This window comes from Borostomias antarcticus (assembly GCF_949987555.1).
Source record: "Borostomias antarcticus genome assembly, chromosome: 9".
NCBI classification, from domain to species: domain Eukaryota; kingdom Metazoa; phylum Chordata; class Actinopteri; order Stomiiformes; family Stomiidae; genus Borostomias; species Borostomias antarcticus.
The window spans coordinates 11,278,703-11,350,791 of record NC_140242.1 but is presented as its reverse complement, the minus strand read 5'-3'; the positions used below and the strand labels follow the sequence as shown (position 1 = coordinate 11,350,791).

General features: G+C 46.2%; 1 protein-coding gene across 1 annotated transcript; it reads left to right on the top strand.

Moving 5' to 3' along the window:
* Positions 1–23,658: 23,658 nt before the first annotated feature.
* LOC311313289 (serine hydroxymethyltransferase, cytosolic-like) lies at positions 23,659–53,070 on the top strand (the record flags this gene model as incomplete). Its single annotated transcript, XM_084443405.1, has 11 exons — positions 23,659–23,751; positions 45,759–45,904; positions 46,247–46,362; positions 46,591–46,736; positions 50,131–50,212; positions 50,665–50,877; positions 51,889–52,002; positions 52,119–52,241; positions 52,474–52,590; positions 52,690–52,800; positions 52,898–53,070. The coding sequence occupies 11 exons, from the start codon at positions 23,659–23,661 to the stop codon at positions 53,068–53,070; spliced, it is 1,434 nt and encodes a 477-aa protein (XP_084299531.1).
* Between the last annotated feature and the right edge of the window lie 19,019 nt (positions 53,071–72,089).

Genomic DNA, 72,089 nt, shown 5'->3' with positions numbered 1-72,089 from the left:
ATAGCGTGCGATGTGGCCTGGCTCCCCGCATTGGTAGCAGCACTCATTGGTTGGTCGGTTTGACCTTGCCCCCCGTCGCCTCGGCCGTGGGGAGATGGTGGTGTTTGCCTGTCGGGTCACTTCCTCTTCCCCCCTGTCATGCTGGTCCACGCGCCGAACCCGGTGTCCCTCTTCTGCAGAACGCTCCCTGGCACACAGCACATGCTCGACCCGCTCTGCTTCAGTTAGGGCTGCTGTCAAGGTTCTCGGCGCGTGGAGACGAATGTGTTCTTGGAGTCGTTCTGGTCGTAGACCACGGACAAAGGCTTGGAGGGCGAGTTCCTCTTGTGTTGTTACATCGAAGGTCGGATACCCACGCCGTGCATAGAGTTGAAGGTCTGCTGCATATGAACCCAGGCTCTCTGTTAACCCCCTTTGGCGTCGGACAAGTTGGTCTCTGACATCATCAGAATAATAGCGCTGGCCAAAGCGGTACTGTAGCGCCCTCTCAATAGCTGGCCAATTTAACCGCTCTTCTGGCTGCAGGTCTGTGAGGATTTGTAGTGCTCTCCCCTCCAGGGAAAAGGCAACATGAACTGCAGTCTCTTCAGCCTTCAATGCATTAAGTTGAGCAGCTAGCTGGACCTGGATGAGATAGTTCTCTATGGGTTCCTCACCACCAAATCGCGGCAGTTTAATTGCACTTCTCCGGGTTCCGCCCGCTGGCGCTGGGAGGGGAACTGGGGAGGTGACGTTAGCATCCTCCATCACTCCCACCGACGGCAGTACAGCAGCAGCATCTTCTCTCTGCAACGTTGCAGAAGGGACAGTATCTCGTCGTCTCACCGTTGGCCGTGGAGCGCTGGCCCCATCAGGTATCTCGCCGTTTCCTTCTCTATGGCTCCCCTGCGGCGGAGGTGCTGCTAGCTCACTGCTAGCTAGCCTCACGTTAGCTAAAGTTGAGGTAAACAGTTGCTCTCTTGGCCGCGTCTTGCGGTCGCAGACTTGTAGGCTCGCAAGAAACTGTTCAACCTCTCTTTGAAATTTCGACATTTCCTTATCCCACTTCTGACACCAATGTAGCGAGAATGGAAGAACTGGTTGTCCTTTTTAGCCACAAACACGGGCGTATTTATTTCCAACTGACTTAACGTAAAACAGCTCATTTACAGCCGAGCGGCACACACACTCACTCACGCGCATAGCAACCCAAAATCACAGCGTCCATAGCAACTAGTCAACGACCATATAACACTGGACTGGCTGGACGCCCATAACCCCCCCCTCTCTACCCAGGGAACGCTGGGAGTGTAGTTCACTTCCCCCCTGACGCTACAATATACAGAGAGAGAGCGAGTAGTTGTTTTGTTGTATATTGTACAATATATTGGTTTAGTGGGTGATGATCGGTTATAAATTATGCTAGCTAACGTAGCGAGCTTATGGTGCGTTCCAGGCAACCCGTAACTCGTGTTTTTCCGACCTACACGTGAAAATGCTCTGGAATGGCAGTCAAAACCGTAACTTCCCACCCGGCAACTGGGAGTACATCGATCTGTACGAGTTCACGGGTGGGAAGTTACGGGTTTGACTGCCATTCCAGAGCATTTTCACGTGTAGGAGGTCGGAAAAACAGAGTTACGGGTTGCTGGAACGCGCCATTACTCCAGCCAATGAACGCGTCACACTGCTACATTTCATCGGCCAATCAGGTAGCGCTTGGTTCATGAATATTAATGAGCTACCTCCAACTCGCTCTCGCCTCTCTGTTTACAAGTTACGCCTCTCGGTTTACAAGTTACAAGTGAGTTTTGACCCAAATTTATCAGGAATATATGGGACAAAACTGGAGGCTCGAGGATTCGAACTTGTATTGTCAGATTTGAGAGGTTGTGAGCGCCGATTTGTGGTTGTACTGCAAACGGATTGCAAGTGCAAAAGTCACAGGTTTGTGGACATATTCTGCGGATAATTCTCAACATACAACTTTGATTTTTATTTTACAAGTTCTCAAATCGAGTCTGCAGGTGAAAATATCAAGATACAAGTGCAGATATTTATTGTACATGTTCTCAAATCGAGTCTGCAGGTGCAAAAATCAAGATACAAATGCACATCTTTATTGTAAGTTCTCACATCGAGTCTGCAGTTGTATATATCAAGATACAAGTACACATCTATGTTATTGTACAAGTTCTCAAATCGAATCTACAACCTCTCGAGTTTTGACCCAAATCTACCTTCATAAGAGGCTATCGAAGCTACTGTTGTGCTACCGACATGGCATAGCCTATTTCGAAGGCTGCAGGACTGCCTGTGTGATATAGCCTATACACTCACTGCTCTGTGCGCAGTTGCAGTTTGATGTTGTGATGTTGGGTATGGCCTAGTGTTCGGTCATAAATTCATATTGACATGCTCGTGGTGTCTAGATGAAGTTTGATGCATTGTGCATATTGAATTGTCATACGGATTTCTTATTAGCAGGACTGTTCACAACTGGCATTCATTGTAAATAGATGGGACGGGACGGCAGAACTGTTTTTTTTCTCACGTCAAAATGTTGCCCCCCTTACTCTCGGAGGGTAAAATCGCCTATGCCCAGTGAGCACAAGACGTGTTTTCAATATTGATTTCTAGGTTAAATCTCGGTGATATTCGGTCAGAACGTCTAAGACTTGTTTTCGCCATATTTTCAACCAGCTAAAATGCGGTTACAACATCAACGTGTCACAAAACACAGATTTTGATTATTTGTTCAGTTGTAACAAAGAGACTATATTGATTAGTGTGAAGGTTTTTCTCCAAAATCATATTGCACTGGTATTGGTCGGCGAAATGTGGTCTACACGCATACGTAATTTCAATATGTCTGCTAGCAGCCAGCAAAATATGTGATTTAGCTGCCATATAGCTATCATATAGACCTACCTCATTTATGGCTATCATATAGACCTATTTTAGAATAAGCATAAAAGCGTTATTACAATGAATTAAAAACTGTAAATACCAAAAATATGCACCAGACGTCCTGTAGGCAAGCAATATAATTATCAGAGCAGCAAATATGAAAAAGATGCACCGGAGACGTCCATAGGCTACAAGATAATGCTTTATTTTTGCACAAGTAGAATATTGATGTGTAAACTTTGATGCATGCAGCGCCGTACTATGAAGAGTTTGAACACGCACATTGCGCATGCGCAAATTTCAATTTCATTTCATTCGGAACGCAAGCAGCCGGTGTAGAGCAACAGTATGATCCCCTCCGATGGAACAAGTGCTTTTCACATGCGAGGAATTGGGAAATCTTTACTTTGGGGTAAATACTGATCTTTGTATTCATAAACTGCATCCTCTTAATTGACTTTTAGCAATTTTTGTGACACAGTTCGACAGTTTGCTAGTGCTAGCTCGCTAACGTTAGCTAATGTTAGCTGTTTAGCTAGTGACAACTCTGTTAGCGAACAAATTCATGTAACGTCAATTTAGATTATGTTTAATTCTATAACGTGTTTAGTGACTCCATTAATGTATATCATCTGTCCTGGTATGCAGTGTGATTTCTGTACAGTTTTGTCTTCTGATAATACATTTTTAGCTGTCGAGAAATACGCAACATTCCATGGCTAAGTTCCACAACATTCCTCCTGTTGTGTTTGCGTTGCATGGGAATGTGAATATAATTCCTTTAATTACAAGAGCAGATTGTCTTCAATTGCAGATGCCACGTTTTGTTTGTCTTTCATCCATGTACATTGATGTATGTGATATATTGTAATGTTTGAAGGAGATTAATGTTCTTTTTCGTAAATAAATTATCCTGATGTCTCTAGCTACCCTACTAACACACGCAGGTTGCGCAAACGTTCTACATACGACCGCTATAGGTGACGATTCATCTGCGCCACGTGCGGAAATTACGCAGCCATTTACGGAAACGCGAGATCTGCCGATTAGTAGCCGCTACGTTAGAACAACACATCATTCAGAAGTTGCTGCCGCGTGCAAAAAACGCACATGATCACGTGGGCAGGAACTTCCGTTATAAACTCACTTGGCTGACACTAGATTTACAGGTATTTATATGACTTGGTCTGCACGTCTTTTTCGCACGGTGCAAATATGGTTGCGGCCGCGTGCAAAAAACGTGGGCAGGAACTTCCGTAATAAACTCACTTGGCTGACACTAGATTTACAGGTATTTATATGACTTGGTCTGCACGTCTTTTTCGCACGGTGCAAATATGGTCACTTCCCTACTAACACACGCAGGTTGCGCAAACGTTCTACATACGGCCGCTATAGGTGTCGATTTATCTGCGCCACGTGCGGAAATTACGCGGCCATTTACGGAAACGCGAGATCTTCCGATTAGTAGCCGCTACGTTAGAACGACATGTCATTCAGAAGTTGCGGCCGCGTGCAAAGAATGCACGTGATCACGTGGGCAGGAACTTCCGTTATAAACTAACTTGGCTGACACTAGATTTACAGGTATTTATATGACTTGGTCTGCACGTCTTTTTCGCACGGTGCAAATATGGTCACTTACTTACTAAACCCTGACCACTGGCTATATTTAGCATTTGCAGTACCACTGGCTATATTTAGCATTTACCAGTACAAAAACGAATTAATGCTATATGGGGATATAGCAGCAAGCATTATGATACAAACCAATATAAGACTGAACACCATTAACAGTTTAGAACATTTTATTACACAAAGTACATTACAAATTAAAAGTATACATATTTACAAGGATGAGGTTTACGGTCTGTCACATTACGCATAGCCAGAAAAGCAAAAAAAAGTATGTACAAGCTCTGGCTAGCAACCCATTATCTGACAATTGCAAAAGTTCTAAAAACAAAACTGAAACAAAGTGCGCATTCTGTGGCAGGCAGACCGGGAACAGACCGTTGTATCCCACAAAAAAAAAAGAGTTAAAATTTACAAAAACTTTTTACAAAAAAGGCATCCATCCTGGCAGGCTGGAAAGGCAGGTTTAGGGAGACGGGCTGGGCTGGAGGTCACCCACATCTGAATCGAGGGTCTGGGCTGAAGAGGTCATCCTCATCTGAATACTCCACTGTGGTCAGGGCTGGAGCTGCGGTCAGGGGCTGGGCTGGGGAGGTCAGCTGGGCTGGAGCAGATGCCTAAGGACATAATGAAATGGCTGTAAAAGCAAGTCGCATACGTTCATTGGAAGCGTGCCATGTCACTGGATACGAGAAAATTAACTGCCTGACATCACATACCTTTTTGCATCGAGCAGGGGCATGTTTCAGCATCTACTGCAGCTGGGCAGACACCTCCGTCACAGTGGTGCTTGGCTTACAGGCCATAACTGCACCTTTTAACCAAAAAGGGAATGGTTTCAATGCACATGGCATGAAGCAAAGACAATGTATTATTTTGCGAAAATATGAACAATCCCTTACGTAATATGACATTGTAGAGGGTCATATTCTTCAGAGGCTTCTTCCCCCTCTTCCCATGGACGCTGTAGACACACCCCACACTGTGTATGGCAATGGCTGACAGCACCCGCCGGACCACATCTGGCAGATCTTTGCCGCTAATGGAACTCAGATATCGTGTCTGCAAAACATAAAGACAATCATTTACTTTTACATTTCCTTAACACTTCCCTGCAAAAATAAGGAACAAAGTTCTGCCCTGAAGTTACTCACCATCTTCCTTTGATGATCCTTGTCCTTCAGCTGCTCCTCCAAGACCAGCAGCTCCTCCTCCGTTTTAGCAGGGTGCAGGTCATCCAGTACTGCTCCCCGATAGCTGTCTGCAGACTCGCCGGACAGTCTCTGCTCCAGCCTCATCATTGTCTGTGCCATCTCCCTCAGACTTTGCATGACGCTGGAGAACTGCTGACACATCATCCTCTGGAAGTCTGGATATTAAACACAGATGTGGCTATAAGTAATTGTACAGTCCCATAATGGATATTCAACTCAAAGTATATCCCTACATGCAGCATGAAGTAGTTCACAAAATTCAGCATACCAGCATCTGCAGAGCTTGATGGCAACACTGCTGGAGCTGTTGGTCTCACAGGCGATGGCATCAGAGAACTACCTGAAAACCAGAGGATAAAGGGATGAGCAGGAAACTATGGTGCTTGCGGCGTAGTGATTCTGGCATAAGGGGAAGAATCAACTCGACATGAGACATGTCAGACCCTGACCTGGTCTGGCCGGGGTGCTAATCGCTGATGCATGCTGCTCGTGCCTGGACGTCTGAAGGGCTGAAGGGCCTGGGCTCACAGCGCCTTGGCTCAAAGGACCCGGGCGATGAACATCTACTGCCGAGTAGTGAGATGTGAGATGAGCGAATTAGTGAACTGAGTACATGAGTCTTCAGAAAGTCCTGAGTTAACTGTCAGTGTGCAAATATGCATAGACATTTCACCAACACAAACATGCATGGATACCTGCATTGATAATTGGCAGAGCAGGCCTTCCGGCTCTGGCACCTGGCATAGCTGGTCTGGTCTGAGTTCTGCCGGCCGGCTGCCTGGGCACTGGAACATATAGTAGAGGTAAATTAGCTCAGATTAGTCAACTCAAGTAGTACTCTTTTGGGACTGTTGAATGCACTTTATTATATTACCTTCGTCACTGGAGTCATAGCGCGTGTTGCGCTGTCTCTTCATTGTGTCTTGGGAGTTAATCCATTGATGACTGCTGCTCAAACACCTTCGCCAAGGCACTGGCTACTTCATAATGCTCTGTGTGTTCCTCAGCAGAGACAGAGGTTGTCATGGCTCCTCTTGATGTGCTTGTGGAGGTAGATCTGGGAGGTATAGGAGAATGGGCACTCAGAGCAGGAGAACACCCAAGTCTTGCACAACTCTAACATCACAGCTAGGAGAGCGAATGAGAGAGACCATTAAAAAGGATTCTCTCACCTGTAGTACAAGTTCAAATATAGAGTGATTATACGTCATTGTAAATGAGAGCTTACTCTCAATTGATTCACGAGGTTAAATAAAGATTGAATGAATATGTAGCTAGTGGGGGGTAACAACCACACAACTGTGGAGAGAGAATGAGACACTTGGTTCCCTCCTCTACTGGTGTTCATGGCCATGGCATGGATATTCCCATTTGTTTATCCCGTCTATGGAAACGTATGTGCATTTGTACTTACGTGTGCCTGCCTATATTGATGATCAGGTGTTTCTCCACCTAAGGGCTGGCCAGACAGAACCATCAGAGACCATTGGGCTGAGCTGAGGAGAGAGCGACATGTTAGAGTGTATGTGTGCATATGTATATGGTGCTCTTCTGTTAATACTCATGAGGGCATTCAACTGAACAAGACTCACAGAGCCTGTGGTGCTGTCCCAGGACTGCCCCTGGCCACGCCTGTCCCCGTCTTAGCGCCTCTTCCTGTCCCGCTCACCTGCTTCTTGCTCAGTTCAAACAAGAACTGGGAGGTTGGCAACTGAGAGCATGGGAGGGGAGAGAGGGAGAGAGAGAGAGAGAGAGTGGGTGGGTGACCCTCTCGTTGGCTGACATGCACACTCCACAGGACCACGTGATTTCTGACACGTTTAGAGGAACAGGGCAACATGTCTACCACCCTTCACACTCAGTAATTAAATAGATTTTGCAAGACACTATATTAGTAGTCCACATCATGAGTACCTTTTATGCTAAATTTGGATTTGTATGTGAGTGAAAACGTAGTACACAATTCTTTACCCGTTTGACAGCATGAGCAACCATTTCAACAGTTAAGAGTAACATGAAATCACATCCCAAAACCACCATGATGGCTGCTGTAACCAAAAAAGCCAAGATGGCTGCTATAACAAATCCTGCTAGCTAGCCTAGCTCCGTTGTTGGGGCTTCTAGTATTCTGTTAACGTTAACTTCGGAAAAATGAATGCCTAAAAACAAACACATACTAACGGTGTCGTGGGTTAATGCGAAATCAATGAGTAAGCTATTTATCGCATTTTATTCCAAGCGATGAAACAGTACGAACGTGCAGGAGCTCGCGCGAGCCTGCTAGACTCGAGAAGACTCCACCATTGCCCGTAATTAGGAAACAATGGCCCACGACAACACTTCATAAAAGTTATAGTGTACACAACTGAAATATTCTCAAGTTGCCAAGCCAACATTATAATTTAAGCTACAATTACACAAAAGCGAAAGTTATAACAATAATTGCGACAGAGTAATTTTACGTAGGCTACTTAGCTAGCCATGATGTACAGAAAAAGGCTAATCACGTTAGCTGGCTAGCTAGTTAGCTAACATTGGAAAGAGAGCATCTGCATAAAGATAATCATTACAAAAGGGTAGCTTGCACATAACGTTGGTGTTTTATCTGGGACGATACCAAAATACATAGCTAGCTATGTATACATTGAAATTGAGATACTTACAGGATCTGTGTTGTCGCGGGGACAAAGACGGCGTGTTGGTCTTTCTCAATCGTTTCTGTTTCAAACGGAACGGAAATGTAACCCGTTGTCGTCTTCTTCTTCTTCGCTGGGTTTAGTGGCGGATCGCAAACAACTTTAATGTGCATACAGCCACCTACTGTACCAGAGTGTGTAACTTGTTTGTCTAGTTCTTCAATTGTGTCACCTAAGAAAGTAGCCCAATGCCTTGCATTCTTTGTTTTACGTTCAGTGCTCAGCGTTCATTGCTCACATTTAGGTTGCAAAATTAGGACTTTATTCATAGGCATATTTTTTATCATTATTTTTATTTGGCCTAGACTGCAAATCTTTAGTGTTAATATTAACTGTAAATGAGAAATTACACACAAAACAGACATGCAGGATTTCTCCTCATTATTACAATTCTGTAACTGTATGACTTCAAAATTTATTTTAAAACCTAAGTAATTTACAAATGTTCTGACCCACTGTGACACATTTCCAAGAAAGTCAGATTGGGACTGTGATCTAACCACATTGTCACGTTATTTAATTACATCGTAGTTACGGATTTAAGCAGCAGTGGCGGCTACGTTCCCTTACAGTGTCCTTGAGGACGGCTATTTTGGTTATTTTGCGACTGAAAAGGCAAGTGTCAGCTAGGTGTCAGCTAGGTCCGCTGCTGGTACCGTCGCAAAGTTACCACAATACCACCAATGTGTCCCGTCAGTTTTACGTACTGTGTTAGTAGGGTAAGAGGAAAGTGAAGAGCAGTCATGTTAGACTTGACTGCATGAGATCATCTTCAGTTGCAGACACCAGGTTTTATGAAGACATAAGTCAAGGGACCAGTGTCCGGGGATGAGCCCAGAGTTACAAAAAATGCCCTTCTCCACCAGCCACATCAGAGAAATACAACTTCTATCCTTTTTATTTTATCTTCCTCTGTCTTTATTTCTGCACAGGTCTGAGCAGAACACCATGAAACGCAAGAAACAGTACTGGCGATGACTGCGCAAGGAGTTTGACTTGTATGTACACCAGGGAATGTTGGGAGTAGTGTCTTATTCTTTGACTGTGTTGTTTTGTAGTGTATGACACTTGGCTCTCTCCTCTCTCTATCTCTGTCTCTCTTTTCTTCTTTCTCTCCTGTCTCTCTCCTCTGCTTAAGTGACACTACATTTTCTAATTTACAGACTCTTCACCAAGAAATTGATGTCCAATTTCAATATGAAGGGGGGCGGGGCGAAAAGAAAAAAAGGGCCTTCACAGCAATGTTGCTGTACTCTGGGGTTGAAGGTAATATATATTCAACAATATTTAATTTATGACTGGTTGTACAGTCAAAGCATCTCACTTCATGGTAAAATATACTTGATTATTTTATTCCCCTAATATTATAGAGGCCTTCATGAAGTCCAACACAACAGCGAAAGAGCCTGGAAATATACAACGCTGTAGCTGGGTGTTTGGCTGACATCTCGGAGTGGATGACGACACATCACCTCAAACTCAATCTGAGCTGCTGTTCCTCCCGGGGAAGGGCTGCCCGCATCGGGACCTGGCCATCACCATTGAAGACACAGTGGTGACCCCGACTCGGACTGCGAGGAATCTGGGTGAGACCCTGGAGAACCAACTGTCATTCTCCGCACATATCACATCCGTCACACGCTCCTGCAGATTCATGCTCTACAACATCAGGAGGATTCGACCTTTCCTCACTGATGAAACGGCACAGGTGCTCATCCAGGCCCTGGTCATCTCCTGCCTGGACTACTGCAACTCCCTCCTCGCTGGGGCCCCGGCGTCTACCATTAAACCGCTGGATCTTGTCCAGAAAGCTGCTGCTCGCCTGGGCTGTTCAACCACCCCAAGTTCTCCCACACAACTTCCTTTCTCTGTTCCATACACTGGCTCCCTTTAGCGGCTCGCATCCAGTTAAAAGTCTGGCGCTAGCCTACAGGGCAATGAAAGGAACAGCCCCCTCCTACCTCCAGGCCATGATCAAACCCTACACCCCCTCCCGACCGCTACGCTCTGCTACCTCGGGGCGACTGGTTGCCCCGTCACTCCGAGGCCCCTGCGGTCAATCGACACGGTCACGGCTCTTCTCTGTCCTGGCCCCGCAGTGGTGGAACGAACTGCCCACTGATGTCAGTACAGCAGAGTCGCTGCCCATCTTTCGTCGCACGCTCAAAACTCATCTTTTCAAGAAGTACTACAACAATCCTCCCTCCTAAGCACTTATTGTATTTTAGATTGCTATTCTTGCACTTTGCCTTCAGCACTAGATAATGCTCTTAATCACTTGTTTGAGAAAGAAGATGCACTTGTGAGTTCTGGGAAGTAGTAGTATATTGGCTTTTCCTACGTTAAATGCAATTAATGTTAGTCACTTTGGATAAAAGCGTCTGATAAATGACTGTAATGTCATGTAACGCCATGGCGGACCACCTCCAGCAGGCTCCTGGGAGGTCTGGTGAGGGTAGCTTTGACCACAGCCCCAACAGATGAATGCTTTTATTATTTTATTTAAGGGCAAATATTTTTTCATGTTTCTCATCCTTTCTCGAGGACCTTTTTTGCCCTGGGGGTGGTAATTCTAGGCCACACCCAGGAGCGTGCGCACACACACACACACACACACACGATTATAGATCCTCGGTCCTCTTTCACTGATACAGATTACTTCCTGGCCCCTGTTCTGCCCTGTTATATCCCCCTTCTCTGTTAGAGTCTGTCTGGATGTGAACTGAGGCCACATCACATGCATAATTGTGGGTTTGCTGTTTTGCATACATGTGTGTTGGTTCCATATTTGGTCAAAGAAATAAAAAATAAATTGTAGCCTGTGTCACATGGTGTTTTTTGTCCCAGTAGAAACTGTTACTGTTAATTTCACTGTTTGTTTGTGTGTCATTTGCTGCTGGTTGGCTGTAATCCTATAGCCAGAATTACTTTAACAGTTACATTTTTCATTGAGCATTTTTCAGTTGAAAAGTCATTTAAAATACGGTTTGTGGTAACCGGTGAAATTACATGCGAAACTGGTTCAAAAGTGCAAAGTGAAATACCGGCTATTTGAAGACATTGATTAAAAGTTCACATTTAGACTACATTTCACCAATATTACACTGGTGAAATATGGTCTAAATGTGAACGTTTAATCAGCGTCTAAAATAGACGTTGTTTCACTATGCACTTCTGACCTATTTTTAGACGTTTTTTGAGCCTAGATTATAGACGTCTATTAAACGTTTTATCAACCAGAAAATGCTCACTGGGTGGGGACATGATTATGTATAGGCTGATGGGTTATGCGCAACTGGATTACACCTGCTACCTCGACCTTCCTTGAGGACTCATGTAAGGTCTGTTTGTACATACCCATGCCATGTTGTCAGGCATAGGTCTCTATTGACTGCGGTCAAGCCAGCCTTCAATTTGGAAATACAAGTCATGTGGGCCACAGCCAATTCCCCTTTGCACAAACATTAGCGTCATTACGGTACATCGTTTTTTCTCTTGTAAGGACTTACCACCGTCGCATTCACCGACAAGTAGTGAAGTCAAATAACTATGGTTTGATTAAAGAAGTGAAAGGCGGTTGTGGTTTGGCATTTCAAAATAAAGGACCTCTAAATTGTCATAACTATATTTCCTTAATATTCAGATTGGAAATAAAAGGAAATCGCCCATAATGCCGCACCTACTCCAATCCAGAGAGCTAGCAGACCACCCCTGGCTCTGGGTATATCCCAGTGATTTTCAGGACATTCTGATGTGGCATTTCAGAATAAAGGCTCTCTAAACTGTTCTATACAACCTACTGTTTCCTGCAATTTCAGGTTAGGATTAAAAGGAGACCGCCCATAATGCATCAACACTTCCACTTCACAGTACTAGTAGACCACCTGAGGATGTCACCCAGTGATTTTCAGGACATTCTGATGTGGCATTTCAAAATAAAGGCCCTCTAAACTGTCCTATATGACCTACTGTTTCCTGCAAATTAGGATTAAAAGGAGACCGCCCATAATGCATCAAGACTTCCACTTCACAGTACTAGTAGACCACCTCAGGGTGTCACCCAGTGATTTTCAGGACATTCTGATGTGGCATTTAAAAAAAAAAGGCCCTTTAAACTGTCCTATACGACCTACTGTTTCCTGCAATTTCAGATTAGGATTAAAAGGAGACCGTCCATAATGCATCAACACTTCCACTTCACAGTCCTAGTAGACCACCTCAGGGTGTCACCCAGTGATCCTAAGGACATTCTGATGTGACATTTCAAAATAAAGGCCCTCTAAACTGTGCTATATGACCTACTGTTTCCTGCAATTTCAGATTAGGATTAAAAGGAGACCGCCCATAATGCATCAACACTTCCACTTCACAGTACTAGTAGACCATCTCAGGGTGTCACCCAGTGATTTTCAGGACATTCTGATGTGGCATTTCAAAATAAAGGCTCTCTAAACTGTCCTATACAACCTACTGTTTCCTGCAAATTCAGATTAAGATTAAAAGGAGACCGCCCATAATGCATCAACACTTCCACTTCACAGTACTAGTAGACCACCTCAGGGGGTCACCCAGTGATTTTCAGGACATTCTGATGTGGCATTTCAAAATAAAGGCCCTCTAAACTGTGCTATACGACCTACTGTTTCCTGCAATCTCAGATTAGGATTAAAAGGAGACCGCCCATAATGCCTCAACACTTCCACTTCACAGTACTAGTAGACCACCTCACGGTGTCACCCAGTGATTTTCAGGACATTCTGATATGGCATTTCAAAATAAAGGCTCTCTAAACTGTCCTATACAACCTACTGTTTCCTGCAAATTCAGATTAGGATTAAAAGGAGACCGCCCATAATGCATCAACACTTCCACTTCACAGTACTAGTAGACCAACTCAGGGTGTCACCCAGTGATTTTCAGGACATTCTGATGTGGCATTTCAAAATAAAGGCTCTCTAAACTGTCCTATACAACCTACTGTTTCCTGCAATTTCAGATTAGGATTAAAAGGAGACCGCCCATAATGCATCAACACTTCCACTTCACAGTACTAGTAGACCATCTCAGGGTGTCACCCAGTGATTTTCAGGACATTCTGATGTGGCATTTCAAAATAAAGGCTCTCTAAACTGTCCTATACAACCTACTGTTTCCTGCAAATTCAGATTACGATTAAAAGGAGACCGCCCATAATGCATCAACACTTCCACTTCACAGTCCTAGTAGACCACCTCAGGGTGTCACCCAGTGATTGTCAGGACATTCTGATGTGGCATTTCAAAATAAAGGCCCTCTAAACTGTGCTATACGACCTACTGTTTCCTGCAATCTCAGATTAGGATTAAAAGGAGACCGCCCATAATGCCTCAACACTTCCACTTCACAGTACTAGTAGACCACCTCACGGTGTCACCCAGTGATTTTCAGGACATTCTGATATGGCATTTCAAAATAAAGGCTCTCTAAACTGTCCTATACAACCTACTGTTTCCTGCAAATTCAGATTAGGATTAAAAGGAGACCGCCCATAATGCATCAACACTTCCACTTCAGAGTACTAGTAGACCATCTCAGGGTGTCACCCAGTGATTTTCAGGACATTCTGATGTGGCATTTCAAAATAAAGGCCCTCTAAACTGTGCTATAAGACCTACTGTTTCCTGCAATTTCAGATTAGGATTAAAAGGAGACCGCCCATAATGCATCAACACTTCCACTTCAGAGTACCAGTAGACCACCTTAAGGTGTCACACAGTGATTTTCACGACATTCTGATATGGCATTTCAAAATAAAAGCCCTCTAAACTGTGCTATACGACCTACTGTTTCCTGCAATCTCAGATTAGGATTAAAAGGAGACCGCCCATAATGCCTCACACTTCCACATCATAGTGCTAGTAGACCACCTCACGGTGTCACCCAGTGATCTTCAGGACATTCTGATGTATGATCTCAAAATAAAAGCCTTTTAAAGTGTTAAAAACTGCTTAAATCATGGTTAAATCAGGATTAAAAGAAAAACACCCATAATGCAACGGCAAAGGCATAATGCCTTTGAATTTGCCCACTCTTTGTATACTTTTTGTTATGTTATCAGGTGGTCTAGCTTGTAAAAGCTAGCCCAACTTGTGATATTCCCACTATTTCTTTCTTTCTTATTATTCTCCTCAATGTTTTGGCCCTTAACTACTTCTTCATAATTTGTGCTAGATACTTCATTCAAACTTTAAAATGTCTTTAGCTGTTTCCCGGATGTATTCAGATTTTTTTTATTTTTTTTTTATAGTTTTTTAGTAATTTAACACAGAACCCACTTCGGAGTCTCGCCACCACGCCACAGACCCCCCTGAGTGGGCTAGAGATGCACGGTCTTCGCCGGTGGGTGCATGGAGATTGGCCGGTCTGCAGTAGTACTAGCAGTAGCTGTTACATACAACTGCAGCAGGTAGCCCACCTCACATTTTCTCCAGGAAATGTACTTTCTAGTTTATTTTACTATGCACCTTTTGTCACCTGCACCTTATGTGAAGCAATCTGTGCATTCGTGCTGAGAGGGGTGCTATACAAATAAACTTTTACTTACTTACTATAAAAGCCTTTTAAAGTGTCAAAACTGCTTAAATCAGGATTAAATCAGGATTAAAAGAAAACTACCAATAATGCAACGGGTTCTATACTACACAGTGGTGGTAGGCCCCGTCTTGGTATGAATCATGAAGTTTCACGAGATTCTGATGTGCCATTTCAAAATAACTGCCTTCTAAATTCTAAAAAACTGCTTAAATCAAGATAAAATCAGACTTAAAAGATAACTACCGGGTTCTATACTACAAAGTGGTAGTAGGCCTCATCCCAGTCTGACTCATGAAGGTTCACAAGATTCTGATGTCCATCCATCCATCTTCATCCGCTTATCCGGGGTCGGTTTGCGGAGGCAGCAGCTCCAGCAGGGGGCCCCAGACATCCCTTTCCCTAGCAGCATCAACCAGCTCCGCCTGGGGAATCTTTAGGCACTCACAGGCCAGTGCGGAGATGTAGTCCCGCCACCTAGCCCTGGGTCCACCCCACGGCCTCCTCCCAGCTGGACACACCTGGAACACCTCCTGGGAGGCGAGGCGCCCAGGAGGCATCCTCACTAGATGCCCGAACCACCTCAACTGGCTCCTTTCGACGCAGAGGAGCAGCGGCTCTACTCCGAGTCTCTCCCGGATGACTTAATTTCTCACCCGATCTCTCAGGGAGACCCCAGCAACCCTCCGGAGAAAACTAATTTCGTCCGCTTGTATCTGTGATCTCATTCTTTCGGTCATGACCCATCCTTCATGACCATAGGTCAGGGTGGGGACGAAGATAGACCGGTAGATCGAGAGCTTTGCCTTTTGGCTCAGCTCTCTTTTCGTCACAACAATGCGGTAAAGCTACTGCAGAACCGCACCAGCTGCTCCGATTCTCCGGCCAAACTCCCTCTCCATGGTTCCCTCACTCGTGAACAAGACCCCCAGATACTTGAACTCCTTCACTTGGGGTAAGGACTCAATTCCTACTCTGAGCGGACAGGCCACCGGTTTCCTGCTGAGAACCATGGCCTCAGATTTAGAAGTGCTGATTCCCATCCCAGCCCCTTCACACTCAGTTGCGAACCTATCCAGAGAGTGCTGGAGGTCGCAGGCAGATGATGCCATCAGGACCACATCATCTGCAAATAGCAGCGACGCGATCCCCAGCTCACTGAACTGCAAACCCACCTCCCCAAGGCTATGCCTCGATATCCTGTCCATGAAAATCACAAACAGGATTGGTGACAAAGCGCAGCCCTGGCGGAGGCCAAACCCCACCGGAAAGGAAGACGACTTACTGCCGAGGACCCGGACACAGTTCTCGCTCTGGGTGTACAGGGATTGGATAGCCCTAAGTAGGGACCCCTTCACCCCATACTCCCGCATAACCCTCCACAAGACCTCTCGAGGGACCCAGTCGTAAGCCTTCTCCAAGTCCACAAAACACATGTAGACAGGTTGGTCAAACTCCCAAGCCGCCAACAAGATCCTCGCAAGAGTGAAGAGCTGGTCGGTGGTTCCACGAAAAGGACGAAATCTGCATTGTTCCTCTTCGTTCTGAGGTTCGACTATCAGCCGGACCCTCCTTTCCAGCACCTTAGAGTACACTTTCCCTGGGAGGCTGAGTAATGCAATATAATTGGCACACACCCTCTGGTCCCCTTTTTTTAATATTGGGACCACCACCCCAGTCTGCCACTCCTTCGGCACTGACCCAGACTTCCACGCAATGTTAAAGAGGCGTGTCAACCAAGACAGCCCCTCAACACCCAGCGCCTTCAGCATTTCTGGACGGATCTCATCAGTCCCTGGGGTTTTGCCACTGTGGAGTTGTTTGACTACCTCAGTGACCTCCTCCAAGGAAATTGATGACCCTCCATCATCTTCCGGCTCGATGGAGGGTGGATTAGTCGGGTTCAGGAGTTCCTCAAAGTGCTCCTTCCAACGCCCAACAACCTCCTCAGTTGAGGTCAGCAGTGTCCACTCCTTGCTGTATACAGCTTGGATGGTCCCCCGCTTTCCCTTCCTGAGGTGTCTGATGGTCTTCCAGAAACACTTTGGTGCCGATCGAAAGTCCTTCTCCATGGTTTCTCCGAACTCCTCCCACACCTGCTGCTTTGCCTTGGTCACGGCCGAAACCGCAGCCCCCTGGGCGAGTCGATACCCTGCAACTGCTTCTGGGGTCTCCCGGGCTAACATATCCCGGAAGGCCTCCTTCTTCAGTCGGACGGCTTCCCTGACCACCGCTGTCCTCCACGGTGTCCGAGGTTTACCGCCCCTTGAGGTACCTATGGCCCTCAGGCCACAGCTCCCAGCCGCAGCTTCAGCAATGGAGGCTTTGAACACAGACCACTCATGATCGATGTCCCCAACCTCCACAGGGATGCCTGAGAAGCTCAGCCGGTGGTGGCAATTGAAATCTCTCCGGACAGGCTCTTCCTCCAGATGTTCCCAGTTCACCCTCACTACACGCTTGGGTTTTCCAGGTCTGTCCAGAAGCTTCCCCCGCCATCGAAACCAGCTCACCACCAGATGGTGATCAGTGGACAGCTTTGCCCCTCTCTTTACCCGAGTGTCCAAAACACATGGCCTCAGATCAGATGATACGATAACGAAATCGATCATCGACCTACGGCCTAAGGTGTTCTGATGCCAGGTGTACTTGTGGGCATCCTTGTGTTTGAACATGGTGTTTGTTATGGACAAACCGTGACTAGCACAGAAGTCCAACAACAAAACACCACTCGGGTTCAGATCGTGGTGGCCATGCCTCCCAATCACGCCCCTCCAAGTTTCTCCATCATTGCCCACGTGTGCATTGAAGTCCCCCAATAGGACAGTGGAGTCCCCTGCAGGAGCCCCAAATAGGACTCCACTTAGGGTCTGCAGGAAGGCCGAGTACTCTGAACTACTGTTCGGTGCATAAGCACAAACCACAGTCAGAGTCCCCCCCCCCACAGTCCTAAGGCGCAGGGAGGCGACCCTCTCGTCCTCTGGGGTGAACTCCAGCACAGAGGCGCTCAGCTGGTGGCTAGCTAGTATAGCCACACCTGCCTTACGCCTCATACCGTGAGCAAGAACAGGGTCCAACCCCTATCCAGGAGTTTGGTTCCGGCGCCTGTGCTGTGCGTGGAGGTTAGCCCCACCAGGTGTAATTGGTATCATTCCACCTCCCTCACAAGCTCTGGTTAATTCCCCCCTAGCGAGGTCACGTTCCATGTCCCCAGAGCCAGCCTGCCCGGGTCCGGTCTGTCGGTGCCCCCCGCCTTCACCGCTACCTAGTTGGCAGCGCACCCGACCCCGACAATTCCTCCCGCGTGTGGTGGGCCCACGGGACAATGGAGGATGAGATGGTGTTGCCATGTTGCTTGTTCGGGCTGGGCCCGGCCGGGCTCCGTGGTAAGCCCGGCCACCAGGCGCTCGCAGGTGGGCCCTCCGTCTGGGCCTGGCTCCAGATGAGGGCCCCGGGCTTCCTCCGGGCCGGATCTCTCTTCCTTTTAGATGTTCTGTCATCAGGGTTTTTTTACCTGTAACCCCAGGTAGGGGGGCTAGGGCGTACTACCACTTGCCCAAGGTGGACCCCCAGACTAGTGGAGGGAAGGAGGCATCTTACTTCTCCATTCTAGTTTTGCACTGAAAACTAGCCACTGCCCTTTCTATTCTGATGTGCTATTTCAAAATAAAAGCCTTCGAAAATCTAAAAAAAACCTGCTTAAATCAGGATTAAATCAGGATTAATAGAAAACTACTCATAATGCAACAGGTTCTATACTACACAATGGTAGTATGCCCCATCCCGGTCTGACTCAGTAAGTTTCACGAGATTCTGATGTGCCATTTCAAAAGAAAAGCCTTCTAAATTCTAAAAAACCTGCTTAAATCAGGATTAAATCAGGATTAATAGAAAACTACTCATAATGCAACGGGTTCTATACTACACAGTGGTAGTATACACATTCGCGGTCTGATTAATGGAGATTCACGAGATTCTGATGTGCCATTTCAAAATAAAAGCCTTTTAAAGTGTCAAAAACTGCTGTTTTTTAGAATTTAGAAGGCTTTTATTTTGAAATGGCATATGTGTCCTGAAAATAACTGGGTGACACCCTGAGGTGGTCTACTAGTACTCTGAAGTGAAAGTGTTGAGGCATTATGGGCGGTCTCCTTTTAATCCTAATCTGAAATTGCAGGAAACAGTAGTTCGTATAGCACAATTTAGAGGGCCTTTATTTTGAAATTCCACATCAGAACGTCCTGAAAATCACTGGGTGACACCCTCAGGTGGTCTACTAGTACTGTGAAGTGGAAGTGTTGATGCATTATGGGCTGTCTCCTTTTAATCCTAATCTGAATTTGCAGGAAACAGTAGGTCGCATAGGACAGTTTAGAGGGCCTTTATTTTGAAATGCCACATCAGAATGTCCTGAAGATCACTGGGTGCCACCCTGAGGTGGTCTACTAGTACTCTGAAGTGGAAGTGTTGATGCATTATGGGCGGTCTCCTTTTAATCCTAATCTGAAATTGCAGGAAACAGTAGGTCGTATAGGACAGTTTAGAGGGCCTTTATTTTGAAATGCCACATCAGAATGTCCTGAACATCACTGGGTGACACCCTGAGGTGGTCTACTACTACTCTGAAGTGTAAGTGTTGATGCATTATGGGCGGTCTCCTTTTAATCCTAATCTGAAATTGCAGGAAACAGTAGGTCGTATAGGACAGTTTAGAGGGCCTTTATTTTGAAATGCCACATCAGAATGTCCTGAACATCACTGGGTGACACCCTGAGGTGGTCTACTAGTACTCTGAAGTGGAATTGTTGATGCATATGGGCGGTCTCCTTTTAATCCTAATCTGAAATTGCAGGAAACAGTGGGTCATATAGGACAGTTTAGAGGGCCTTTATTTTGAAATGCCACATCAGAATATCCTGAACATCACTGGGTGACACCCTGAGGTGGTCTACTAGTACTCTGAAGTGGAAGTGTTGATGCATTATGGGCGCTCCTTTTAATCCTAATCTGAAATTGCAGGAAACAGTAGGTCGTATAGAACAGTTGAGGGCCTTTATTTTTAAATGCCACATCAGAATGTCCTGAAAATCACTGGGTGACATCCTCAGGTAGTCTACTAGTACTGTGAAGTGGAAGTGTTGATGCATTATGGGCGGTCTCCTTTTAATCCTAACCTGAAATTGCAGGAAACAGTAGGTTGTATAGAACAGTTTAGAGAGCCTTTATTTTGAAATGCCACATCAGAATGTCCTGAAAATCACTGGGATATACCCAGAGCCAGGGGTGGTCTGCTAGCTCTCTGGATTGGAGTAGGTGCGGTATTATGGGCGATTTCCTTTTATTTCTAATCTGAATATTAAGGAAATATAGTTATGACAATTTAGAGGTCCTTTATTTTGAAATGACGCTAATGTTTGCGCAAAGGGGAATTGGCTGTGGCCCACATGACTTGTATTTCCGAATTGAAGGCTGGCTTGACCGCAGTCTATATTGCTACGGAACAACATGTTAGAGTGGGCGCTAACATGTTAGAGGATCTGTAATGCCAGTGGCAAACTGCCAAGTCCAGAATAAGGCATTTGAAAAATGTGGTGGTATAAGCTCCAGCTCCAGTTATCCTGGACAAGGAGGGGGGAGAGAGAATATCTGGTGACGTGGATCACACGATAATTCTATTTTCAGATCCACATTTTTCTTCCAAGAATTTTAAAACACCCAGTTATATATATAAAGCTACGCTTTTAGGTAAAGGTAGGCACCAGGCTGATAATTTTGACCAGGACCGATCTACAACACACTCTGCTGAGAAATCGCACAAAACATACGAAGTGTATAGTGAAAATAAATAATTTGAAATTTAATTTGTAAATTGAGTATTGAAGTTATCGGTATTGAGCATATTCTTGGAGGCGACATTCCACTGTAACTGTACACGTACATTACACGTGACAAAGACATCTTGAAAGAAATCTTGAAATAACTAGATAAAGCTATGTGATATTGCTGATTTGGTGAGCTTGGCTGCTTTGTGAAGTGACGGGTTAACAGAGATATTTGTATGTATCAATTAAGGACACATGACACTACACCCACCATACACATTTAGTGTATGGTTGGTGTTTATGTTGTTAATTTTTGCAGACCTACATTCTGTCCAGAGACTAACTTCGTACTGCTTTGTGTCTGTTACACTGGTGAAATATGGTCTAATGTGAACGTTTAATCAGCGTCTAAAATTACCTATTTTAGACGTTTTTTGAGCTTAGATTATAGACGTCTATTAAACGTTTTATCAACCAGAAAATGCTCACTGGGTGGGGACATGGTTATGTAGCCTATAGGCTGGTGGGTTATGCGCAACTGGATTACACCTGCTACCTCGACCTTCCTTGAGGACCCATGTAAGGTCTGTTTGTGCATAACCATGCCATGTTGTCAGGCAGATATTGCTACGGAACAACATGTTAGAGTGGGCGCTAACATGTTACAGGATCTGTGTAGTGTGAGTGGCAAACTGCAAAGTGCAGAATAAGGCATTTGAAAAAATTGTTGGGATAAGCTCCAGCTCCAGTTATCCTGGAGTCAGCACAAACAGTTAGCCAATCTCTAGCGAGATATTAATGCAACAGCTATCGTATTGGATGGAATTTGAGACATAAGCATATATAAGGATTGTTTAAAACAGGTCTCAGAACTTTTCTGGTAAAACTTCGTTTCTGGTGAAGTGAATCACAACTCTATTTTCAGGTCATTTTATATATAACACCCAGTTATATACATAACTACGCTTTTAGATAAAGGTGGGCATCAGGCTGATAATTTTGACCAGGACCGATCTACGACACACTGGTGAGACATCGCACAAAACATACGCTGAGTGTTGTTGCTATGAAAAGAAATAATTTGAAATTTAATTTGTAAATTGAATATTGAAGTTATCGGTATTGAGCATATTCTTGGAGCCAACCGCGACATTTCACTGTAACTGTACACGTAGCCTACATCACACGTGACAAAGACATCTTGAAGGAAATCTTGAAATAACTAGATAAAGCTAAGTGATATTGGCTGGGTTTCCCGATAAAGAACCTTCTTAAGGAACCCTTCTTGCAACCCTTTGTATGGGAGTTAAGAAGTAGGGGAGACCGGGGTTGGTTGGCTACAAGGGTTGGTTGGCACACCCCTTTTTACTGGCCCCCTGAAGGTCACAGACACAAAAATGTGACATCAAAATGTTTGTCTTTTTGATCTACACCAATCTCTTATTTAAAAAAATCTGAAAGTCACTCACTTCTTTTGGTGAGGGCTACATGTCAGTTTTTTTTGTATCAAAAGTAAAAAAAAAAAAAAAAAAGTCTCCGCACCAAAAGTGTTATAAAACTGTGTTTGGCTAGAGATATTAGAAATGTGTTACTTCCAGTTAATAGAGATAGGAATCAGCTACATTTTGATATACAATTTGAAAGTCTGTGATGAGGGATGGTAACTGGGAAATATCATGTAATCACAAAAGTGGGTCCAAATGTGAACGGGGTTGGTTGGCACTCATTTTTGGGTTGGTTGGCACATAGCCCCCCACCCCCATAATCAATTGAAAGGAATAAATATTTAGGCCTAATTGAGATGTACTTTATAGTTTAGTTTATTTGAGAAGGGAATACATTTTAGGCCAAATTGAGGTATAGTTAATAGGTTCTTTGATTTAAGAAGGGACAATGCATATCACTGAACAACAAGTGTAAAGCCAAGAGGCTAATTTTCATCTGTGGTCCCTGGCCAAGATATTTAGGCATCTTAAAATGACAGGATAAAAGTTGATGATATATTTATTGTTAAATGTTCCAATGTTCTGATCTAAAACTGAAATATGTTTCAATCAAATGTTCAAATTGTTTGTGGTTGCTCAATCGGCTATAGCTCTTTATACATTTTAATACGATTTTATCTTTTTATTATGTTTTAAAATATATTGTAACATGCAACTGTTCTGTAAAGTTAATTATTTCATTTTCTTGCATGAATTAAATATTATATTTGTTTCTACTTCTTGCTTAATTTATTGACAATTTTAACATTGTGCCCCATAATGTGTGCCAACCAACCACGTAGGGGCTGGCTGGCACAAGTGCGCAACATTACTTGAATCATGAATCACTTAATTTTTGAAAATAATTGTGGGCATTAAATATGTTTAGTAATAGCTGATACATAAACCTTTCATTTAATGCTGGTTAGAATGTTCTCAAGGCAGAGAGCGAAAAGTTTGCCAACCAACTCCGGTCTCCCCTACTTTGGAGTAAAGTGCTTCTTAACTCGTTTGGGAAACCCGGCCATTGCTGATTTGGTGATCTTTGCTGCTTTGTGAAGTGACGGGTTAACAGAGATATATGTATGTATCAATTAAGAACACATGACTCTACACCCACCATACACATCTAGTTGTTAATGTTTGCTGTCCAGAGACTAACTTCGTACTGCTTTGTGTCTGTTCATGTAGCTCTCCCTGTATCTGTGAGGAAAACTCAGCCATGTCCCTGACAAACGGTCACCATGTGAGCGAAGACTCAGCCATGTCCCTGACAAACGGTCACCATGTGAGCGAAGACTCAGCCATGTCCCTGACAAACGGTCACCATGTGAGCGAAGACTCAGCCATGTCCCTGACAAACGGTCACCATGTGAGCGAAGACATCTGGGAGTCCCACAACAATATGATGCTGGAGCCACTCTCCACCAATGACTCTGAGGTGTGTCTCGTGTGCGTGCGCGCATGCGTTTTGTGTGTATATTAAGGTTATAATAGTTTAGCTTTTTTCATTAGTTTTTATGTTTACATCGTTTTAACTTTTTGTTTTCAATTTCAGCTTAGTTTTAATGAGTTATTATTGTATTAAAATGCTTGGTTTTAGTTTAGTTTTTATTAGTTGCAGTATTATTATTATTATTATTTTTTTCTTTCTTCTGCGCTAGCCTTGTGAGACTATCCTGATCTCGAGTGCTCATGTTGTTTCACGCTCAGTGGCGTTGCGCAATTTTTCGAGGCTCCCCCGCAGGTCAGGCCATGGGGGCCCTCCCACACAGTGACATGGGATAGACATCGCGGCCACTTAATGCTTTTTTAAAAAAAAGTTTATTGTTGCAGGCATCATTGACAAATACAAACAAGTGGCTCTGTATTAGGCTATTATAACAGGACGGTATTGTAGAACATTCGTTATAGCCTATCATTTCAGTTCACACAACGGAACGGTTCACACAACATATTCTGTATCAAAGAAAAGTCGTCTACAAAAAAACTAATTATACCCTGTAGGCTACAGAGGCTGCAGTCAAGAGCTGCTTTCTACATGTGTTGTAGTAAGTTTAATATTTTATACGAGTGCGTCTCCTGGCATTCTTCTGCGCAAACACTCTTTAGATCTAGAGTGCGAGCGCGTCGGCTCTCAATACTATATCAATCAATCAATCAAAGCTTTATTTATATAGCGCATTTCATACCCAGAGGCAACACAATGCGCTTTACAGAGAACAAGGGAGGTGGGCATACGACCCAATCTCTACATATTCCAGAGGGAAGAAAAAAAACAGTAATCACCCGGGGGCCAGATAAGTGAGCTGTAAAAATTATTCCCTGACCCCTCTCAACAAGGCAATCGAGCAAGCTCCAGGAGTATGTTTGTCTACCGGCTAAGAACATTTATAAAGCAATACATTACATTAAATTACATTTCAGAGTAAGAGAGGCTAAAAAAGCAACATAGGAGAGAGGACATTCTACGGACATGCTACGACATCCACAGCAGACACGGGGGTATCTATCGGACTCCGGGAGGTCTGCTGGTGACAGTGGGGCATCCACTGGACCTGGTTAGAAGATAGGAGGGAGAGAGAGAGGCACTAGGGAGAGGGAAGGCAGAACAGGGTTAGTAGCACATAGAGCCATACAGACCACACAGATATTGAAACAGGCAACCTGGGGCAAGCTCCTGGAATATATTTGTCTAATGGCTAAGAACATTTAAAGAACAATAAATTACATTAAATTCATTTTTCAGAGCAAGAAAGGCTAAGAGCATCAGGTCCAGGCCTAAGCCGGATGTGGACTGATGTGTGTCTGTGTGTACGTGTGTACTAAATACTACGACATCCACACACCCACAGCTGACACGGAGGTATCTATCGGACTCAGGGTGGTCTGCGGGCGACAATAGGGCATCCACTGGACCTGGTTAGAGGATAGGAGGGAGGGAGAGAGGCAATAGGGGAGGCAGAAAACGGTTAGTAGCACACTGAGCCATTGAAGCAACACAGCTGTCAGAACAGAACAAGCCTGTTTCAGGGTAACCAGCTTCTGTACACTACTTGATATACATACAGTGCATTGCAGGATAAATACCAATGTATACAGAGGATTCACAGGTAGGTTTGAGGCTGCCTTTCTGTGTCTCAAGGTCCTAGCTAGTGATTGTAAGCTAGGTCGAAAAGGTACGTCTTGAGGTCTCGCTTGAAGACCTCCGTTGTTTCAGCCCTTCTTAGGCATTCCGGTAGGGTGTTCCAGAGGTTGGGGGCATAGAAACTAAAAGCTGCCTCTCCGTGTTTCTTGGTCCTGGCTTTTGGAACTGTTCAAAGTTCAGTACCTGAGGATCTGAGTGGTCTGTTGGGCATGTACTTAACAAGCATGTCTGAAATATATTCTGGTGAGTGACTGTGGAGATTTATAGACTAGTAATAGTATTTTAAAGTCTATTCTAGAGTTGACTGGTAACCAGTGTAGTGATTTTAAGACTGGTGTGATGTGTGCCCTTCGTCTAGTCTTAGTGAGGACTCGTGCTGCAGCATTCTGTATCATTTGTAGCTTAGAGATTGCTTTCTTTGGTAAGCCTGATAGTAGAGCATTGCAGTAGTCCAGCCTGCTTGTGATGAAAGCATGCATTAATCTTTCGGTGTCAGCCTGAGAGAGAAAGGGTTGCACCTTGGCAATGTTCCTTAGGTGGTAAAAGGATGTCTTTGTAATATTCTTGATGTGGTTTTCGAAATTAAGATCTGAGTCAAGTATGACACCTAGGTTTTTAGCCTGGCAATTGGTGTCAATTTCCAGAGTTTTTAAGTGTGCATAGTTTCTCTCTTTCAGCTTTTTCTCCAATGATCAGTACTTCTGTTTTGTCCTGGTTTAGTTGGAGGAAATTATGTGACATCCATACATTTATATCTGTAATACACTTGACAAGGCAGTCAACCAAGCTGTAGTTACTGGGTGTTACAGAAATATAGAGTTGGGTATCATCTGCGTAGCTATGGTAGCTAATGTTGTGCCTCCTGATGACACTGCCAAGGGGCAGCATGTACAGGCTGAAGAGTAGAGGTCCTAGTATAGGATTGATCCTTGGGGCACCCCACAGGTCATAGGGATCTTTCCTGAGCTATATTCACAGAGGGCAACGAAGAAATCACGACCGGTTAGATAGGTCTTAAGCCAATTTAGGACTGGACCAGAGAGGCCAACCCACTTCTCCAGTCTTTCGATGAGGATTGCATGATCTATAGTATCAAAGACTGCACTCAGGTCCAGGAGGACGAGAACAGAGAGCTCTTTGGAGTCAGCCTTAATTCTGAGGTCATTTACAACTTTGACTAATGCCGTCTCTGTGCTATGATGGGCACGAAAGCCGGACTGGAAAAGGTTAAGGGTACAACTTGTAGCTAGGAAATCATTAATCTGTTTGAAAACAATTTTTTCCAGAATTTTACTCAAAAAGGGAAGGTTGGAGATTGGTCAAAAATTGCTGAGAACTGAAGTTGTTTTTCTTCAGTACAGGTCTCGCCAAAGCAGTTTTAAGTATTGGTGGGAAGACACCTGTAGATAGGGAGTCATTAACAATGGATAAAATGTCATAGGATACAGAGTCAAAAATAGTTTTGAAAAAATCGGTGGGGATGGGATCCAGCAGGCATGTGGAGGATTTGAGTTTGGATACTACTTTTCTCAACATTTCTGTGTCCATCAGTGTAAACAGGCTCATATGTCCATTACATGGAGGGAGAGGATCTGTGAACGGGATGCATGGCCTTTCCTGGGTGATATTCCTCCTAATATTCATAATCTTATCTCTGAAGTAAGATGCAAATTCCTCACATTTGGAGGGTAGAGAGCAGGTTATCAGGTGTTTTTTACGGCAGGGTTTATTAGGCTATCAATTGTTGGGAAGAGCACTCTTGAATTATTTCGGTTGATAGATTTTTTAATTAAATTTTAATAGAAAATTTAAATTTTGAGAAGTGGTCTTTCCTTGCATTTATTATTGCTTTATTAAAAGCAGAGAGATGTTCTTTGAGAATATCATGGTGGACCTGTAGCTTGGTTTTTCGCCATATACACTCAGAACTTCTGCAGGTTCTCTTTAGTTGATTTGTTTCCTCATTTCGCCATGGAGCTTTATTATTGGTTGTGATCCTATTCAGTTTAATAGGTGCTACAGAATCCAAGGCTGCCCTTACTCTGGTGTTAAAGGTGGTTGCTAAGTCTTCAATAGTTCCTAACGGCCCCACTTCTGGAGTTGATCAATTGTTTGTGGTCATTATTTCTCTAAAACTATCGGCTACTGCAGAGGTAATAACGTTTCTTGATAAAGCGCTCAGTACTACTTTTGACTTTGGGAACCAATGCAGTGAAGAAGATACAGAAATGGTCGTAGAGGGTGAGATCACTAATAGAGGAGACAGTGATAGTCAGGCCCTTAGTAATCACTAGATCAAGGGTGTGGCCGCGGTTGTGGGTTGGCTCAGTGATATGTTGGGTAAAATCCATGGAGTTTAGGAGGTTGATAAAGTCCCTGGCTTTCGAGTCCGCCTCAGTGTCTATGTGTATGTTGAAAACTCCAATGATGATAATCTATGGATGATGGACAGGAGTTCTGAAAACTCTGTAGAGAAGGCAGGGCATTTTTTGGGAGGCCTATACACGCTTACTGCCAGAACTGGGGGCTGGCATTTTAAGACAATAATGTGGTATTCAAAAGAGGCGAAATCATCAAAGGAGATGGTCCTGCAGCTGAGGGCCTCTGTAGCTATGGTGGCTGTTCCTCCACCTTTTTTCCCCACTTCTGATAGATTGAAAAAAGCTGTAGTTAGGAGGAGAGGCTTCAATGAGGGCTGCTGGTCCATTTATATTTAGCCAGGTTTCAGTTAGGAACATACAGTCTAATTTACGTTCACATATAAGATCATTAATGAGAAAAATGTTGCTTGGTAGGGACCTGACATTCAGGATCGCCACTGAAATAGCTTCCGGAGAAAAGGGCTGGCTTGCCTGACTAGTAGGCCTGGATGGTATATTCACTGGAACGGATATCAGGTTTTTCATATTAGATCCACCTGACTGTTTCATTATGGTAATAGGGGTGCGGTGGGAGATAATTCGCTGAATGGCATATTCAGGTGGGCAAAATTTGTTTATAGAAATATAAACGTCGCTATGCCAGGTCTCAGTGAGGGGCAGGGAATCAAGGTCTATGGTGATGGGGTGCTGGTGAGATGGAGCTGGTGTAGCCCGACCCGTGGGTACAGGAGGTTTATGTTTGGCAGTACGGTGGTTGAGACGGGTCGGGCTAACCCCACATCAGACGCTGGAAGATCTCAGCGTCAGGTCCTTATTCATACTGAGCAGACGGGCACCTGACCTGCTAGGATGAAGGCCGTCCCTGGCGAAGAGGTCCGAGCGGTTCAAGAAAGTGGTGAAATTATCTATGAAGGGAAGCTTCAACTGGCAGCAGTAGCCTTTCAGCCAGATTTGGAGCTGACGGATCTGCTTTTCCTACTATATTTGGCATCGCCATACCGGGGAGAGGAGAACGGGCCAGAGATGATGCAGGTCTTTCCTGACGCCTGAGCAGTGGAGATCAGGGCCTTGAAATCCTCCTTCAGCCGCTCAGACTGCTGGAGCTTGATGTCATTTGTTCCGACATGGATGATGATGGATGAGGCCAGGGGATAATCCGCGAGGAGTGATGGGACAACAGTCCTGGGCCGCGTTTCCCAGAGGCATCGTTAAGGCATCGTAGCGCTACGTGCTTCTTAAGAACGTCGTTAGCTCCACCTCTAGGTGGCGATGCGTTTCCCAGAACCTTCTTAAGCCAAGGTATACCTTGGCTACGAAGGCTCTGGGAAACAGCTCCACCCAAGGTACATCGTAAATCGCCCTTACGATGTACCTTCCGAAGATACATCGTTAGCCTTCCTTGGAGCCGAAGCGCTGTTTCCCAGAGCCTTCTTAGCCAAGGTATACCACAGCCAAGGGATACGTTACGAAGGGCGGTCGGACCCCATCGTTAGCTGTACCTTGGCGATGCGCTCCGTTCATCCCGTTATAGTTTTAGCTCGATTCGAGCGAAATTACACTTTGAAAAAGGAGAGTTGCAATACAGCGCACATCTATCTATCCTACCTGCGCGATTCACATCATTAGTGTACACAAAATACAAAGAACTTGAATGATGAACAAAATGTTATGGCGCCTACAGAACACATCATGGAAATGTTGTTTTTAAAACTTTTATTGAGCCAAGCAACATATACGACTATCCATAGGCTAATATAATCCACTTTGTGAACAACAACAACATTTTCTTATGTAAAGGGATAATTTGATGACATGACTTTTCTGGCTGTCTTTATATATTGTCAGACAGATATCCTGGCGAATCGATTAATCCAATGAGGCCAGCTAGATGAATAGTCAAATATCCTCACACGCTCCAGAATATTGTAGAAAGCCTTCCCAGAACAGTGGAGGCTGTTATAGCTGCACAGGGGGGACCAACTCCATATGATGCCTATTCATTTAGGATGGGATGTCATGAAAGTTGTAATGTGTAGGTGGCCCAATACTGTTGTCCTTATAGTGAACTTTGCTAACAGATTCACAGTATTTAGTGATCTTACAAATGCTGTTTGTTATATTGTGTGCCTTCTCCAAAACCTCTACTGTTGTAATGTGGCAAGAAACAACAAATATACAGGATAAAGGGAACTTGTTTAATATTGGTTGGGAAAAAACATGGGCAGGTTTGTTCTTCAGACCTTTGTCCTGTAACAGGCTGTCTTTTTCCGGGGTGGGGTTGTTAGACCCATGCCCAACCCCCAACCTGGAGGGCCAGTTGTTGCTTTTCGTCTGGCCTCTACCCTGAACCTGCCCGGCATTGTTGAACCTGCTGGGGGGTGACCCCCCACCAATATAGCCTTCATGGTCATGGAGGCACACAAGCCTTCCCACCACGACAAGGTAGCAACACGTAGGAAGGATGAGTGGTGTGGTGAGTGTATGTAGTGTGTGTGCGCAGTGTACTGTAGTGGGTGGGCAGTGTGTGGTAAGTGTATGTAGTGTGTGTGGTGAGTGTGTGCAGTGTGTGTGGTAAGTGTATGTAGTGTGTGTGGTGAGTGTGTGTAGTGTGTCTCAGGCATCTGCATCATCTGCAAGGGAGGAAAATTCAATTAGCGACATTGAATGGAATGCATGCAGTGTGGGAATAGACAGAGTATACAAAATATACACTTGGCCTACCTGGTTGGCAGAATGATGGCAGAATGATGGGCACTGATATGGAGGGCCACACAAACTGTGCCTCCGCTAGGGCCTGCTGCCTGTTCTGGAGGTCCAGCCTCTCACGCTGCACACCCAGCCTCTGCCTCCCCACCTCCAGGAGCTCCTCGCTGCAGTCGCACCTCGCATCCGTGGTGTTCAGCTGCCTCTCACGGGGGGAGGGGGGGGACGGGGACGTCATGGGGTGTGTGGGGGGAGAGCGTGTCGACGGGGTGGAGCAGTCTGACTGCGCTGGGGTCTCCTCTCCAGAGGACTGGGAGGCTTGGGGTGATTCAGCTGAGGGCTGGAGGCTTGGGGTGATTCAGCTGAGGGCTGGATGTTGGAGGGGCCCTCTCCAGACTCCAAATCAAGGCCACCAGTGATGCCTTGGGAGGCTGTGAGGCCGATGATCGATAGGGCCTTCTCCTCCTCCGGGGTGAGGGAAGGCACGGTGCTCTGCCTCTCTGCGCACTGCCGCCCCCCGGCTTTTGGCCTGACTGGCGAAGTCCTGCCATTTCTTGCTGACGACTGTCCACTCCCTGGGTGGCCCAGGAGTGGAAGCAGCCATCCGCGCTGCAATGCTCGCCCATGCAGCCTTCTTCAATGGGCTATATGCACAACTCCAGTATGCTACTTCCTGAAATTAGACATGCTTCTTTATTTCCTGTCTTACACTATTGGATGAAATGATTATTCAGGAATTCCTGAATAATCATTTCATCCAAAGTGTAGGTCAGGAAATAGAGAAGCATGTCTAATTTCAGGAAGTAGCCTACTGGAGTTGTGCATAGGCCCTACTGGTAGCCGCCAAACAGGACGGCCTTCGGTTGCTCCACCTCGTCCAGCATGATCACTAGTTATTCTTTGGTGAACGCTATCACACGCTTCCTCTTCATATCTGCCATGTCGCTCAATATGTGCAGTTACCCTTGTTTTTTTTTATAGGCCACATGCGCCAACACCGGTGCCTGATAGATTAAATTAGTCATCGTATCCGCGTGGATTCTAACATGGGAATGCTACTGACACAGGTGCTATTCATGATATGAGCATTAAACCTTAGTTTGTGTGATGATTAAATTGGTGTTCATTTTGCGATCATCACTGCCTATTCATGTATTTTTTCATGCGCTTTCAAGACATCCCAGACGAGGCTTATATGACCCGATCCGATCCATGTTATTGCTGGTATAATAACTTTGATGCAATAGTAGGCTATGCATTGTGACTATCACGCGGGCTCGCCTTGACTCTTAGATATATTCGCAGATTAGCTTCGGGAGCAGGACTTCCTTTTTGGTAATATTAGGCTGCAATGACAATGATTTACACGACACGTATTATATTGTCACGTCATTTCAGTGACTTTACGAATGGCCATCGATGTGTGCGGCATCGATTAATTCTTTTTTCAGCACCGCGCCCAGGGACAGCTCCTCTAACGATGTATCTTGGGACGGACCTAACGATGTATCTTCACGCGCACGCTAAGGGATAGTCTGGGAAACACTCGTAGGAAACACTGTCATTTCGCCAAGGTATACCTTGAGAGGCGTCGTAGTGCGGAGAAATTCGGCAAATCTGGGAAACGCGGCCCAGGGCCGCGTTTCCCAGAGGCATCGTTAAGGCATCGTAGCGCTACGTGCTTCTTAAGAACGTCGTTAGCTCCACCTCTAGGTGGCGATGCGTTTCCCAGAACCTTCTTAAGCCAAGGTATACCTTGGCTACGAAGGCTCTGGGAAACAGCTCCACCCAAGGTACATCGTAAATCGCCCTTACGATGTACCTTCCGAAGATACATCGTTAGTCTACCTTGGAGCCGAAGCGCTGTTTCCCAGAGCCTTCTTAGCCAAGGTATACCTTAGCCAAGGGATACGTTACGAAGGGCGGTCTGAACCCATCGTTAGTGTACCTTGGCGATGCGCTCCGTTCATCCCGTCATAGTATTAGCGCGATTCGAGCTAAATGACACTTTTAAAAAGGAGAGTTGCAATACAGCGCACATCTATCTATCCTACCTGCGCGATTCACATAGTGTACACAAAATACAATTAACTTGAATGATGAAAATAATGTCAGCCTACAGAACACATCATGGGAATGTTGTTTTTAAAACTTTTATTGAGCCAAGCAACATATACGGACTATCCATAGCCTAATATAATCCACTTTGTGAACAACAACAACATTTTCTTATGTAAAGGGATAATTTGATGACATGACTTTTCTGTCTGTCTTTATATATTGTCAGACAGATATCCTGACGAATTGATTAATCCAATGAGGCCATCTAGATGAATAGTCAAATATCCTCACACACGCTCCAGAATATTGTAGAAAGCCTTCCCAGAACAGTGGAGGCTGTTATAGCTGCACAGGGGGGACCAACTCCATATGATGCCTATTCATTTAGAATGGGATGTCATGAAAGTTGTAATGTGTAGGTGGCCCAATACTGTTGTCCTTATAGTGAACTTTGCTAACAGATTCACAGTATTTAGTGATCTTACAAATGCTGTTTGTTATATTGTGTGCCTTCTCCAAAACCTCTACTGTTGTAATGTGGCAAGAAACAACAAATATACAGGATAAAGGGAACTTGTTTAATATTGGTTGGGAAAAAACATGGGCAGGTTTGTTCTTCAGACCTTTGTCCTGTAACAGGCTGTCTTTTTCAGGGGTGGGGTTGTTAGACCCATGCCCAACCCCCAACCTGGAGGGCCAGTTGTTGCTTTTCGTCTGGCCTCTACCCTGAACCTGCCCGGCATGGTTGAACCTGCTGGGGGGTGACCCCCCACCAATATAGCCTTCATGGTCATGGAGGCACACAAGCCTTCCCACCACGGCAAGGTAGCAACACGTAGGAAGGATGAGTGGTGTGGTGAGTGTATGTAGTGTGTGTGCGCAGTGTACTGTAGTGGGTGGGCAGTGTGTGGTAAGTGTATGTAGTGTGTGTGGTGAGTGTGTGCAGTGTGTGTGGTAAGTGTATGTAGTGTGTGTGGTGAGTGTGTGTAGTGTGTGTGGTAAGTGTATGTAGTGTGTGCAGTGTGTGTGTTAAGTGTATGTAGTGTGTGTGGTGAGTGTGTGCAGTGTGTCTCAGGCATCTGCATCATCTGCAAGGGAGGAAAATTCAATTAGCGACATTGAATGGAATGCATGCAGTGTGGGAAAAGACAGAGTATACAAAATATACACTTGGCCTACCTGGAGTTGGCAGAATGATGGGCACTGATATGGAGGGCCACACAAACTGTGCCTCCGCTAGGGCCTGCTGCCTGTTCTGGAGGTCCAGCCTCTCACGCTGCACACCCAGCCTCTGCCTCCCCACCTCCAGGAGCTCCTCGCTGCAGTCGCACCTCGCATCCGTAGTGTTCAGCTGCCTCTCACGTTGGGAGGGGGGGGGGGACGTCATGGGGTGTGTGGGGGGAGAGCGTGTCGACGGGGTGGAGCAGTCTGACTGCGCTGGGGTCTCCTCTCCAGAGGACTGGGAGGCTTGGGGTGATTCAGCTGAGGGCTGGATGTTGGAGGGGCCCTCTCCAGACTCCAAATCAAGGCCACCAGTGATGCCTTGGGAGGCTGTGAGGCCGATGATCGATAGGGCCTTCTCCTCCTCCGGGGTGAGGGAAGGCACGGTGCTCTGCCTCTCGGCGCACTGCCGCCCCCCGCTTTTGGCCTGACTGGCGAAGTCCTGCCATTTCTTGCTGACGACTGTCCACTCCCTGGGTGGCCCAGGAGTGGAAGCAGCCATCCGCGCTGCAATGCGGATGTCTGTTAACTACGCATACTGTGTGTGTGTGTGTGTGTGTGTGTGTGTGTGTGTGTAGGAACTACAGCGTGGTGAACGTGTTGTGTGTGTGTGTGTGTGTGTGTGTGTGTGTAGGAACTACAGCGTGGTGAACGTGTTGTGTGTGTGTGTGTGTGTGTACGCATACAGCCTTCTTCAATGGGCTATATGCACAACTCCAGTAGGCTACTTCCTGAAATTAGACATGCTTCTTTATTTCCTGTCTTACACTATTGGTGAAATGATTATTCAGGAATTCCTGAATAATCATTTCATCCAAAGTGTAGGACAGGAAATAGAGAAGCATGTCTAATTTCAGGAAGTAGCCTACTGGAGTTGTGCATAGGCCCTACTGGTAGCCGCCAAACAGGACGGCCTTCGGCTGCTCCACCTCGTCCAGCATGATCACTAGTTATTCTTTGGGTAACGCTATCACACGCTTCCTCTTCATATCTGCCATGTCGCTCAATATGTGCAGTTACCCTTGTTTTTTTTATAGGCCACATGCGCCAACACCGGTGCCTGATAGATTAAATTAGTCATGGTATCCGCGCGAATTCTAACGTGGGAATGCTACTGCCACAGAGGCAATTTATATGGGCATTATACCTTTGTTTGTATGATAACTAAATCAGTGGTCATTTTGCTATCATCATTGCCTATCATCATTAAAGTATTTTTTCCTGGCCTTTCAAGACATCCTCGACGGGGCTTATATGTCCCAATCCGATTCATGCTCTTTCTTGGATATTTTATTTGATGTAATGTAATTTAATGTATGAATTGGGACTATCACGAGGTCTCGCTTTGACTCTTAAATACATTAGCAGATGAGCTTTCGGTGGATTAGCTTCCTTTTTGGTAATATTTAGACTGAAATCAAATAATTAAGACAGCACGTATTATATTGGCACGTCATTTCTGTGACTTTACGAATGGCCATCGATGTGTGCGGCATCGATTAATTCTTTTTTCAGCACCGCGCCCAGGGACAGCTCCTCTAACGATGTATCTTGGGATGGACCTAACGATGTATCTTCACGCGCACGCTAAGGGATAGTCTGGGAAACACTCGTAGGAAACTCTGTCATTTCGCCAAGGTATACCTTGGGAAGCGTGGTAGTGCGGAGAAATTCGGCAAATCTGGGAAACGCGGCCCAGGTCATCCAAATTTTAGGCTATTCAGTATATCCGATTCAATATCCTTCATACTTCAGTATACAGTAGGCTATATCATTCGGACCAATGCCAAGTGAGTAAAAAGTAGCCTAGGCTAGATTTGTTTTCCTTTATTTCCCCTTACTCTCCCTTATTTTAATTTTGAAAGTCCTTGGCAGAACGCTACCGGTAAGTTTAATTTCACACCGCTTGAGTGGCAACTTGTAGTGTGCTGTGTCCTGATTTTAAACTGCAAAAATGCACCAAAAAACACTAAAATTTTGTGCGCGCTAATAACGCCTCGCTATCTCGTGCCCCCTCGTATTTTTTGGTTGCATAGAATAGCATACAATAGAATATACTTTATTGTCCCCTCAGGAAAATTTGTCTTGGACTCGTTTGCTGCACAAATCAACTCTATACATAAAAACGTGCCTATCCATTGTATGACCAAAACGGTGGTAGATCAATTATCAGACTTTCTCAAAAGTGCTAGTTTTGTCAACGTTTTGATCTGAACCATTGTATATGATCATAAGTAACCTTAAAACAGGGCTAAACATGCATTTTCCCTTTACTACTCCCATGGGCGATTTTATAGGGGGGGCAGGGGGGGACAAGTGCCCCCCCTGATTGGCCAGCTGCCCTCTTCTTCTGATCTGTCTAAAAGTTGCCTGCAGCTCAATTTAATAAAGATCTTTACCTAATCCATCGTGCGGATATCCTCTCTTTTCTCAGAATTTAACCATTTGATCCTGCACCTTGTCAAAGCTGTGCACACAGATACTCTGTCACGTTTACACGCAAAGTTGAGTTGGCTCTGAGCCTGAGAATTTCATTACCAATAATGATGTTGCATTGTTATTGAGTATGACAATAAAACTTGAACTTGAACTCACTGTAGGCTACATATAGCCATTACCCCTACCGCTACCCTTGTTCTATACCTGGAATAACATCTGCATCCGTCTTTTGTGAAACGTTTATTATAGTGAAATTAAACCTGCTCTATGAATCACTCCTAGCCTGTCTCGAACTTCCACAATGTAGACTATACTTCTTGTTACACTAGTTGAGCCTTATATATGATAATTAATTAACGTCTACTGACTCATACAGGCTACTTTATATATCTATCTATATATATCAATATATATAACAAGTAGTTGTGTTGATAAATATGCATACTATATTGATGTACTGGGCGAAAATGTAGGCCTATTCTATTTTAATTATGTTAGCTCATCGTAACATTACGCAGACAGAAATATACTGAAAATAGTGCCAGAAACAAGCCGGTGGTGTGATTGGTTGATTTCGCGGAGGAGTTCCCCTCCCCTCCCTCCAGATGAAACGAAAAACAGGAAAAACTCCAGTTTTCTGACCTGCGTCACTATTTCAATTTTCAATTTTCAAAGGAGCTATGCAAAAATCGACAATTGGAAAAACGAGTCTAGTCACATTTCTATTTAAAGTCCCAGTTAACCAAAATCAGAGATTTGCTTGAAAACACATACTATGTGTTAGTGATGCATTGCTGATAACATGTAAAAATGGGATGAACCATGTGTAGTACTGAATTGTGAAGTTAGACCAGTTTTGTGTTTTTGACCAGTTCTATTTCGTGGAGCTCCGCCCCACAGGGCTAGCTCCTATTGGCTAGCGAAACCCAGCTAGCTACATTGACTGAAGAAAAAAACATACACGCACCTGTGTCCAACCAGGTCCGGTGCACCACTGTATAAGCGGGCTACGCCCGCACATCTGCTCCTTCGAAATTTTCAGCTCGCATTGCTACTGGAGAAGATAAGAAGATGTCTACTCAGCGGACCCAAGCGGAGCTGGCGGCGTCCTCAGATGACCCCCTGCCGGCGCCGATTGATCCGCCGGATCGTTTCTGTGTCTGCGGCTCCCGCTACAGCGACGTGGGACACCACCTCTGCTTCCGCTGTCTGGGGCCGCAGCACGCCAGAGCGGGTCTGGCTCCGTCCCCCGCCTGCGAGATCTGCGCCCTCCTGGACCCCATGGAGAGGATGCTCCGGGCGCATTTCTTCGCTCCGCCGCCGCTGGAGACTGAAGGTCTGGTCCAGCTGGTCGGCGAGGACATCGGCGCGCCCCCGCAACAACCGGCGGCCCCGATTACCTCCCTCGCGCCTACGGATGATGAGGAAGAGCTCTCCGAGGCAGACGAGGGTCTCTCTGCGTCGGAAGCCACTACGGATAGTGGCGCCTCCTTCCCGGGGCGGGGTTCCTTCGATCGCGACCTGCCCCGGCTGCTGGAGAGAGCCGCGCATCACCTCGGTATCTCCTCCTCCATTGCTATGCTGGCCATTTACATCGGCCAGCTAGCTACGGAGCAAACCCCCCCCTCTATGGATGAAGACAGGAGAGCGGAGATCGCCGGAGCCGTTGCTCAGCTTGTGAGAATCTCCGCCTCCTGTCTGGGTGGAGTGATGGCCACGTCGGTGGTGCAGCAGCGCCACCTATGGCTCTCCCTGACTCGTCTGCGCGAGGAAAACAAGGGTGTCCTCCTTCAACTCACCGGTCAGTAGGGAGGGGTTGTTTGGGGCGGCTGTGTCTAACATCCTGGAGCAGTGTCGCAGCCAGGAGCAGGACCGGCTCCTCCTCGCTCGCCACCTCGCTGCTCCGGGGGAGTGCAGTGTGCCGGCACGTCCGCGTGCTCCGGCTGATGCTGCCGCGACTGGGAGCAAGCGCCGGCGAACACACAAGGCTAAACAACCTGCCACGGGGTCCCGCCCCGCTACGGCCCATGGACCGGCTCGCCCGGGCTCCTGGACTGCGCACGCGGCTCCTCCCCCGCGACCTCCCCCTGCCTACCCCGCCCAGGGTGCCGGGACCGGTCCGGCGTCTTCAAGCGCGCCCACCGCTCCGCCTCCGGCTTGGGGTAGGAAGAGACGCACCTATTGACGGTGCGTGGAGATGCGTGACTGTGTTGTGCCCACACCACGCTCTGTTAAGAGCGGCGGTGAGCAAGTTTCCCTGCTCAATAAAGCAAACACGATGCAACGTTATCAAGCTGGTTGTAATGTGCAGTCCGCATCTCCTCCCTTTTCAACTACTGTAATGTTCTCGGCTAGAGCCGCTGGGTCTTCTGTGAAAGAGTCAGAATTGACCACGGCAGGTCTCGCCGCAGCTGGAAGACCGGCTCGAGCCGCGGAGTCTTTTCCTGCTAAAGCAGACGTGACTCACGCGGGGCTCGCCGGCTCAGCTGATGTGATGTATTCGGCTAGAGCCACCGGGTCTTCCGTGAAAAAGTCGGAATTGACCATGGCAGGTCTCGCCGCAGCTGGAAAACCGACTCGAGCCGCGGAGTCTTTTCCTGCAAAGAGAGCAGACGTGACGCGCGCAGCTCTCGCCGGTTCAGCGAATATAATATATTCGGCTAGAGCCGCCGGGTTCTCTGTGAGAAACTCAGATTTGACCACGGCAGGTCTCACCGCCCCTGTTCTAAACAGACCGTTTGGGTTTTTAACAGAGGGGATGTGTGCGCCCAGGCCAAGTGCTATGGCTGTACTGCCCTGTTCGGAGTTTTCTCGGGACCGACCGCTGGCGGGGTTTAGCGGCGAAAAAGATGCGCTAGACCCCCAGACGGCGTTCGTTCATTCGGGCCGAGCGTTCGAGCCTCTCCCTGTGTGTTCGACAGGTAGAGAGTTTTCACGCTCACCGGTCAGTGAGAATACTTCCATGTTTACTGCCTCGGCTGGCTATTTTCATGAGCAGCCGAGGCGTCGCTCCGTCAGTGTGTGTGATACCAACGCTCGGCCTTTAGCTAAAAGGAGCAGGCCTATGGTGTCTGATATCCACACTTCATCTCACAACGTGCACCAGTCGCATGGTTTTCGCCTGGCCGCTTTGTGTGATGTTGGCGCGAAATCACTGCCCGCCTCTCATGTCCCGTCTAGTCGGTCTGCGAAAGACGGCACCTTGACAGATCATGCAAATGAGAGGGCGGGGCTTCCCGCATTGCAAAACTCCGCCGTTTTCTCTCAATGGGATGAGCAACGGCGGCTTGTTAGCAATGCGGACGGTGTCGGCTCACTTCCTCTTTTTGTGAATGAAGTGCTTCTTGACAGGAATGCCATTCATCCTCGCGCTGTTCAGGGACATGGAACTCCCAATGGGGATTTTTCATCTCCCTTTCGAGGGTGGCCCGCCTTGGACCAGGACAGCAGAGTTTCTCAGCTGTCCGGTGGCGGTCAGGGCCAAATTGAACTATGGCAGGTTCCTCGATCTGTTCCCGCGATCTCCGGCACAACCTCTTTCCAACCGCTTCACAGTCTGGCAGGAGAGATGTCTCCTGGACAGCTGGTTGCAGCGTGTTCTACGGGAAGGGTATCTCATTCAGTTTTGTTGCCCCCCACCGCCCTTCACGGGCGTAGTGGAGACAGTGATACCGCGTCTCGCTCAGGCTGCCGCTCTGTCAGCAGAGATTGCAGAACTGATGGCGAAGGGAGCGGTAACTGTGGTCCCGTCAGACCAGAGGGACGAGGGATTTTATTCCCGCTACTTCCTCGTGCCAAAGAAGACGGGGGGCGTGAGGCCAATTTTGGACCTCCGCCTTTTCAACAAAACGGTGGCGAATCTGAAGTTCCGTATGCTTACGGTGCGACAAATGCTGGAGGCATTCCTTCCCGGCGATTTTTGCACCAGCATAGATCTCAAGGACGCTTACTTCCACATACCGATAGCTCATCGGCATCGGAAGTTTTTGCGTTTCGCCTACCTGGGTGTGGCGTACGAATATACCAGACTCCCGTTTGGATATGCGCTCGCCCCCAGAACCTTCTCCAATTGTGTGGAGGCGGCGTTGAGGCCACTGCGCCGGCAGGGCATCAGGATCCTGGCGTACCTGGACGACCTGCTGGTACTGGCTCCGTCGCCTTTGTTTGCTCTGATGCATACCGCCACGGTGGTGCGGCATCTCACCGACCTGGGGTTTGCAATCAACTGGGAGAAGAGTGCTCTGTGGCCGGCCCGTCGGATTGTTTACCTAGGTATCAATCTGGACACGAGCGCCATGAGAGCACGGCTATCCGATTCAAGGAGGGAAACACTGGAGAAGAGTCTCAGTGTTTGCCGTCCTTCTCGGAAGATCGCGGTTCTGTCGATCATGCGCCTTCTGGGTCTCATGGCAGCTGCCCATGTGGTAGTGTCACTGGGCCTTCTTCACATGAGGTGCGTGCAGAGATGGTTCGCGCGGCTTCGTCTGGACCCTGTGAGGCACAGACGGCGCCTTGTGCGGATGCCGGGGTCGTTGTCAGCAGACCTCGACTATTGGAGGGACCGGCGCGTAATAGCGCACGGTGTTCCAATAGGCAGGGTGTCGGCACACGTCGCTGTCTTCACAGACGTGTCTCTAAGCGGCTGGGGTGGTACATGTCTGTCCCAGGCCGTAGGTGGTTTGTGGGCCGTCGGAGAACGGCGCCACATCAACCTCCTGGAGTTGGAGACGGTGCTACTGGCATTGCGCCACTTTGTACACCTGGTACAGGGGCGCGATGTGCTGGTGCGGTCAGACAACCAGACCACAGTAGCTTACATCAACCGACAAGGGGGAGTCCGCTCGCCAGCGCTTCACCGTCTAGCGGTAACGCTGTGGCGATGGGCTCATGCCAATCTCCGGTCACTGACAGCGCGGCACATTGCCGGCCGTCTGAACGTCGGGGCGGACCTGATGTCTCGGGGCGGGCCTCACCCGGACGAGTGGAGCCTACATCCTCAGATAGTGGCTCAGCTCTGGACCCGGTTCGGCAGAGCAGGGGTGGATCTCTTTGCTTCGAGAGAGAACGTGAAGTGTCCCCTCTGGTTCTCTCTGAGACAGCAGGACCAGCCTCCGCTGGGCGTGGATGCGTTCGCGCATGCCCCCTGGCCGGGGGCGCTGCTGTATGCTTTCCCGCCGATGGGGCTGATTTTACCATTGTTGGCCAGGGTGCGGTCAGAGGGTGCATCGGTAATACTGATAGCGCCGGACCGCCACTGGGCGAGATGGTATGCAGAAGTGATGGCCATGACTACTGTAGAACCGTGGCACATCCCTCATTGGCCGAATGCGCTGTCCCAGGCGGAGGGCTCAATTTGTGCACCTCCAGTCTTGGGACGGCCGCTGGTGGCCTGGCTCTTGAACGGCGGAGATTGTCTGATAGGGGACTCTCTCCGGCCGTGATCTGTACAATTCAGAGCGCGCGCGCGGCTTCCACTGCCTTGGTTTACTCTGGCAAATGGGCTGCTTTTGCGCGTTGGTGTGAGGAAAGGGACTTCGCTCCCGAGTCATGCTCGGTCGAGGCGATTTTGGAATTCCTTCAGCACCTGATGGATCATGGTGGCGGTTTGGCAGCATCCACTATCAAGGTGTATGCGTGTGCTATTTCCGCATGCCATGAGGGGTTCGCCAAAACTACGGTTTTCGGGCATCCCCTGGTTAAACGCTTCCTGGCCGGCACGCGCCGTCTTCGCCCTGTGCGTAAGGCTGCGGCGCCGCCTTGGGATTTGCTCTTGGTTCTGGATGCGCTATGTAAAGCGCCGTTCGAACCAATGGAGCGGATATCTCTCAAGTGGCTATCGATTAGGACCGCGCTGCTCCTTGCTCTGACGTCGGGCAAGCGGGTCAGTGATCTGAGGGCGTTGACAGTTTTTCTCATCACGGGTGATGGGAGCAAAGCTGTGTTGCGCACGGATCCATCTTTCGTTCCGAAGGTGGTCCGGGGCGCCTATAGAGCACAGGATTTGGAGCTGGGAGCCTTCTATCCTCCACCTCATGCGAGCGAGGAAGAGGCCCGCCTGCATTTGTTGTGTCCTGTGCGTGCGTTGACGTGTTACGTCCAGCGCACGGCTGCGGTCCGCACCACCCCCCAGTTGTTGGTTTGCCACGGCCCAGGGAAGGTGGGTTCTCCGTTGTCGAAACAGCGTCTCTCCCATTGGATCTGTGAGGGCGTCGCCCAGTCTTACGTGACTGCGGGTCGTCCTCTGCCTGGTGCTGTTCGGGCACACTCCACAAGGGGTGTGGCCACGTCAGTTGCCCTGTTCAATGGTGTGTCAGTGGAGGACATCTGTGCGGCGGCGACTTGGTCGTCCCCGTCTCCTTTTGTCCGTTATTACCTTTTATCCATGTCCTCTGTCTCTGTGGGGTCATCTGTGCTAAACACAGCCGCCGGTGCGAGCCAGCGTTAGACAGGATTTTTCATGTAGGTGTTCGGCTCGAGTCGCCGGGTCTTCTGTGAAAGAGTCAGAATTGACCACGGCAGGTCTCGCCGCTACTGGAGAACCGGTTTGAGCCGCGGGGTCTTTTCCTGCTAGGAAAGCAGACGTGACTCACTCAGGTCTCACCGGTTCAGCTAAGGTAGGAGCAGGCCCGTCTAGTGACGTTCCGCTCCTGTTTATGTGTGAGGCTGGGACGGGCTTGTTACGGAGTAACCGCTTTGGTCCAGCTCTCGCCCACGTACCTCTCCTTGCCCTCGGCTGTGATAGACTGAGTGTGGCGGGGTGGGGCCAGTGCTTGGGTCGGATCAACTGTTAGTATGGTCTCGCCTTGGAGCCCTGGCTTGTGTCCTGACTGGTTTTTCCCTTACTGGGGCCAGCAAGAGTGTATGGTGCGGTCGTGTAGCTCCGCTTATGCCAATAGGAGCTAGCCCTGTGGGGCGGAGCTCCACGAAATAGAACGATGGTTACGTATTGTAACCCTAGTTCTATGAGTGGAGCGGAGCCCCACAGGGAACAGACTTGCTGACCCCGCAGTCTGTTCGCTGAAAATTTCGGTTAGGAGCAGATGTGCGGGCGTAGCCCGCTTATACAGTGGTGCACCGGACCTGGTTGGACACAGGTGCGTGTATGTTTTTTTCTTCAGTCAATGTAGCTAGCTGGGTTTCGCTAGCCAATAGGAGCTAGCCCTGTGGGGCTCCGCTCCACTCATAGAACTAGGGTTACAATACGTAACCATCGTTTTGATTTCTGGATTTTCTGGGCGGGCTTAAAACGGTACCGGATGACGTAGAGCGGTGTTCTTAGCATATCCCCGCCCTAACACTAGCCTATATAAAGCTAGAACGGATTTGAATCTTCGGTTCTCCTGCTCAATCTTGAGTCTAGAATAAGCTAGTTTTAACCAACAGTATAGAATTAGCTAGTTTTTCTTAGTTAGCAATGCCTATGCATAAAACTAAACGAAAATGCATCCTCCCTGGATGCCAGCAGGAATGGGATGATAAGATCTCCTTCTTTCACTCCCGAGTAAAGCTGAAATGAGAAGCAAATGGTTAGCATTTTTGAAGAGCCATGGTGTTACAGAGGAGTCTGTCACCGCTAGCGCCCGCCTCTGCAGCAAACATTTCACTCCCGAAAGCTTCTGCAATTATAATATGAGGCTTTTGGGTTTCACGGACTCACGACTGGTCCTGGTGAATTCGGCGGAGCCAACCATCTCCCTCCCCGGCCTCCATTCTCCTCCTGTCGCATCAACCTTTGGTGCCGACACCTCTGCCTTGTGTGCTTATAGCTAATTAACGTTATAACGTTAGCTAGGTAACGTAAGCAATAGGAAAATACACTGCTACGTTAATCTACAAAACGTGTCTTGACATTTATTTGGTAATGTCAGCTATGATGAATTATATGTAATCTTAGGAGGAATTATAGCTAACATTAGCTATGTAGCTTGTTGCAGATGGGAGTGTGTATATAACCTTAGTCTAGCTAACATAGCAAGCAGCACCGACCAGGCGACCACCCACCAAATAACGTTACGGATGATATATTATGACTATAAGCGTTAACTATACAGAAACTGCCTGCCATATTTGTGGCACCTGATGTGCGTATGGGTTCACCGGTAATGGTTACAGTATATTTGTCCAGCGGGAGACCGGGAGGCGGGAGCGAGGGGGATGGTTAGGTAGACCAGCTGCAGCTGGAGAAAGACGCACCCTCTCCCAGTGAAGCGGTGCTCGGCGGCTACTGGCTGAACATTCTGTTGGATATGTTGCGGGAAAGTTGAAGCCGAGTGCTCGTTATTCTCACACATAACATTGCCAACGAGAGTGGATGAGTGTGTCCCGATTATCAACTCCGGTAGTGGACGCTTCTTCGCGCTATCAGCGCTGTTCAAGCCAGTGACTAAAAGGTACATTTTAAACAACTTTTTCCATTGATCCCAAGGGACGACAGGATCGCCTGGGAGGGATAGGAATGGGTCCGGAGGTGGCAGGGAGAAAATAGGGACACTCATACATTCCTCGTTGCCTGTTTTTGTATTTTGCATCTAAGGGCAGTAACACTGGCGCGTTGGTATAGAGTAGCTACAGTTTTACCTGTGTTGTTTGTCAGGAGGTAGGTTAGGAGGAAGCATCTGTGCGTTTGACTCATTAGACAAGTGTAATTTCAACTCCTCTCTGTTTTCTCAAAGCTGTGCCTTCCTACCACAAAAGAGACGGCGTGCCAGTGTGACAAAATGCAGACCAGAGAACGGTTTGACAGGTTCTTCCCTCCACACCCCCTCCCCACGCAATTGGGTGTGGCTTCGGTGCCTTCAGCAGACACGCCCCCACAGTCTCAGACCAGAGAATGCTGCTGATTTTTTACCGATTTTGAAGCCTTATTTTATATACTTAGCGACATTTTTAATCACTCAGATTTGCCTGGGTGGTTAATGACATGTTTTCCTGTGGTGTGTGAAGCTCATAACAAAAATTTGAACTGGGTTAACCTGGACTTTAACATCAGGTATAGAAAATGCAAAAATTGAAATATTGCAACCAATTACGTATTATTCTATTTAGTCACGTCATTGATACATTTAAACTGATAAAAGTTACACGGACCGTTTGCACGCATTGCATATTACATTGTTTGGGTCTTTTTCCGATGCTGTAAAAAATTGCCAAATCAGAGACGACTCTTGCTTCTGACTTTAAGTCAGTTAAGCAGGGCAAGCTACGGTGCTTCAAAGAATGTAGCGCGATTCCCTAATAAGTCGTTAATGATTTGTTAATAAATTATTTTTTGTTAATAATTATGAAATGCAAAATAATATTAATAATAACAATAGCCTAATAATAATCATAATTCATTTATTTTAGAAGATCGGCTTTTGCGGTTGGCCAATTTAAATCGGTGGCCGATCGATCTGAGCATCTGAGCATCCCTATGTATAATATAGGATATAAGTGATAGGCAATATAAGTGATATTGTAGCCTACATGTGATTGACGTGTGAGTGTGTGTGGTAGGTGTTTGACATCATCAAGAAGGAGAAGCACAGACAGACGTACTGCCTGGAGCTGATCGCCGCTGAGAACTTCCCCAGCCGAGCTGTGCTGGAGGCTCTGGGGTCCTGCATGAACAACAAGTACTCTAAGGGATACCCCGGGCAGAGGTACACTCACACACCCTACCTAACACTACCTTACTACACGCACACACACGTGTGCGCACCCTACCTAACACTGCTGTAGCCTACTACACACACACACACACACACACACACACACACACACACACTGTTGTGGCCCATACAGATTCGCCTACAGGATTTCCCTCATTACCTAACACTACTACCTTACTACACACACACCCAACCTAACACTGCTGTACTACACACACACACACACACACACACACACCCTACTCAGCACTTACACACACATACATCCACTAGTGTTCACCACATGATGGAAGCTCATTAATATTCAACTCTAGCCTGTGTGTGTGTGTGTAGGTACTATGCAGGTACAGAGCATGTAGATGAGCTGGAGAGACTGTGCCAGAAGAGAGCCCTAGAGGCCTACGGTCTGGACTCAGAGAAATGGGGTGTCAACGTGCAACCGCTTTCAGGTATTTAACAGACTCAGTCACACAATCACACACGAGTACACATGCACACTTGCTGACTCACTGCGTAGCTGAGTACTCAACATCAATCATTGACATGATGTCGGCACCTGTCTGAAAGGCATCTCTTTTTTTCAAGAACATCTCAGTACCTCATCTGTTAACTCGGCAAATTGTTTTTGGTTATTTGTTTGTAAAATGTGTTGGGTCTTCTCTCTCCCTTCCCCCCAGGTTCACCTGCTAACTTAGCGGTGTATATCGCCGTCGTGGGGCCCCGTGGGAGGATCATGGGGCTGGACATGCCTGACGGAGGTCACTTGACCCACGGCTTCAAGACTTCTGCCTCCTCCATCTTCTTTGAGTCCATGCCTTTTAAGGTACAGACACACAGGCACACTGCAACCCAATAAATTGAACACTCCCTACTCAAGAGATCACTACTATTACTATTCTTCTACTGGGCTCTGACATATATGACACTGTTCTCTCATTAGCCAGTCCTCTGTGGGGAGGACTAACTCTAAGTTAACACAACACTCTTTATAGAATCACACAATCCCGACACGGATTTTACACAAATGTTTTTATGTCCCCCTGACAGACCTTGGCCGCATTTCCCGAAATCCTTCTTAGCGCTAAGAAGCTCTTTGAGTCTTCTTACCGCTCCCGAAAGAAGCAAACGCGTTTCCCGAAACCCTTCTTAGCCAAAGACGTTCTTTCGTAAGAAGGTTTTGAAAGAGGGCTCTGGGGCGTTCTTAACACTCATCTTAGCGACCAAACGCTCGCTGACCCAGCCGTGTCAGGCAAAAAGAGATATTTATCTAATGCGCACTGTTCCGTCTTATTGTGTTTCCCTCTTTTTCCTTTCTTTCATGCACTCTATAGTGTTTAAAATTGGGGGAAACTTGAAAATCTCTCCTAATATGGCTACATGTGTTTTACCGTATCCCTCTAATCAGAATGGATTCCTTTTATAGTAAGAATGTATTATTCTTATTATAAAAGGATAATTAAAAATTATTTAAAAAAAAAAAAAAAATATATAGGCCTAGCACCTTTCACAGAACCCAAGGTCGTTTAAATTTTTAATTTTGATGCTGCTCTGTAGTTTTTCTCGCTATTTGATGAAGGCCTACTGCCTCCTACTTTAACAGGCTTTATATATCAAGCAATTTGAGCTGCAGTCCATGTCTGAAATAAATACAGTTTAATTAAGTTTAACATCATGACCATTATTATTCTGCAACCATCCCACATCTGCATGCAAATACAGTATGAGATACAGTAGTTCAGCCCCATCAAATGTGTGCAACTACCCCCGGATCATCATACACCATAGTCTGCATTAACCAATAGCTGTGTATGATTGGATGAGATATCCACTTGGATACACCTGTTGTTTGTCATCACACACATGAGCAACGGGGAATGGGTGCATTGGGTTGCAGGCCACCACGGGCTGGCCATGTAGGCCTATCCTGCTTGTGAATCCTCTGTATACATTGGTGCATATCCTGTTATGCACTGTGTGTATTTTTAGATGTAAATACAGATGCTGGTTGCCCTGCAACTGGCATGTTCTGTTTTAATATCTGTGTTGCTTTTATGGCTCTGCGTGCTACTAACCCTTTTCTGCCTCCCTCCTCCCTAGTGCCTCTCTCCCTCCTACCTTCTAACCAGGTCCAGTGGATGCCCCACTGTCACCCGCAGACCACCCTGAGTCCGATAGATACCCCCGTGTCTGCTATGGATGGCCAGAATAGCCACTAACCCTGTCCTCCTCCCTAGTGTCTCTCCCTCTTATACTCTTAACCCCCCCCCCCCCTCCATCCTCGCCCAAAAGTCCACCTTATGTCTCCTGGAAAGGCCCCCTGCCTCCTCGTGACTAGCTTCCCACTCTGTGTCGTCAGCTGTCCCTATCCAGCCAACCCTACCCCTTTTTACCTTTGGCTCTCTGCTTTCTGTTTCCCCACCTCTGCTTTGTGGGATGAGCCTGTTCTGCTAAGTGCTTACTGTGCTTTGTTATATGATTCACTTAAAGGACAATGCTCGTTTTTGACAACCATGACAATCTGTCTTTATGAATCGCTAGTTGTGCTTTTTCACATGCCTCTGTAATATGATCTTTAGAAACGTCTTTAGACACGAAATAGCTTCCTCACTTGCTCCAGCACGCATGCGCACAGCGTGCTGGAGCAACGATTGCGCGCTGTGCGCATGCGTGCTGGAGCAAGTGAGGAAGCTATTTCGTTTCGAAAGACGTTTCTAAAGATCATATTACAGAGGCATGTGAAAAACCACAACAGGCATACGCTCTATGTAAGCACAACTAGCAATTCATAAAGACAGATTGATGAAAACAACCGTTTCGCGGCAGAAAATAGATTTTTAGAAACTGCATTCTAAGTGCCCCGACCACCGCCATTTCATGGATATAATGGCTCGCGCTGGATTTTAAATTTCTTCTACATGCCTCCGAACTACACCAAAGTGATCTCGGTGAGTCAAACGTCTTATAATATGTCGTAAATAAGGTCCACGTTGTCAAAAACTAGCATTGTCCTTTCAATATCATATTAGAGACTACAGGGATAGCTAACACATAATGGCCTACCATGTAGGCAACTTCTCTGTAACTATTTGTGCACTCTCCTGTTAGTCACGTCTCTCTTATGAAGTATCTAGCCCATGTTTACTGCTCTGTATATGTTCTTAGGCAATAGACAAACATTTTCCAGGAGCTTGCTCGATCGTCTAATTGAGAGAGGTCAGGGAAGAATTTTTACAGCTCACTTTTCTGTCCCCCGGGTGAAACTGTTTTGTTTTTTTTGCTTCCCTCTGGAATATGTAGGGGTGACACCTATGCCCACCCTCCCATTGCTCTATGTAGAGCGCATTGTGTTGCCTCTGTGTATGAAATGCACTATACAAATAACGTTTGATTTGATTTGATGTATTCATGCTCATCAGATGGGCCATTTTTTGTTGCTTATTTGTAGGCTACATGCAGTTTGTTGTGCCATCTTGAATGTGTCCTTTGTGGCTTAGTATTTCTAGCCTACCTGTCACAAGGTCTCGCATTGTACCGTGCATAGGTGAGCTGTTGATATTTGGTGGGCATGGCAGGAGAATGGGAGATGTGTGGATTCAGTTCGCAATTAGTATTATAATCGCGTTCGGGCGCCTTGTTTCCCCCGTGTTCATTTTTAGCGTGATTTTATTGATAGGGTTAAGTAGGACGCCACTTGTTACATCAGACTTTCATTTGGGAGCATGCAATTACGTGGAATAATCAATTAGCCTGGCAACGATTGTTTTGTTTTCAGTACCGAGGTGGTGGACAGCTCCTGTAAAGAAGCTTCTTAAGCGCGGCGCTAAGATGGACCTTAAGAAGAACTCAAAGAAGACGTTCGAGAAACACTCTCTTCTTAAGGCTCCGTCTTAGCGACCTCTTCTTTGGAGCCGTCTTAACTCCTTAAGAAGGTTCTTTATCGGGAAACCCGGCCATTGTCACTTTGACCCAGTGATTGCGAGTCCCTGACCGAGTAGATGTAACCTCTACAGCTATGGGTTGTCTAGGTTATGTCCCTGCCCCCCTCTCCCTTGATAGGCTGATGAGTAGAGCCTGATGGTGGTAAACCAATCGTTTTTGGGTGTACTGATCAAAGTTCATGGCTACAGCCTTTAGTCTATGAAAGCAGGAGTGTGTGTGGGTGGTAGAGGGCGGGGGGGTTGAACTGATTCATCATGTCCTGAATGTGTCTTCTGTAGATCAATCCAGAGACGGGTTTAATTGACTACAACAAACTGGAAGAGCACGCACGGCTGTTTCACCCCAGACTCATCATTGCAGGTCACAACACACACACACACACACACTCGCACACAGCAGGTACTGATGTCAGCAGTTTATACAGTATACCCAGTCACACAATGACCCCTCCCAACACAGGGAACAGGACATACTGTTGTACTGTAGATAACACTACGTGCTTCTGTCGATAGTGTGTTTTAATGTTCTGTCAATACAGTCTTCATTACATGATGTAGTAATTATTTCCAAAGCTCAATATGACAGAACCTCAACAGATTCAGAGATCTAGTGAATGAGCGATAGACCTAATGGTGTTGCTCTTCTCTCCTATAATAGCCTGTAGGTTGGCTTGTGGAGTCTCCATTACTTCCCTCACACTCACCCAGATCTACTAGAGGCTCTCATGTATCGCAGGCTGTCGAGTAGGTAGAGGGCCTGGAGCCAGATTTAGATATGGTAACTGAACCCTTGTCTCGTCCTCTCTCCTCCAGGAGCCAGCTCATACTCCCGTAACCTCGACTACGCTCGTTTTCGTCAGATTGCGGATGAGACCGGAGCGTTCCTACTTGCCGACATGGCCCAAATCAGTGGGCTGGTGGCAGCCGGTGTGGTGCCCTCCCCCTTCAAGTACTGCGACATTGTCTCCACGACGACGCACAAAACACTCAGAGGCTGTCGGTCCGGCATAATCTTCTACAGGAAGGGTGTGTGTGTGTGTGTGTGTGTGTGTGTGTGTGTGTGTGTGTGTGTGTGTGTGTGTGTGTGTGTGTGTGTGTGTGTGTGTGTGTGTGTGTGTGCGCGCGCGTTGAAAAGGCTTCACTGAATGAGAGTGCAGGTGTTTAAAGGGCAATGCTCGTTTTTGACAACCTGGACCTTATTTACGACATATTATAAGAAGTTTGACTCACCGAGATCACTTTGGTGTAGTTCGGAGGCCTGTAGAAGAAATTTAAGATCCAGCGCAAGCCAGTATATCCATGTAATGACGGTGGACGGGGCAACGAGAATGCAGTTTCTCAAAATCTATTTTCGGCCGCTAAATGGTTGTTTTCATCAATCAGATTGGATGAATCGACAGTTGAGATTCCTCAACGCGAGGCATTGTAGTGGTTTTCAAATACGGGGTCTTTAGCCTCTGTAATATGATCTTTACACGCCTTTCCCCACTTGCTCCAGCACGCATGCGCACAGGCCAGCGCGCAGACTGGCTATTCTCCGGCTCACATTCTCTGCGCTACGATCGGATTGTTGCTGACGAATGACGACGACAATATTCTCGGCACCAACAACGATCGTAGCGCAGAGAATGTGAGCCGCGAGTTTAGCCAGTCTGCGCGCTGGCCTGTGCGCATGCGTGCTGGAGCAAGTGGGGAAAGGCGTGTAAAGATCATATTACAGAGGCTAAAGACCCCGTATTTGAAAACGACAACAATGCCTCGCGTTGAGGAATCTCAACTGTCGATTCATCCAATCTGATTGATGAAAACAACCGTTTAGCGGACGAAAATAGATTTTGAGAAACTGCATTCTCATTGCCCCGTCCACCGTCATTACATGGATATACTGGCTCGCGCTGGATTTTAAATTTCTTCTACAGGCCTCCGAACTACACCAAAGTGATCTCGGTGAGTCAAACTTCTTATAATATGTCGTAAATAAGGTCCAGGTTGTCAAAAACGAGCATTGCCCTTTAAGTCTAGATCCATCTTCCTCAGGTGTGCATAGTGTGGACGCTAAGGGGAAGATAACGCTGTACAACCTGGAGTCTCCGATCAACCAGGCCGTGTTCCCCGGTCTGCAGGGAGGGCCTCACAACCACGCCATCGCCGGTAGGAGGACCACACAACCCTCTGCTCACCTATATCCATGACTGGTCAAACACAACCATGGGTCACGCTCACTCCAACTGCCTCCGCTCTCGTCTCTCCGTTTTTCACTTTCTCAGGAGTGGCGGTGGCCCTGAAGCAGGCCCTAACCCCGGAGTTTAAGGCCTACCAGCTGCAGGTGCTGGCCAACTGTAAAGCCCTGGCCAACGCCCTCATCAGCCACGGCTACAAGATCGTCACTGGTGAGACAAACACTGAATCAGGCCCTGACACCTGACCCTCAACACCAGAGAGATCTCGGTGAATTAGGCTAGCAATATGGCAGTATTTTCAACCAGCCCCAACCAAATTAGATGGAACTCGGAAACAAGGCGGCACGTTGGGGCCACTTCCACATTGCTCACTTGTTTTCCAGATGTCCTTCCCAGATATTCAGATAGTTTCTCATGCACTCTCCGACCTGCTGTTCTCCAGGCGGTTCTGATAACCACCAGATCCTGCTGGACCTGCAGCCCAAAAGAGTCGATGTTGGGTGGGCTGAGAAGTTGCTAGAAACCTGCGCCATCACCTGCAACAGTAGCACCTTCCCAGGTAACATGCGTATACATCACACAGACATTCCTGCCTTACCTATGTGCGTGTGTGTGGGGGGGGGTGTACGTGCATAGTAACCCTGTGTGTTTATTTCAGCTGACAAGAGTGTTCCGCATCCCATTGGTCTGAGGTTCGGTTCCCCTTCTCTGACCTCCAGAGGCTTGGTAGAGTCTGACTTCGAGAAGGTAGCAGAGTTTATCCACAGAGGTAAGCTTAGACCTTCAGTGTATGTGTATGCGCGCGTGCGTGTGTTAAAGTGAGTGCGTTACACCTCACGGACTCCCTTGTGGTGTCTGTCCTGCAGGTATAGAGCTGACACTGCAGATCCAGTCCAGCCTGTACCTCCAGGCCACTCTAGAGGACTTCAAGAAGGCCCTGGCCCACGGAGAGAAGCACCAGCAGGAGGTAGCGGAGCTCAGGGCAAATGTGGAGGCCTTCAGTGGCAGCTTCCCCATGCCTGGCCTGCCTGAGCTCTAGAGAACCAAGACGAGATCTGAGTTTTGCCCTTGAACTGCTGTCAAATGTGTTTCAGTGGCCTCTGCTGGTTTGTGTGTGTGTGTTACTGAATATCCCCATTTCCTTTCCACTTTGCCTGTGCCGACCAGTGAACCAGGGGTGTATTCAGAATTAGGTTACATTAGAGATTACAGTACATCACGCTGCACCTCTAAAAATGAAGTGTAGAGGTTATATACTGTTGCAGATCTGAATGTGCCCGTGATCCCAGTCTGTATGCTGTATGCCAGGGGTGCCCAATACGTCGATCGCGATCGACCAGTAGATCTCAGAGGTTATGCTGGTAGATCTCTATGTTGGTAGATCTCTATGCTGGTAGATCTCCAGCCATTCAAAAGAAAAGCCATTAAAAGGCGACTTGATGATGCGTGTTGAAGTTGCGTGTGCAGAGATAAGCAGTCTCATCACCTCTCTTTTTGTCCAAATGAGCAACTTTTCCCTCCTGCTACTTTGTAGATTACAAGGGTGACCTGCAGTTTAGCTGAGCGTTTTACTGATTTAATCATGTGTGGGCTGATTTCATCATTGTTTAGTCTTGTATGTGTAGCTGACAGCTGATAGTAGCCCAGTAGCCCAGCAAAATCAATCAGAAACTCAAAAAAGCCCGAATTCTGCAACCCTGACTGATCCATTCAGTGCAAGTCAGCAGAGTGTATTGTGCTGTGATTGAGTCATGTAAGCAGGCTAAAGACACCCTCTTCTGACCACTAGTTGATTGTTACCTGTTAAGATTGTGCAAGGCATATATACAACAAAGTTAACGTTCCACTTCCAGTGTGAAGTAATTGGTAGCTTGATTAATAATTAATAATAATTGATTTTGAAACAGTAGCCGTATGTTGTTATTTCGGTTGTATGTTGTTATTTTTGTGCGTGGCGACGCACCAAAGATGGCAAATATCCAGTTGTTACTCCCTCCCTCGGGTTGTTGACCTGCAGTTCTATGTTGCTACCACAAGAGGCAGTGTTTTTTTGTGCATGGCTGTTGGCTAGCGCACCTAGAATAGCGTTTGACCGGTTATCACTCCCTCCCTACCTGCATTTCTCTGTTGGCACCACAAGAGGTGTTAATTAATGTTATGTTATTTTCAGTATGGTATTATTTTTTCTTTTAAGATATGACTTTAATGACACATGAATTAAAACCTAGCCAATGTTAAGTGACAAGTGACAGAAGGGCGGGGGTTCCGGGGGTGTGAGGCGGGGGCCCGCCGGGGGGCGGGGTTTGGGTGGTAGATCTTGATGAGCTGGTAATTTTAAAAGTAGCTCACCGCCCAAAAAGTGTGGGCACCCCTGCTGTATGCCAACAGTTGGTTGCCCTTGATATTGTTGCTGAACTTGGGTCCTTTGAAGTGCTTTAACCGAGATTTATGTGGATATCTGAACAGATTAAACACTACACTGTGACTTTGTTCTTGTGTTTCTTTCCTATGCTGTCCACCGCCTTGCGTAAATCTGCTCTTAATCTCTGAATAGAGCTACACTGTAACTCTTAAGACCAAATGCAAGCGACTTAAACTGTATCATTAATATATGATCTGTCGGAGAGGATGAATTAAAGTTCCTTAATGTATGATTACATTACAGTACATTAATCATTTAGCTGACACATTTATCCAAAGAAGCTAACAATAAATGCATTTAATGTAGGAAAAGCCAATGTACTACTATTTGCCAGAACTCACATGCATCTCCTTTCTAAAACAAGTGACTAAGAACCTTATCTAGTGCTGAAGGCAAAGTGCAGGAATGGAAATCGAAAATACAATAGATGCTTAAGAGGGAGGATCGTGGTAGTACTTCTCGAAGAGAGAAATTTGAAGCCTGCGACGAAAGATGGGCAGCGACTCTGCTGTCCTGACATCAGTGACCAGTTCTTTCCACCACTGTGGGGCCAGAACAGAAAGAGCTGTGACCGTGTCGATCGACCGCAGAGTCCTTGGAGTGACGGGGCAACCAGTCGCCCGAGGTAGCAGAGCGTAGCGGTCGGAAGGGAGTATAGGGTTTGACCATGGCCTGGAGGTAGGAGGGGGCTGTTCCTTTCATTGCCCTGTAGGCTAGTGCCAGAGTTTTAAAATGGATGCAAGCTGCTACAGGGAGCCAGTGTAGGGAATGGAAAAGGGAAGTTGTGTGGGAGAACATGGATTGGTTGAACAACAGGCGAGCAGCAGCTTTCTGGACAAGTTCCAGGGGTTTAATGGCTGATACCGGGCCCCAGCAAGGAGGGAGTTGCAGTAGTCAAAGCGGGAGATGACCAGGGCCTGGATGAGCATCTGCACTGTTTTGTTAGTGAGGAAAGGGCGAATGCTCCTGATGTTGTAGAGCAGAAATCTGCTGGAGCGTGTGATTGATGTGATATGTGCAGAGAACGACCAAGGTCATCCAAGGTCACACCCAGGTTCCTCACAGTCCAGGTTGGTGTCACCACTGTGTCTTCAATGGTGATTTCCAGGTCCCGGTGCGGGCAGCCCTTCCCCGGGAGGAACAGTAGCTCAATCTTGTACAGGTTGAGCTTGAGGTGTGTGATAGTATTTTAAAACTGGTCTAGTCAAAAGATTTACCAAGATACGTTCAAAAGGTTAAGTCTGGTTTATTGTGAAAAACAATACGTGCGCAAGGACTTCCTGAACAACGCATCAAAGGTGGTTTCGTCAGAGAAGTGAATTCAGCCTCTTCTGCTCTGGCTTATATGCAGTCAAAACACAGGTAAAGTCCTTCTAGGATGTGATTGGCTAACTCATTGCACGTCATGTGAAATGGCAGGCGTGGCCAAGAGTACAGACATGTGACAAACAAAGAAAACAAAGGTCTGAAGACGAAGGTGTGGCCCTTCTGACTTAAACAAAGAGATGAGGAAGAGCGAGGCATAGGGGGTGTTTATAATTACAAAAGGGGGAGAGTTGAGGTGTGCGAGGCAGAGGGGGTGAATTTTTTTTTTTTTCTTTTTTATTATTTTCTTTCCACGTGCAAAATCACGCACCAAAACCCCTTGTTTCAGAAATTTGACAGGAACCAAGATAAAAAAGATGACATGATTATATACTATTTATAGTCTAAGAGTGGACAACCATTCACCAAAAAAAACTTGATTTAACAAGGCAAAAAAAATAAATGGTTACCAGTGTAAGAAGGGCAAAAAACCTCTTGGTCAATTTAGAGGAAAAACCCAAACTTATTTATCAACTCATGTTTCAACCATTGTAACTCTTGTAAACAAATATGATATTCTTCAGATTATTTCAAAGTTCATTCACTCTTGTGAATAATCGCATGTGATGTCCTATGGAACATAGCTTCCATGTGTGCGTCTCTGAATGTTTAATGTAGGTTCCAGTGTGTGCGGTCCATGTTGTCATACCACAACCACAAGAAGGAGGTGACCGGCAAGGTCAGTCTCCGATTGCTCATCAGAGGAGAGGAGAGTGTGGCGGTGGCTGTCAAGGTCACTCTTGTTCACAGTGTATCCAACAGTCATTTAGGTGACACTTCTCTTTTGGGCAATAGAATGTCATTTGGGGAATGCAAGGCGTCTTCTCTTCTAGATCGCAACTTCAATGTTGCGTTGATTGAATCAGTTATGTTCAATGTTAGTGTGTGCAGGTGTGTGTGCGTGTGTGGTGCATCTTGTGAGGAGGTGACCAGCAAGGTAATTTTTCCTCCGATTCCTCGTCAGAGGAGAGGACAGTTGTGGCAGCTCATGGCTTTGGCCTCTGAGCTTTCTGGTTCAGCTGCATCCTTGATCTCCTGGTGTTGGCGATCCCCTGGTGGACCGTCCTCTGCTGCTTGGACCCGTCGGCAATGGCTTGCATGGATCCACGAAGTCCTCTCAGATCGCTGTCTGCGTGGTGAGTAGAACCTGGTACGGCCCGAGCCACCTCGGCGAGTTCCAGCTCCTTCGTCTGTGGTCGTGGACCAGGACCCAATCCCCAGGAGAGATGTGATGCAGGAACCCCTCCTTAGCCTCAGGAAATGGCGGTCCTCACTCTGTTGGAGACATCTGTTAACATCCTCCGCCACCCCTGTTTTTGAAACATGATCTGGCCCGTGGGCTAGTTTGAAAGCATAATGAAAACATGAACGAGGTAGTACAGGTTTGTCATTAGGCCCTAGATACAGGTTAGTTTGGTGGTGGAATGTGCACTTATTCCTCCATTTCTTTTTCTCCGCAGGTGGAGCAGATGCTTGTAGGTCAGAAATGTCTGCCAGGGACAGTGGAGGAATCTTGTCAGGGTCTGTGGATGGTACAGAGAGTATAGAAAGCACAGGGGAGGAAGCAGAGACAGCCGCAGCTTTTGCAGCGAGCTCTCGGAGGGTGAGGAGGGAGTCCCTGTCCTGGTTCAGCAGGGTGAAGGTGCGGTGGGACACCACACAGCCAGGGCGCCAGCAGCACGTACAGGCTCTTGAATTGAACCCGGTCCATCCCTGTACTGCTCCACGTAGGGCCGGCCCGGGTCGTGCTGCTGGAGGGCTCATCTCGGCGCTCCCGCTCCCCCAGTACAGGCTGATGAAGTGCTCCGTCTGTGGATCCACAGATGAGAGAGACAAACAGAGACAAAACAGAAGAGCAAAAGGAGAGTCCTCTGGTCTGGTCTCCCTGTTTCCCTCTTTGGTCAGGAACGGTTATTCGAAGTCTGTTGGAGATTCTCAGAAACATGGTTAAGCGCAAGCTCCTGCTTTGGGGAAAAAATGTTGTTATTCAGTCAGGAAAACTTAAACAGGGTGTCTGTTCAAGTGTCATTTAGAGCCAGTCTGCAGTAGCCTACAGTGACATCAGGGGCAGTGTTAGAATGACTTCAACACGCCCAGTCCCCAGTCATGATCAAGGCAATTGGATTTGGCTCTAGAATTTCTCTCGCGATTTTATGAAAATAAAATAAAAATACCCACATTCTCGTCTCAACAAAACAACACCCCCTAAGGGTGAAAGCAAAAATTTCCTGAAGTCAGGATAAAAATAGAGATGGGACAAAGAAAATGACACTAAAATGAACTGGCTTCATTTACAATTAACTAATCAAAAAATCCATCAAAGCTTTATTTGTATAGCTAAAATTTGTATATCTAAAACCCTCCCTCTTCTGCATTTGAGGACAGAGTATTTGGGCACTGCTCCTGTTTCATACTTATCTGTCGCTCACAGTGAGTTGGTGACATGGCGTTGGCCTTGCATCTCACGAACCCCGGATCGCCCATCTGTAGGGAAACAGGCCGGTAACTTCCATCTGCACCTCCGGTCCTGTGCCCGCCTCCTGGTTCGGCATTCACCCATCACTCCCGGAACGACAGTTGTCTGTAAAAAACACTCAGAAAGAACACTCAGGCCCGATGAATGTGCCTCAAACTATAAACATGAGATATTTAACATAACCATTTAAAAATATATAATTGGGTTATGAGATGCTGCATTCAGATTAAGACACTGGCAACCCTTATCTATTCCCCCCACTATTATGCACAAACCTTATGTCTTAAGCTACATATCAGAAAGAGAGACAAAACAAACAATTAAACAGACAAACAGCAGGTCCCAAGCAGTCCCCAGGAAGGCATGATCCAGGCTCCTCAAAGACCTGCCGCCCAGGGTCCATAGCACCCTGAAAAATAAGACTCAAACACAGACTGGGTTCAATAGCAGAGGTGAAGGCCTAAAGCCAACTCCTCAAAAAACACATCATCATTATATGAATGAAATTCATACAGTAGAATGCATAAAACGAACAGCTTATGGCCATTCATTGACTATTGAAACAAACTCCTGAATCAAACACCTATTCAAAACCCTGTCAGACTTTTGAGTTCTCCACTATTACCCTAAAAGATCTGCTCAGAAACATTAACAGCAACTTAAGACTCAAAGGCTCTACATCTATTTCATCCTGCCACCATTATCTTAAAAAAAAAAATCTCTCTATCTTGGCTAGTTAAAATTTCCCTTATGGGTTGTTCAAGGGAACTCCAGCAGGTGGCGCTCGACCCCAAATCGGAGGCTCTTCCCTTTCTGACCTGTTCGGACGAATACCTCGTAGAAAGGGGCGCGCTTAACTCGTAGAGAGAAGGGGCGTGGCTAATGGCGGGGGCATTGTTGTGTGATCATGGCGCAACAAGTCGAGGGGGGAAAATATAATTTTAAATCAGTTATTCTGCTGGGGAAATGGTGGAGAGACTGTTTGCTGAATCTCCTTATCTTTCCTTCCTGACCTAAAAAAAACAGTGCTCGTGCTACTCTCCCAAATCTTAAAAACAGACCAGTCTATAGAATTAACAGGCTTTTCCCTTAACCTAATCATCTCAACCACCTCTAGCTGAGCCCGAATCTTAGAATTTAACACTAAAATGTCAGATGGGGATGTAAGGAATCGAAAATGCTTTAGCGCATAACGAAATCTGCCAACAAACGCTCGCAGAATAATGCTTCAGCGCAACAATCTCATCAGGCTAGACGTAGAATCCTGTGACATCCTCTAGCCATATGTTAGTATCCGGGGTTACAGGGACACCTAGTGGTGATCCCAAAATGTTGCATGTATGACCCGGAAGTTGTCTTTGGCAGCGCGGGGAAATTTAAAGAAACAAATCCCTAATAACCACGACGCAGCCTAAAACCCCAAAACAGCAATGAAAGGAAACCTTATAGTTAACTCACGGCGGGAAAGAATACAATTTCGAAAGAAACAGACACATTAATCCGCTTAGTACTCACCCAGTCAGGAAGTGCTTTGTTCTCTTCTGGCTCAATGTCGGATCACCGCGAGAGCGGAGTTTTCCTGCGTCTCCTAGGCAACCAGCTAGCCTACTGGAATCTAGCAGTTACGAATGTTAACAGTCTAAAAAGTGTACAAAAATACTTACAATACTTTACCTGGATCCATGACGCGCGTAACAAACAATACAATCAAGAGCCGAGGCTCAACAGTAAACACAAGACGCATAAGACGAAACAAAGGCCCACGTTACAAACAAGCATGCCCGGCTGCACCAGCAACTTTGGTCAAGGCTAAACCTGATGTCTAGATCCTACCAAAATACTGTACAGCCACTTGGTCAAAGCTAACGCTCGTTATGTTTACCAAGTCACCCGGGAACAAAGGGGAAAACGTTTCTCCAAGAAACGCGGATTTCAAAAACTCTCAATCACTCCCGTAGCTACCATCTCTGCGGTTTTAATCTCATCCGCGACCGGCCAAAAGGGAAACACGTCCTGTGCCAACTCTTTGGCGTATTAGACCAAAACCCACACTTCTTCTGAACACTGCTTAACCCTCGTAACGAAACAAGGACGAAGTCGAAGGACAATACGATATAAATATCTATTGCTGTTCACATCTCCTTGGATAGTTACTTACTTAATACCCACGCTGGGGTTTCTGTTTTCAACACTCCAGACCAACACAACTGAACCAAATCAAGGCAAATACAACTCAGAACCATAAGAGGGTTCGTTTAAACGTACCTGTGAGCCTCAAGAATCCAGTGGAAGAACTGAGGAAATAATCTCGGCGTGCGCTCTGGCGCAAGAGAGAAAATTGATTTTCCAAAGCCCACTATGATGGACCGACACGTCTGCCGACCAGTTCATCCACTGGAATCCCGAAGCAACACGCAGGTAGTCCTCCCTTTTTACCATTCCCGTTCGCCAACTGTGATAGTATTTTAAAACTGGTCTAGTCAAAAGATTTACCAAGATACGTTCAAAAGGTTAAGTCTGGTTTATTGTGAAAAACAATACGTGCGCAAGGACTTCCTGAACAACGCATCAAAGGTGGTTTCGTCAGAGAAGTGAATTCATCCTCTTCTGCTCTGGCTTATATGCAGTCAAAACACAGGTAAAGTCCTTCTAGGATGTGATTGGCTAACTCATTGCACGTCATGTGAAATGGCAGGCGTGGCCAAGAGTACAGACATGTGACAAACAAAGAAAACAAAGGTCTGAAGACGAAGGTGTGGCCCTTCTGACTTAAACAAAGAGATGAGGAAGAGCGAGGCATAGGGGGTGTTTATAATTACAAAAGGGGGAGAGTTGAGGTGTGCGAGGCAGAGGGGGTGTTTATAATTACAAAAGGGGGAGAGTTGAGGTGTTTTACAATTACAAAGGGAGATTGAAACTAGGGGTTTCAGGGGACTTGAGGACAAAGGTTTAAGGTGTTTGGATGTAAATTCCTGGACAGGTGATATGTCGCCATCCACTCTGAGATGTCAGCCAAGTACCCAGCTATGTGTGTCTCCACTTGTGTCAGAAGGAGAAATGACAGGACCAGTTCGGTGTCATCGCCACAGCAGTGATAGGAGAAGCCATGCGACGAATGACAGAGCCCAGGGAAGCAGAGGTTAGTGTAGAGAGAAGAAAAGAGGACCCAGGACAGACCCTTGTGGAACTCCCGTAGTCAGACTACACAGTTCCGACATCAACCCTCTCCATGTCACCTGGTAGGACCAGCTCGTCAGATAGGATGCTAACAGGGAATGTGCAGAGCCAGCGATGCCTTTCTCCTCGAGGGTGGAGAGGAGGATCTAGTGGTCTATAATATCAAATGCTGTTCACAGGTCTAGGAATATCAGGACAGAAGAGAGTGTTCGCTCTCGCGGCATGGAGTGACTCCGAAGTTGGCAAAATCGTCAGGGAGGAGGAGTTGGTGGTTTGAGTAGGGAGGGCAGAGGAAACGGCAGAGGAAAGGTCACTAGGGGAGAGCAAGCGGAGGTGGCTACAGGTAGTAACCATGTGAGTAGGAGGAGGAATTACGGGGGAAGAGGGGAGGGAGAGGGAGTAGGACATGAAATAGTGGTCAGAGAGATGGAGGGGAGTGACAGAGAGGTTAGGGGTGGAACAGTGTCTAGTGAACATGAGATCCAGTTGTTTGCCGGCTTTGTGAGTAGGAGGAGAAGAGCAGAGATAAAGATCGAAGGAGATGAAAGAGAGAACACATGATGGTGTGATGATGATGTGGCATCCTCCCCCGGAATAAATTTTTAGTGATTTTAATATGCAAATGAGGCTTTTTGGAGTGTTTCGAAACTAGAATTTCTGTGTGCGAGTAGATACATGGCTCTTGCGAGGCGCATAGTATATCCATCCCAATTACAACCCCAAATACAATTATGTAGATATCCAGATTCACAGTTGAAACTGTTGTTTCTTTTTCCATAAAAAGAGAGAACAGATCTCATAAAAAGTTAGTTATATACTTCAGCAACCAAACAATTACTTTTTGACACATTATTCTGCATGTTGCCTCTCAAAAAAAGACAACCAGCCTCCATTGCCTGAAATGCAGGAAAGAATGAGACAGGGAGACATGAAAGCTCTTATGGATGCTCCAATCTGATTTTTTTGGGCCGATACCGATCACCGATTATTTTCCTCAGGATCGGCCAATACCGATACTGATTTATAAAATAACACGCACAAAAAAACGACTTCTCCTCTTAGAATGGTCTTACCCATATTATTGTATCGATATGATGACACTGTCTTTGCTTGCATATTTTTAGATTAAGGTTGCCCATTATTATCACTTATTAACTGATGAATAGGCCCTCCAAATATTATTCTGTATATATCAGATTCAGTAGACTTCATACTTTACTATACCATTCGGACCAATGCCAAGTGAGTAAAAAAAAAAAAAAGTTGTGTTTTTTGTTGTGTAATTCTTTTCCGTGACTTTTATTTTGGAATTCCTTGAAAGAAAGCTACCGGACATACGTTTCGTTTCTGCTTGAGGGGGAACTAGTAGTGTCCTCTATCCTAATTTAAACCGCAAAAATATCCAAACTACAGCTGATCAGAGATTTCGTTAACAAGTGATTAGCAGCAGCAACTTTGGAGATATTTGGGCTGTATGAAAAAACGCTGTATGAGGAGATCCCATGGAGGTAGGGAGATCCTGGGAGAAAACTCGCGCAATTGGAATGGATGTTGGACGCTGTTGACATGACGTTTACGTTATTCAACTGGAGATCAAGCAACGTTACATCCAACAACAGGATCTGTATACCCTCGTCTGCTGTGGTTAGTCACTATTTCACGTTCTGAATTGACCCACCACTCTATAACATTTAGCTTGTAGCATCCAAGTTTGTACTTATATATATGACAAGCTAACCAGTTAGTATTATCCAATAAGGTTTATTCTAGCCTGAACATCCAACGCAGTCACCCCCCCCCCTTTTTTTTGGGAAAACTCCCCGGATCTGCACGATTCATATGAATGACCCAATTGACAAAAAAACTGCGATTGTAGCCGAAAGGCGACTAGTTTGCAGGTATGTAATCCAGCACAATAAGAGCGGGATAGCCAGTTAGCTCATGGGCTCACAACAACTAGCAGCAGCTTCCATAACATTAATGGTAGCGGTCAGTGGCTAAAGCAGTGTCGTGTATTTGGAATGCACAACTTAAGTCAAAAAGTACTGCGGTCGAATCAACAATTTATTGAGCAAGCCTTTACATGGGTCAAATCTTTGGCATTACTTCTTTCTTTTACGAGCTGGCAAGCTTAGATATGTCCTGGCTTCAGGCCAAATATCACATGACAAATAGATTTACATACAAGGGATGTACACATGGTCACAAACGGTCAATTGATGCTCTGTCCCCATCAGACCTGGGGCTATTGGGTCCTTCCTGGGATCATGTTAGAAACTACTCACTTCAACGGTGACCATTAGGCCACGCTGACTCAGAGACAAAGACAAAGGCCCTCTGTTGAGCCTTGAATTAACAGTTCAAACTAATTTGAGGTTTATTCATTATTCTATAAAAAGGACTGTAGAACGAGCCATCGGCCTTTGCACTACATGAGAGTAATACAAACGTGATTGATATAATGCAGCTTAATACAGTATAAAAATATACTACATATTAGGGCTGCTCGATTATGACAAAAATCATAATCACGATTATTTTGATTGATATTGAGATCACGATTATTTAACACGATTATTCAAAGTTTTAACATTTTCTTAACAAATCAAATTATACATTGACTTTCATAACAATTCATTTTTTTTAAATGTTGACAGTGGATTTTCTTTTTAACAATGTTCTTTGGATTAGATACATTTCTCCCATGGGAGACAAATAGTGAACCTTGACCTTGATAAATAAATAAAAGTGCCAAAACTGATAAATAAAGTAGCTTCAAAGCACCGCCACCACCACAGAAGAAGACTACTTCGGAAAAATAATTTAATTAGGACAGAACGCGTCTAAATAAGTTATTTAATGGTAGCGCCGAGGCTTCAAAACCCAGCATTTGTTAAAATAGACCCTTTTGCTTAGGTAAGTGAAGTTTCATGTTTATCTGACACTTATAAATATGAGCGCCTCTCCTAAATAGGCCGACACCGATTTATTTTGACAGCAAAGTGAATGGACCGGCAAAGGACTGTTGTCTGGCATGAGCGAGCGGAATGCGACAACGGGACTGAGAAGGGCTACATTGAGGGGCAGCTACGACTGCGCAGCAAATTTTACACACCGTGTTAACTTGGTCCAAATCTGTCTCCGCAAACCCATAGTGTTTCCAAACCACTGACGTTGTTTTAGCTCTCTTGTCCACCTCTCTTTCTGCTGCCATAATCTTCTTCTTGTTTTGTTCGAGAAGAGCATGCGTGCACCTCTCTTGACAACTCGTCTCGCTTTGAACTAAAGTAGGACGGTAATGTTTGATAAAGTAAATAAAGATAGGTCTTGTCACTTGGACACAGGTCTTGTCACCTGGACACATCAGTTCCAATGCTTCCAATGCTAATCCAGCACAATAAGAGCGGGATAGCCAGTTAGCTCATGGGCTCACAACAACTAGCAGCAGCTTCCATAACATTAATGGTAGCGGTCAGTGGCTAAAGCAGTTACACTGATGATAACATAAAGTCATCCCCACCAGGAACCCCGGTCTCCTGGGTGGGAGTCCAATGCTCTCACCACTACTCTACTTGTGCAGTGGAGATCGGCGGGTGGGTTTTGGTGTCCTTCTTCCAGTCCCTAGTGTGGGTTGGGATTAGAATATGGGTTGGGGTTGGGACAGGATCTGATCTATAAGGCAAGGGGTAAAGGTTGGAGTGAAAGGATGAACATGTGGAGGTTTGGGGTATAGTCCCATAAAGTCATCCCCACCGGGTCTTCAACCCCAGTCTCCAGGGTGGGAGTCCAATGCTCTCCCCACTACTCTACTTGTGCAGTGGAGATCGGCGGGTTGATTTTGGTGTCCTTCTTGATTTTGGTGTGCTGGGACTACTGGCTCTTGTGGTGCCAACAGAGAAATGCAGGCCAACATTGTCCGCAGTAACGGAGGGAGGGACTGATAACCAGATGAACGCTATACTAGGTGCGCTGGCTTACAGCCACGCACAAAAAATACATTAATACATTAAGCTAATTTCTCCATCACCTAAAGCTGTGCCAGTCAACAGTCAGTGTAATCACTGAAAATAAACCACATAGGCGTAGAGCGACTGGTGCATCACATCCTATACAAAAAATAATTACTATAGGATTTGAAGTGTCCTACTCCTATTATAATGAGGACTGTCTGTCTATAATGCAGTAGCGTACCGTGGGGTCTTGCACAGGGTCTTCTCCGACATTGTTATTACTCCCAATGCCCCACAACCCCCCCCCCCCCCCCCCCCCCCCGCCCGCACACCCCGTACACACACGCAGATAGGGAGAGAAACTACGCACGTAGGGGTCAATGGAGTCTGGTGGGTCCTAGAACCGGGTAAGCCAGGACCAACGAAGCACGCACGCAGGCGCAGCACGCACGATTTTTTGGGGGGTGCGCTGTCAAAGCATGCCCTGATGGGTTTCACAACACCAGAAGGGCGCTGAGCATTGGCATTTATTTATATGTAAAAACATACAGGAAAACTATAGTAGCCTAGGCTACTGATGTTTTTTTAAACACATCAACAAAGGCCAATAATTTGAGAGCGAGCGAATAAGAGGACAATATTTAATATTTAATTTGCTCAAACACCACAACGCCTTTTATCAAACTGAAATAGGCGAGGCTAAGTTAGTTTGATTTTATATATTCCAGTTGGATATTCGCGCTTGATATTCGTGTATTCCCCACAATGGTCTCATTTTGCTTAGGGACGATGGTTGTACGAGATACACCTTTTATTCTGTCAAATTACAACTCAAAATATTTTATATGATCTGTATGGTCATTTTTACACCATATATATTCAATAGCTCTGGGACCACATGACCAGAAGATCCAAAATTAGTCTCATTTTGTTCAGGGACAATGGCTGCACGAGATACACCTTTTGGTTTGTTAAATTACATCTCTAAAAATTGTATATGATTTTTATGGTTTACACCATCATGGAAGAAGATGTGCATCACCTAGTTTGTGTAGTTCCTGCAGTTGCAGCTCGTAGCAAAGCATTTGTATATGTAAAGGTAAATTCATATACATATATATAAGAGCACGGCCACGATGTGATTTGTGTAGTCTAATAATAGCGATTTCAGGCCGGAAAATGTTATTTAGTAGAAGAAAATGACTGAAATTGTTTCTCCAGACTCTGACGTGGGGTGGGAGTCTGCAGTGGTCCTTGACCTGACGGTCGTGCCCCCGCCGGTTGCAGCCTCCACCTCCAGCGCCATGAGCTCCAGTGCCTCCAGCGCGCCGGCCACCACCTCCAGTGCCATCTCCACCTCCAGCGCCTCCGTCTCCGTCTCCACCGCCCACGCCTCCACCTCCGGCTGCCAGCGTCCCTGCCTCAAGAGTCCTTGAGGGAAACCGTCTGGGCTTCCTCTCAGACGCTGTGCTGGAGGCCCAGACGGGGACCCTAGAGGCCAAGAGGGACATGGCAGAAGAGATTGGGGCAGTTGTGCAGCAGTTGGTGGTCACCACACTACACCACCAGAGACAACAGGACATTCCCTCACACATGCTGTCACGGACCTCACACAGTCACTCACTACCACACTTACGGACCTCACACATTCACTCACAAACGCACTCACACACCTCACACAGTCACTCACCAACAGACAATAAAATGGTAACAATGTGAACCTTACTTGTTTGTGTCTTCATAGCTGGCACATGACCTCAGCGCGGGCCCTTTGGCCCCGCTGGTAACCCTCATGACGGGGAGGGGGCTGAGGGTTTGGGTCCTCATTTTGTGGTGGGGTCTTGACTGGTTCTCATTCTTATCAGCTTTGAATATGTATCTTGGCAAACATAACACAGGATGATGTACAAGGAGGGGACAGATACCTAGTGAAAGTACTATTGGTTGCTAGTAAAACGACAATAACGAGGGCTTGGTATAAGGTAGAACCCCCAACCAAGGAGCAGTGGCTGGGTGTTGTGCAGGAGATTTATGTTATGGAGAAGTTCACGCATGCATTGAGGATGCAGGAAGGAAAGTTTGAAGAGAGATGGGAAAAATGGATGGATTATAGAAGGAAGTTGATGATACCACTAATATTGAAATTGTAATATTTGAGTAAGAGCTGCATTGTGAGTTGATGGAAGTACCTTTAAGCTGTTATTGTTAGTTTTTCTGTTTTATTCTATTGTCGTTGTATGGATGGAAAATGCAAATAAAGATTAAAGTAAAAAATAATATGTATCTTGGCTATGCACTCACCAACAAGCCAGCCGTCACGCGCAGCGCCTGCCTCCAGTCTAGCCCCTACCCTGCTGTGCGCCAGGATGAATGAGTCATGCGTGGAGCCAGGCCACCGTGCCACTACACTTGTGATGAGCATGTCGGCGTCACATATGATTTGGGTATTTATAGTGTGCACATTTTTGCGATTCACATAGACGTATTCATTCACTGATGGTGCCCTTATCAATATGTGGGTGCAGTCGCCATCGCCGTCACCTCTTTGGAGTTCTATCTCGGCCAGTAGGCCGAGTAGCGCCGGATTCATTTTGGCTCGCATTACGCACAGGAGGACCGTCATTTATATGCTTACCAAACAGGTCCACATGATCACATATTAATGACAATCTAATTGGTCAATTATTGCCGTTTGATGGAGTGCCTGCATTAGGTGTGTGAGGACATATTGCGCAGTTGCATTGAGATATATGTTTGTGCTGAATTGAGCTATTAGCCTACATTAGGCCCCTGGGTTGTAACTGGCACACTGGCCCTGTCCGACAGGTCCGGCTCCCTCTTATGTCTCTGGGGGGTGATGAGCGCAGGTGCGGCCACTCAGCATCAGAAGGCACTCAGTAGGCACTCAGCATCAGGTGCTGTCAATCTGGTCACGAGCCTGGGCAGAGGGAAGATGGCACCCCAGACAACACAACAAACAACATAAACCCAACTGTAACATCTGGTTATAGGCTATTGGTAGCTAAGAATAACTGTACTTTGATTTTTATGTTCATTACATTCTGTTGTCCAAGTATGATTTAGTCCACATTCTTGTTAGTTGGCTGCAATGTGTATTACCAGTGATAGACTGCATTTACCGTTTTCGGCCACGTGAGGGCAGCAACAGGCTTAGATAGACGGTTCCTTGTTCAGTTTCAGCAATTCAATGAGTATTTAAGTTAGGCTATTTAGTTATTTGTGAAAGTATTTCTGTTAGTTATATATTGTATTTATTTATTATTATTATTCAGAGACCACATACTCACTGTCTGTTTATGTAAGTGAAGAGTGGTTTAAAAAGTAGTAATATTGTCACAATACTGAGGAAAGCTTGCGTGCAATGAGCGCAAGTATGTTCTCCTCTCACTAAGAAACTGGGCTCAGCATCATGATCATAATCACAAGTTTATACAGTTCACATATTTTTAAGCAATGGTAGTGTCTTCTTTTCATGTCAGTGAGTCTAACAAAATTGATAATGCATGGGTTGTGTCTTTTGTCTTTTCCCAAATGTGACCTTCATTCCTGTCTGGGCTGATCATCGACCACTATGTTCCTGTGATCTGGAATAAAACAAGTGCAGAGGTAGTGTTTTCTCTTGCAATGTCTAGTTAATGGAGTAAACTGTGAAAACCTCACCAAGGGGTGAATCAGGATCTGCTTCAATTAGATAATCCTAATATGAATGCCACTGCCATAGACCTACTAGAATTTGAGTTTAACATGAGAAAAGACAGTACAGCCACTGCTACAGTGATACATTTACCATTACGCTTAGCCTGGGCTACAACAGTACATAATATCCAAGGTCACACTATCAAAAAGCCTGGCAAACTCAACTCAAACGCAAACTTTCAAATGGTGGCTTCAGGAAGCTATGGTTTATGTCATGCTTTCGCGTGTCCAGTGTCTTTGGCAGCTATACATATTAGATACTCTCCCCTTAAAAAAAAAACACTTGACCACATGCACTTGTAGAGCTAGAGAGATTGGAACACCTGGACCTCAGTCAACCAAAGGAGTCATCCTCCGCTGACTTTGAGATTGTGTCGCTTAACACCGTATCCCTAATAGCTCATATACAGGACATCAGAGAGACCCTAATCTCACAGTCTGCACAAGTCATCTTTCTCCAGGAGACATCACTTCCAGCCAATCAACAGCTGGACCAACCATTCCACCTGGAAGGCAGACTCAGCCACTTCAACAGCACAGGACACAGGAAAGGCCTTGCCGCCTACTTCTCATAAGACTTTAAATTCTGTAGAGATGCCACTGATGACAAGTTCCAAATAACATCCATCTCATCAGATCTGCTCACCATCACTAATATCTACAGGTCTAATGATGCATCCGATAACTTCTTGACTGCCCTGTCAGATTTCATACAAGATGACTCCATCTCTCACATTATCCTGGGAGACTGGAACTTTTGCCAGAGAGATGACACCAATCATCCAGTCAGGCAATTTCTGGAGTCGCATCAGTTCCAAGCTGCCATTCACCCTCCTCAAGCTACTCACATAAAGGGCAGATGCCTGGACCAGATATACATTATGTTCACCTCTCCAGGTGTACAGTGTATAACCACTTGTGTCAAAATATGCTACTACTCAGACCATGAAACAGTTTCAATTACACTTCAATTAGACCGTCAGATAATGTAGGTCTGCAGTCCCTTATACTACATGTGTAGTGTTGCTTTGTCTGATCAAATGGACCTCTGCAGCACTGACGTATATTTATGACAGCTCGGTGATGACACAGGCCCTCACTATAGGGTGATTTGATGTTATGCCTAACTGCCAGATAGAAGCCTAGTCCCCTGTAGGGGGTGGGTTAGGGTCAGGGGTAGTAGGGGTCTCCCACGGTGGGTCTGGGTAAGTAGAGGGCTGGGGCTGGGAGACCAGATGGGATTAAATTTAATAAGCTATGAGTGGGGATTGGGTTTTACTCATTTGAACCAAACATCTTATAGTGTCACAATCAAACAGTGAGGAGGGGTTGAATGTGAATAAATGCATGCAATACAGTGTTGTCTCCCTCTCCCCTCCCTAGTGTCTCTCCATCTGCTATTCTATCTCTCAGCCAGTCCCTCCAACCAAGTCCCACCCCTACTACTATGGAAGTCAAGCACAAAATCACAGCTATATCTGAGCCCACAAGACAGGAAGTGAAACCATTTCCTCAAAACAATTATTGGATCACCTCAATTTCTCACACTGCTCTCATTGATAACATATACCAATATTAGTTTCTCATGTAGATGATAACGGATCAGCTGAGGAGGACAGGTCCATGTGGAAGGACAGAACACCAAACATTAGGTAATTAATATGCCATCAACTCCACCTTTTATTAACAGACAGTTCTCACATACACATACGTGTTGGTACTAGCCACCATATAAACACACATTCCACGTTTCATATGCCATGAACCCCACCTTTTATGAATATACAATTCACACACACACACACTAGAGGCTGACACGGGAATGGATTTTGACTCCCGCTCCCTCCCACTCCCACAGAAATAATCCCATTCCTTCCCAATCCCGAGTGAGTTTAAAAAAAAATCCCACTCCCTCCCACTCCCACAGAAGACTGATCCCATCCCGTCCCGATCCCGAGCCAAGCTTTTACACAATCCCCCTCCCATCCCTTTTTACTCCCACCCAATCCTGCTCCGTTTTTCTTCCGTTGCTTTGCACGTTGCTTGCCGGATGCAGTACTAGGGCTGGGTATCGATTTGAATTTCAAGAATTGATTCGATTCCGATTCACAAGGTTCAGAATCTATTATCACGATTAAATTTGATTTGATCGATTCGGTTAGTGTTACTAAAACCGTTTTTTTGAGCTGTAACCTGAATTAGATAACTGCCCAGTTATGCAACACATCAATACTAGTATTATATTGACATTTGACAGCAAATGAATATGAAATATTGGTAGTTAATGGCTGAAAGCCTGAAACTGTTGAAAATGGCAAGGACCAATCCCCCTCCTGGAATGTTGATAGTATTGCTTTCAAAAACATGCTGTGGGCAGAATTAGATTCAAAATGAAATTAGTGTTTAATTAGTTACTTAATTAATACAAATATTTCTTGGATATGAAAACGATTATCAGAACAAAAGCTGTAATTGTACTGGAACTCTATTCACCCCAAATCTGTTAAATACAAATGTACTGATGTTTGTAAACATCTAGTCACTTGCCTGTGCCTCTCACCATCTCTCCCTCTTGTGTTGGGAACAAGTCGTCTACTCTACTCACTGTAGTGATGATACATCAATCGCTAGTTTGAAATGACACGAAATGTGAAAAAAAAGGGCCCAAATGTGGTGGCTACCGACACATTCGAATGCCACTATCCCATCACTGTTCTTAATTATATGGGATTTTCCTGTCTCATCGTGTTGTGTCCTTAAACTTGATACACATTGGCTACTGTGCATGGTCGCTGAAGCACCCACTTCACACTGCTAATGGGGGATGAGCTACATTGTTGTTACTGTAATGTCTGAGCTTCCTGATGTTGGCTACCCTAACTAGCATGAGGCACAGTTCAGTAGTTAGCTAGGCTAGCAAGATAACTAAATGTTGGTCAATGCCAGCTGCG